We start from the raw sequence: 71,415 nt of genomic DNA on the forward strand, positions 1-71,415 counted from the left end.
TCCTGGAATGTAAAGGGGCTTAATGGTCCTGTTAAAAGAGCTAAAGTTTTTTCTCATTCAAAGCAATTAAAAACAGATATGTTACTTCTACAAGAAACTCACTTAAGATTGGAAGATCATAATAGATTGTGTAAAGCGTGGGTGAGTCAGATTTTTCACTCTAGATTTAATAGCAGGTCCAGGGGTGTGGCAATATTAATCACCAAAATAATACAGTTTACACCATCTGAAGTAGTCAGTGACCCTAATGGCCGGTTTATTATAGTTACTGGGTCTCTTTTTCAAAAACCTGTCGTCTTAGTGAATGTTTATGCCATTAATTGGGATGATGTCTACTTTGCAAATAAGGTTTAGTCATTCAACAGAGCTTTATTTGTCATTCGGTACCAAGGTACCGAACGAAACTACATAGCAGTCACACACGAAAAAGAACACAAGACACATGACCCCAACACATAACGTCCATCACAGTGACTCCAAACACCCCCACACTGTGATGGAGGCAACAAAACTTCCACTCTCTTCCCCACGCCCACGGACAGACAGCTCGTCTCCGACCGACCCGCACAGTCCCCGCAAGGGGATGGAAGTCCCCGCGGCCGAGTCGCACCGGGCGCTGAGACGTCTCGCGGCCGAACCGGGCGGTGGAAGGCCCCGCGACCGAGCCGTGCGCAGCTAAGTCCCGCGGCCGAGCCGCACCGGGCAATGTTAAGTCCAGCGGCCGAGCCGCACCGGGCGATGTTAGGCCCCGTGGCCGAGCCGCACCGGGCGATGGAAGGCCCCGCGGCCAAGCCGCACCGGGCGATGTTAAGTCGGGCGATGTTAATACCTGATCTGAACACGTGTCAGCTAATCTTTTCGGGAGACCTGAACTGTGCTATTGATCCACTGCTTGATAGGTCTAGTTCCAAGGGGATATCTTCTGGTATGACAAAGACTTTCTCACTGTTTATGCAACAAAATGGCTACGTGGACTCCTGGAGATTCTTGAACCCAATTGCTAGGCAATTCTCTTTTTTTTTCCAGTTCACCGCTCTTTCTCTAGAATAGATTACTTCTTTATAGACAGTTCCTTTATTCCTATGGTTAAGAAAATTGAATATACTGCCATAGTAATATCAGATCACTGGCCTGTGATACTGGACCTAGATTTTCCTTTAAACATTAGAGAACGACCTCTTTGGAGACTCAACTGCCTTTTGCTTTCCAATGAGAAATTTTGCAGTTTTGTATCGGCTAACATAGACATATTCCTCGAGACTAATAAAACCGAGTCGGTATCATGCTTTTTACTTTGGGAAACTTTAAAAGCTTATTTGAGAGGTCAAATCATATCTTATACCTCATATGCCAATAAAGAACGTAAGAGGGAAATGCAAACCCTGTCACAATCCATCTTGGTTCTGGACAAGCAATACTCTGAGCAACCCACTGCTGAATTATATAAAAGCCGTGCTGATTTACAAGCAAAATTTAATCTTCTATCTACTAACCAATCAGAACAACTGATTCTCAGGACTCGTGGTCTCCATTATGAATATGGTGACAAGGTGAGCCGGCTTATGGCTCACCAGCTGAAGCGTCAAGCCGCGTCACGACTTATTCCTCAGATAAGAGACACACACCAAAATATAATAAGCAATCCAAAAGAAATTAATAATAATTTCACAGCCTTTTATTCTTCTCTTTATACCTCAGAATTCCCCTCAGACACAACGAATATGGAACGTTTTTTAGATGATTTGGAAATACCCACTCTTGAACCAGAAGAGGCAGAAGATCTAGATCAGGCTCTTGGGCAGGAAGAGATTAATAATGCCATTATGGCGATGCAGAGTGGTAAGACCCCGGGCCCTGACGGCTACCCATTAGAATTTTATAAGAAATTTAAGGATAAGCTCATACCAGTTCTTTTAGAAATGTTTCAAGAATCTTTGGAAAATGGTTCCTTACCCCCCACCCTTTCACAGGCATCTATTTCACTTCTTCTCAAAAAAGACAAGGACCCGACTCAATGTGGATCATATCGCCCTATCTCACTTTCGAATGTAGATGTAAAAATTTTGGCTAAGGCGCTGGCTTGCCGTTTAGAACGCCAACTTCCCAAAATAATTTCAGAAGATCAAACAGATTTCATTACAAATCGTCATTCCTTTTCTAATATCCGTCGACTGGCCAGTGTGGTTTATTCGCCCAGTGCTTCTCCGCATCCAGAGGTTGTTATTTCTTTGGATGCGGAGAAGGCGTTTCATCGAGTGGAGTGGCTATATTTGTTTAGAGTCTAGGAGAGGTTTAGACTTGGCACAAAATTTGCAGCCTGGGTCAAGCTATTATATCACTCACCTTTAGCATGTATACAGACAAATTATTGGCGATCTGAGTATTTTCCATCAACACGGGGCACTCGCCAAGGCTGCCCACGGTCTCTGCTTCTTTTTGCGATTGTAATTGAGCCTCTTTCTATTGCACTTAGATCAACCACAATACTTCAGGACATTAGGAGAGGAAACATGGAACATCGTGTGTCTCTATATGCCGATGACCTTCTTTATGTGAGTGACCCTACAGCTAGCATCCCTGCAATTGTGTCCTTGTTAGATCAGTTTGGAACTTTCTCTGGCTATAAACTAAACCTCCAAAAAAGTGAATGCTTTCCCATCAACCTAGCCCTACAGATCCGACAGGAATCCTTGCCTTTTCCCTTATCTCAAGATGGTTTTGTATATCTAGGAATACGCATTACCCGCTCTTTTACATCTCTGTTTGAAGCTAATTATAATAATAATAATAAACATTTATTTTTTATAGCACTTTTCCAAGTGCTCAAAGATGCTTTACAATACAGTCAAGACATAAAAACAAACAAACGAACTGTCCTGACGGAGAAGCGGCGAACAAATAGCGCCAGCGTCCTCTCACGTCAGGGTCCGGCAGTAGACGATAAAGAACACAAGACACACAATTACAATTTTAACACAAACAGCCATCAGTGATTGCTCCAGGCACACCCTCACTGTGATGGAAAGCAAAGAAAACTCTTATCTCCTCCTCATTCTTCTCCCGTGGTGCCACGAGGCGATTGAGGCTCCGAATATTTGAAGCCCCCACCGGGCGATGGAAAGTCCCAGGGCCGAACCGAGCAGGCCGATGAAGGTCCTGATCCCCCACCGGGCGATGGAAAGTGCCGCAGCCAGGCCACGCAGGGCGATGAGGGGCCTGCGAGCGGGTCAAACAAACCTCGCGCTTCGGGGCGGTCGAAGCTGCTACGGCTGGAGCTCCCGAAAGCCGGTCGCCAGCCAGGGACCTGCGAGCTCCCAATGTTGCGGTCTGCAGGGCCCACGGCCGAAGCCTCCGAGATGTTAAGTCCAGGCCCTGCGACCAGAGTCTTCAATGTCGATCCCAGCTGGAGGCCGCCGACTCCACGGTGTTAGGCCGTAGCGCGAACGGAGATATGACACGGTAAAGGTCGCATCTCCGTTGAGGAGATTGGAAAAAAAGGTTTCACCCCCCCCCACATATACAGAGCTAAAAATAAATCAAAACGTACATTTAAACGATAACAATTGACAAAAAAACAAAAAAAGACAGAGACACCGCCGGTGAGCCGCAGCTGCAGAACGCAGCCACGCCCCAATTATACATCTCAAGTTAGCCAAATGAAGGCTGACTTTGAGAGATGGCGTAGTCTACCCCTTACTATGGCTGGGAGAGTACAGTCGGTGAAGATGACTGTACTTCACAGATTTCTTTATTTGTTCCAGTGCTTCCTATCTAAGTCATTTTTTAACTTAGTTAACCAATCTATAACCTCCTTTATATGGGCCAATAAGGTTCCAAGGGTTAATAAGTGTACTCTCCAAAGAGGTCGTGAAGCAGGTGAACTGGGCCTTCCTAGTTTTATTCATTATTATTGGGCATCTAATATCCAAAAGATATAATTCTGGCTCCACCGACCGGATACAGACTGGTGTCTGCTTGAGTCACAGTCTTGTTACTCCTCGTCTCTTCCAGCTTTAGTATATTCCTCCCTGCCATTGAAACCCTCTTGATTTACATCCAATCCTGTTGTACTATCCACCATCAAATTTTTTAATCAATTTCGCTGTCACTATAAGTCCACATCAGCTTCAGTTCTGGGTCCCGTTCACAGTAACCATTTATTCCCCCCTCTACACTTGACTCAACCTTTCGACAATGGGGTTTGAATGGTCTTAATTGCATTAAGGATTTATACACCGACAACATATTTGATAGTTTTGATAACCTGTGCAGAAAATATGGCCTCCCACATAATCATTTCTTTAAATATCTTCAGATCCGCCACTTTGCCATGAAAACATTTCCTTCTTTTCCTGATCTCCCGCCTGTCAGTGTTGGATAAACTCACTCTTACCTTTGCAAATAAAGGACTGATCTCTGTATTATATTCTCAATTGATGTCTTTAGGGGATCAAAACCTGAACAAAATTAAAATTAGGTGGGAGGATGACCTTGGTATGGATTTGTCTGAGGAATGCTGGACAGAAGCACTGAAAAGAGTCCATTCCTCGTCATAATGTGCTAGATTGGGGCTCATACAATTCAAAGTTTTACACAGGGTTCATTTAAGCAAAGCCAGGCTTGCCGACATCTATCCGGGGACAGATGCTGGCTGTGATAGGTGCTCCTTCTCTACAGCCAATCTAGCTCACGCATTCTGGTCCTGCCCCAAACTTGGTGACTACTGGACAGTGGTTTTTAAAACCATCAATGAAGTCCTTGGGGTGACAGTGAGGCTTTGCCCGCTTGTAGCTGTATTCAGTGTAACAGATGGAACTTTGGGTTTAAATGCAAACCAGTCTGACATCATTGCATTCACATCACTTTTGGCCCATAGGAGAATTTTGCTGGTCTGGAAATCTCCAACACCTCCATCTGCTGCCGCTTGGCTAGAGGACGTAATGTTCTTTCTAAAACTAGAAAAGATCAAATTTACACTGAGGGGGGCTGTGAAATTTTTAAATTCAAAATGGGAACCTTTTCTGTCATACTTTGAGAATCTAAAAGAACAACCCACTGACTGAGGGCACTTGATCGTAGTTGGGGATCTGCCTTTAATTATGTTTTACTTTTATTTATTTACTTATTTTTGTTTACACAATTGCCGATTACCTCACAGGATGGCTGATGCATAATGAATGAGTGTATCCTGAACCATCTGACATGCTGTAGATATGTATGGGCCTGCGTCTTGGAAGAATGTAGAGGATTTGCTGTCAAATTGTGCATTTGTATTTGTGATATGATGTATTGTGAACACATCAGCTGCAAAGGGGTGTCCAGGGAGGGTGGGTGAGGGTTATTTTTGGTGTTATATATAAAAAACAAAATGGAGGGGAATGTAATGCATTACGTCATTCGTATTGTATCTTTCTGCAATAAAAATAAATATTTAAAAAAACAAGAAAACGCACACCTCCAGATTCAGGGAGTTTCTTCCCAGCTGTTATCAGGCAACTGAATCATCCTACCACAACCAGAAACACTGATTACACTGCGAGAGGCAGAGCGAACGGCGGGGTTTGCTTACTAAATTGGCAGCCGTTCGACTCCTTGGCGTACTACACTTCAGTATAGGCGATTTAGACGGAGTGGTCCATCTTGCTCCTCCAGAATCTTTGGGAGTGACTCAGCGGGTCAGGCAGCATCTCCGGAGAAAAGGAATAGGTGATGTTTCGGGTCAAGACCCTTCTTCAGACAGAGAGAGAGATGCTCCCGGACCCACTGAGTTACTCCGACATTTCGCGTCTACCTTCCATGTAGACCAGCATCTGCAGCTCCTCCCCACACGTTCAATTAACATCTCTGCTGTTTCCACGCTAAGTGTGATTTGTTCCTGGTCCATACCCTCAGCGGCTATGGATTTAATGTGTGTGTATGTGTGTTTTTAAAATTCTGATTCAATTTATAATAAAATATATCACGATTTTTTTTTTAAACCACAGGTCGCAAATCAGATTTTCTTGCTTCCACTTTATTAGAAGTCCTGTTATTCCCAACCCCCGCCTGGATATTGTTATTTAATTTAACGGACATGAATGTCATGGTGGTGCAGCGGTAGAGTTGCTGCCTCACAGCGCCAGAGACCCGGGATCGATCCCGACTACGGGTGCTGTCTGCACGGAGTTTGTATGTTCTCCCCGTGACTGCGTGGGTTTCCTCCGGGCGTTCCGGTTTCCTCCCACACTTCAAAGACGTGCAGGTGTGTGTAGGATAGTGATTGTCCCTAGTGTGTGTAGGATAGTGATTGTTTACGGGGTGACCGCTGGTCGGTGTGGACTCGGTGGGACGAAGTTTCTGCGCGGTATTTCTAAACCTGAAGCCAGTAGTCAGAGCTTTGAATCGGTGACGTTTCGGGTCAGGAACCTTGTTCAAACTTACCGATCCACATTGAGTCAGTCTGAAGTTGGGTCCCGACCCGAAACGTCGCCCACTCCTTCTCTCCAGAGACGCTGCCTGTCCCGCTGAGTTAGTTACTCCAGCACTTTGTGTCTACCTTCCGAATCAGTCTGAAGTTGGGTCCCGACCCGAAACGTCACCCGTCCCACGTTGAATCCTTCATGTGAAGCTGGCGGCAGACTATCCTGGCAACAGGCCATCCGCGGAAACAACAGACAATAGGTGCAGGAGGAGGCCATTCGGCCCTTCGAGCCAGCACCGCCATTCAATGTGATCATGGCTGATCATTCTCAATCAGTACCCCGTTCCTGCCTTCTCCCCATACCACCTGACTCCGCTATCCTTAAGAGCTCTATCTAGCTCTCTCTTGAATGCATTCAGAGAATCGGCCTCCACTGCCTTCTGAGGCAGAGAATTCCACAGATTCACAACTGAAAAAGCTTTTCCTCATCTCAGTTCTAAATGGCCTACCCCTTATTCTTAAACTGTGGCCCCTGGTTCTGGACTCCCCCAACATTGGGAACATGTTTCCTGCCTCTAACGTGACCAACCCCTTAATAATCTTATATGTTTCGATAAGATCCCTGGGAGAGGTGAAGCTGCCGAATCCGGAGACTGGGGACCAGAGGGGAGGGCGGTGGGGTTGGTGGGCGATGGACGCTGGACAAGGGGATGGTTGGAAGTGCTGGGGGTCTGACCTTTCGCACCCTGGAGCTCGGCTGCAGGCCTTCCTCTCCCACCACCACCCCCCCCCCCCCCCCCACCACCCTTTTTAAAAATCATACAAATACTTTTATTCAGAAAGCAAAAACAAGCATACAAAAGTAACACGATCAAAACTGCCCATTTTGGGCATTTGTTCTCCATCTCTCTACATCACCGTCTACATCCCTTATTCCCCTTTACTCTGACTCTCAGTCTGAAGAAGGGTCCCAATTCGAAATGTCACCCATTCCTTCTCTCCACCAGAGATGCCGCCCGGCCCGCTGAGTTACTCCAGCATTTTGTGTCTATCATTGCAATTGACCTTCCCCAGATTGCCTTACCTTTATGTCTTTCTCTGTGGTAATAAACGGAGGAGAATTATTCATTGAGGAGTCATTACCCTTTATTAAGAATAAGCGGTAGGCCATTTAGAACGGAGATGAGGAAAAACATTTTCAGTCAGAGAGTTGTGAATCTGTGGAATTCTCTGCCTCAGAAGGCGGTGGAGGCCAATTCTCTGAATGTATTCAAGAGAGAGCTAGATAGAGCTCTTAAGGATAGCGGAGTCAGGGGGTAAGGGGAGAAGGCAGGAACGCGGTAGTGATTGAGAATGATCAGCCATGATCACATTGAATGGCGGTGTTGGCTCGAAGGGCCGAATGGCCTACTCCTGCACCTATTGTCTATTGGTAATACAGTATAATCTCGTAACGAGAAGCCACTGCTCTAGAGGTCACACCATCCCTAGCCGGCCTGGCCTGGGGTACTCTGTTGCCGGCCCTGATTTGTCCTGGGTTTTTTCTTGCTTCCAGTTCCCCCCCCCTCACTCTCTCCCACCATCATCTGAAGAAGGGTCCCGACCTGAAACGTCACCTATCCATTTTCCCCCGAGATGCTGCCTGTCCCGCTGGGTTACTCCGGCACTTTGTGTCTGTAGACTGATGGGACTGAAGGCTGATAAATCCCCAGGGCCTGATGGTCTGCATCCCAGAGTACTTAAGGAGGTGGCTCTAGAAATAGTGGAAGCATTGGAGATCATTTTTCAATGTTCTATAGATTCAGGATCAGTTCCTGTGGATTGGAGGATAGCAAATGTTATCCCACTTTTTAAGAAAGGAGGGAGAGAGAAAACGGGTAATTATAGACCAGTTAGTCTGACATCAGTGGTGGGGAAAATGCTGGAGTCAATTATAAAAGACGAAATTGCTGAGCATTTGGATAGCAGTAACGGGATCGTTCCGAGTCAGCATGGATTTACGAAGGGGAAATCATGCTTGACAAATCTACTGGAATTTTTTGAGGATGTAACTAGGAAAATTGACAAGGGAGAGTCAGTGGATGTGGTGTACCTCGACTTTCAGAAAGCCTTCGACAAGGTCCCACATAGGAGATTAGTGGGCAAAATTAGGGCACATGGTATTGGGGGTAGGGTACTGACATGGATAGAAAATTGGTTAACAGACAGAAAGCAAAGAGTGGGGATAAATGGGTCCCTTTCGGAATGGCAGGCAGTGACCAGTGGGGTACCGCAAGGTTCGGTGCTGGGACCCCAGCTATTTACGATATACATTAATGACTTAGACGGAGGGATTAAAAGTACCATTAGCAAATTTGCAGATGATACTAAGTTGGGGGGTAGTGTGAATTGTGAGGAAGATGCAATAAGGCTGCAGGGTGACCTGGACAGGTTGTGTGAGTGGGCGGATACATGGCAGATGCAGTTTAATGTAGATAAGTGTGAGGTTATTCACTTTGGAAGTAAGAATAGAAAGGCAGATTATTATCTGAATGGTGTCAAGTTAGGAGGAGGGGGAGTTCAACGAGATCTGGGTGTCCTAGTGCATCAGTCAATGAAAGGAAGCATGCAGGTTCAGCAGGCAGTGAAGAAAGCCAATGGAATGTTGGCCTTCGTAACAAGAGGAGTTGAGTATAGGAGCAAAGAGGTCCTTCTACAGTTGTACCGGGCCCTGGTGAGACCGCACCTGGAGTACTGTGTGCAGTTTTGGTCTCCAAATTTGAGGAAGGATATTCTTGCTATGGAGGGCGTGCAGCGTAGGTTCACTAGATTAATTCCCGGAATGGCGGGACTGTCGTATGTTGAAAGGCTGGAGCGATTGGGCTTGTATACACTGGAATTTAGAAGGATGAGGGGGGATCTTATTGAAACATATAAGATAATTAGGGGATTGGACACATTAGAGGCAGATAACATGTTCCCAATGTTGGGGGAGTCCAGAACAAGGGGCCACAGTTTGAGAATAAGGGGTAGGCCATTTAGAACGGAGATGAGGAAGAACTTTTTCAGTCAGAGGGTGGTGAAGGTGTGGAATTCTCTGCCTCAGAAGGCAGTGGAGGCCAGTTCGTTGGATGCTTTCAAGAGAGAGCTGGATAGAGCTCTTAAGGATAGCGGAGTGAGGGGGTATGGGGAGAAGGCAGGAACGGGGTACTGATTGATAGTGATCAGCCATGATCGCATTGAATGGCGGTGCTGGCTCGAAGGGCTGAATGGCCTACTCCTGCACCTATTGTCTATTGTATTTAGTATTTACAATCTTTAGTTGTTTCCAAATATAAACTTCTCTCCCCTCAATGCATTGCTTCAAAGTGACGACGCTGAACAAGGGTTTAGATTTAGATTTAATAATAATAATAATAATACATTTAATTTATATAGCGCTTTTCTGAAAACTCAAAGACGCTTTACAGAGCAAGTAAAACATAAAAACAAATAAACAAACAAAAGATTTATCCAGACGGAGAAGCGGCGAACAAACAGCGCCAGCGTCCTCTCACGTCAGGGTCCGGCGTAAATGGTGACAATAAACAGTAAATGGTTGACAGTAAACAATAAAGAACACAAGACGCACAATTACAGTTTAACACAGACAACAATCACAGTGATTCCTCCAAGCACACACTCACTGTGATGGAAGGCAAAGAAAAGTCTTATCTCCTCCTCATTCTTCCCCCGCGGTCAGTCAGTCAAACTGCTGCCTCGAGGCGATCGAGGCTCCCGACTTTTGAAGCCCCCGCCGGGCGATGGAAGGCCCCAGGGCCGAGCCGAGCAGGCCGATGAAGGTCCTAAGCCCCCACCGGGCGATGGAAGGCCCCAGGGCCGAGCCGAGCAGGCCGATGAAAGTCCTAAGCCCCCACCGGGCGATGGAAAGTGCCGTAGCCGAGCCACTTAGGGCGATGAAGGTCCTGCGAGCGGGTCGATCGAACCTCGCGATTCGGGGCGGTCGAAGCTGTTAAGGCTGGAGCTCCCGAAAGCCGGTCGCCAGCCAGGGACCTGCGAGCTCCCGATGTTGTGGTCCACAGAGCCTGCGGTAAGTCCAGGTAAGATGGTGAGTCCAGGCCCTGCGACCGGAGCCTTCAAGGTCGCTCCCAGCTGGAGGCCCCAACTCCACGGTATTAGGCCGTAGCGCGAACGGAGATGCCACATGGAAAATGGTCGCATCTCGTTGAGGAGATTTGGAAAATTTACATTTAGAGATACAGAACGGAAACAGGCCCTTCGGCCAGCGATCCCCGTACACTAACACTATCCTACACCCACTACACCCATTCCTTCTCTCCCGAGATGCTGCCTGACCTGCTGAGTTACTCCAACATTTTGTGAATAAATACCTTCGATTTGTACCAGCATCTGTAGTTATTTTCTTATATCTTAACCTACAAACCTGCACGTCTTTGGAGTGTGGGAGGAAACCGAAGATCTCGGAGAAAACCCACGCAGGTCACGGGGAGAACGTACAAACTCCGTGCAGACAGTGCCTGTAGTCGGGATGGAACCCGGGTCTCCGGCGCTGCATTCACTGTAAGGCGGCAACTCTACCGCTGCGCCGCCGTTTTTACCTCACAACTCCGCTTTCATTTCACCGTGATCTTAGCCTTGTGAGACGTGCTGAGGATTCACTGAGATGGTGTGAAGTCTTCTCCATCTGGAACCTCTTAGACCAGGGGTGTCAAACTACTGGCCCGCCGGCCGGCCGGACGCGGCCCGCGAAGGATTCCTATCCGGGCCCGCGAGATGATTTGGGGGGAAAAAACAGCTGCGTTGTCAATCGTCGTGTGGAGGGCGGGCGGGCGGCATGTCAGGGGTTGTAGTTCCGGAACACACGTGAGTGGTAGCCGTGAGGAAGTTTGCGGACTACAGTTCCCGGCGGCCAGTGCGACGGGAGGGCTGGAGGGTGCGCGCGCAGTGCTATCCCGGCTCGGCGCCAAAAGCTGCGAGTCGGCGGCCGCGCCAAGCTGCAGTTCCCCACAGGGAGTGTTTGAGTAGATGGAGGATCAACTGACAGGTTAAGTCCAATGGAACACTGCACACTGATAGAAACACAGCTTGGCACCAACAATATTCTTAAAGCTTTTCTTTTGATTTCTGTTTGTCCAAAGCAGATATAAATACTTCCTACATCCCGCAGCTCCGTTCTTGCTCCCCATCCCCCCACTCGCAACAAGGACAGGATCCCCCTCGTTCTCACCTTCCACCCCACCAGCCAGCGGATCCAACATATCATCCACCAACATTTCCGTCACCTACAACAGGACCCCACCACTGGCCATATCTTCCCATCCCCTCCCCTCTCTGCATTCCGCAGAGACCGTTCCCTCTGCAACTCCCTGGTCCACTCGTCCCTTCCTACCCAAACCACCCTAACCCCGGGCACTTTCCCTTGCAACCGCACGAGATGCAACACCTGTCCCTTTACCTCCCCCCTCAACTCCATCAAAGGACCCAAACATTCTTTCCAGGTGAGACAGAGGTTCACCTGCACCTCCTCCAACCTCATCTATTGCATCCGCTGCTCTAGATGTCAACTTATCTATATCGGCGAAACCAAGCGCAGGCTCGGCGATCGCTTCGCTGAACACCTGCGCTCGGTCCGCATTAACGCAACTGATCTCCCGGTGGCCCAGCACTTTAACTCCCCCTCCCATTCCCAGTCTGACCTCTCTGTCATGGGCCTCCTCCAGTGCCATAGTGAGGCCCGCCGGAAATTGGAGGAGCAGCATCTCATATTTCGCCTGGGCAGTTTGCGGCCCGGTGGTATGAACGTCGACTTCTCCAACTTCAGATAGCTCCTCTGTCCCTCCCTAACCCTCCTCCTTCCCAGATCTCCCTCTATCTTCCTGTCTCCACCTATATCCTTCCTTTGTCCCACCCCCGACATCAGTCTGAAGAAGGGTCTCGACCCGAAACGTCACACATTCCTTCTCTCCCGAGATGCTGCCTGACCTGCTGAGTTACTCCAGCATTTTGTGAATAAATCGATTTGTACCAGCATCTGCAGGTATTTTCTTATAAATACTTCCTATATTGGTGTACATTTCATGCTACCTGGTGTAATGATTCTTCCACTAACACTGTTGTCATAACAAAGCAAGATTTAGAACCAGGAGCTGGCCACTCAGACCCCCCCTAGTTACTATTCAAAAACAGCATGGGTCAGCTTTTATCTCAGCACCCCTTTCCTGAACTAACCCCATAACTCTTGATTCCATCTATATACTAAAACTCTCGTTTGTTTGTTCCTGAACTACAGCCAAAACGGTACACTATAGCGCAACAATTTTAGGCCCACCTTACTCACCGTCGTCCCTTTGGTGCTAATGGAAGAAGTTTCATTGAAATCGGTGTTATATCTTTAAAGTTATTCACATTTTAAAGTTTAAATCTATCTCTGAGGGAGGGAGGGGGGATAAGGAGGTTTGAGTGTGGGGGGGGGGGGAGGGGGTGGGGAGGAGAGCAAGGAGGGGGGAGAGGGGAGGGGGAAAGAGAGGGTGCTACACCAATGCAGGAGAGGTTTGGGCTCAATGGGTCCACTTGGTCTAGTTAACATCTAAAACCGACCAGTTGATCTCTGCCTTAAATATAAACTGTGCTGGGGGAGCTCATTCACTGTTTGTTTTGTCAGGTCTACATTTGTGTCTGCTAATGTTCGATTTCAAATGATTTATTAATGGAAAGGGTGTTGCTCCCGAAACAACCTGAGCCAAAATAGCATTGTTTTTTCTCTCACTCTCATCACAACTTTCTTGTAGCCTACAACTGTAAGTTAATACCAATCATAACAGTAATGTTTGCGAGGCACTCTTCTTCATATGAAACGAAATTCGTAAAGTGAAACACTTTGTAGTTATAGCAGAGACTGAGGCACATGAGAGCAGGTTGAAAAAACCAAGGCAACGAAAGCTGTGGGAGCACGCACGCGTGCGTTTGAGTGTGCACAACTGATCAGCCCCGCATGAAGTCGCATTTTGCCCATTCGGGCCCATGACCTGAATGAGTTTGACACCTCTGTCTTAGACAATAGACAATGGGTGCAGGAGTAGGCCAATCGGCCCTTCGAGCCAGCACCGCTATTCACCGTGATGATGGCTGATCATGCACAATCAGTACCCCGTTCCTGGCTTCTCACCATACCCCCTAACTCCGCTATCATTATCTTCGTTGGATCTCTACTGTTGTACTGGGTACAGTCACCTACTATCTGTGGCACAGCGGTAGAGTTGCTATCTTACACCACCAAGGGACCCAGGTTCGATCCTGACTACGGGTGCCTTCTTCAGACTGAAGAAGGGTCTCGACCCGAAACGTCAGCATTCGTTACTCCAGCATTTTGTGTCTATCTTCAGGATTGTAGGTTAATTGGCTTCAGTAAAATTGTAAATTGTCCTTCGTGTGTAGGATAGTGCTCGTGCAGTGTAGTGCAGTATCGCTGGTCGGCACGGACTCGGTGTAACGCGTGCACATAAAATGATGTAATTCCCCACACTTCCTGAATAATTGGTCCACAGGGCAGTGTCCCACTGTATAATTTATTGGATATTTGAGACAAACAGATTTTACAACCAAAGACATGCAGGTTAATTGTCCTCTGTAAAATTGCCCCTAGTGTGCAAGTACACGGACCCTGGTTTACAATGCGTTCACAAATTAGAGATGATTGAAATCTTCAAATTCCTGGGAGTATATATCACCAGCAACTTATCCTAAACAAGCCAGATCCAAGCAGACTATACGTTTCTGGGGCGGCACGGTGGCGCAGCGGTAGAGTTGCTGCCTCACAGCGCCGGAGACCCGGGTTCGATCCTGACTACTGGTGCTGTCTGTACGGAGTTTGCACGTTCTCCCCGTGACCTGCGTGGGGTTTCTCCGGGTTCTCTGATTTCTTCCCACATTCCAAAGACGTGCAGGTTTGCAGGTTCATTGGCTTTGGTATAATTGTAAACAGTCCCCAGTGTGTGTAGGATAGTGCTAGTGTGCGGGGATTGCTGGTCGGTGCGGACTCGGTGGGCCGAAGGGAACAAACCTTGGCGAGTTAACTGAGATGGGCGGTGGTGGTGGTGACGGTGGTGGCGGGGGTGGGCAGAACGAGAGGGTGGAGCACCAGGTCCATGACTGGCCCAGCGACTCACCGCCACCTGGTAACCGTCTCACTTACAGCTCCCTGAAACACACGCACGCTGACACACACACACGCACGTGGCCGCTGGCTGGGCGAGGTCACGTGGGGCGCGGGGCGATGACGTCACCTTTCGTCCCTTATTTGGGAGTGAGGAAGGTGGCGCCCCTAGTGGCAGTTCTCAGACTCCTCCTCATACCCACCCCTTGACCATGACTCCACATAGATGTAGCATCAGCCTATCATCTCACAGACTGTTTCCAATCTCGTCAGCTGTGCCCAACTCCTCAACAGAGCCCCCACCCTTAGCGTTCCCCAGCCCCACTTCTACCTCCTACAGGACCACCCTGGTACAGCCATTGTGTCTTCCTGCTCCTGCCCCACGGAACCCATCTCCACACACCATCTCCACCAGTCCATCCTATACACAATTGTCCAATTCCTTCTGACCTACATGTGAATCTGTGGAAATCTCTGCCACAGAAGGCAGTGGAGGCCAATTCACTGGATGTTTTCAAGAGACAGTTAAATTTCTCTCTTCGGGCTAAAGGAATCAAGGGATATGGGGAAAAGCAGGAACGGGATACTGATTTTGGGATGATCAGCCATGATCATATTGAATTGCGGTGCTGGCTCGAAGGGTCGAATGGCCTACTGCTGCACCTATTTTCAATGTCTCTATATTTCTATATCTGAGGCACCTCAAACACCCTTCATCCTTTCAGTTTCCAGCACCCCCCCCCCCCCACCTCCCGTTCGTTCATCTTTTCCAAAGGCGTCCAGTCCCTTCACGCCTTCACCCTCCACCAGGAAGGTCTCACGGCCCTCTGGTTCTACCGGAGATCCAGGTTCGATCCCTACTACGGGTGCTGTCTGTGCAGAGTTTGCACGTTCACCCCGTGATTGAATGGCGGAGTGGACTTGAGGGGCCGAATGGCCTAATTCACCTCCTATAGATGCAGAATACAAGGCCAACATGCCATTAGCTTTCTTCACTGCCTCCTGTACCTGCAGCCTAGCGGCACTCCACTCGCCACTGCCTGCCATTCTGAAAAGGACCTGTATATTCCTTCTCTTTGCTTCCTGTCTTCCAACCAATTCTCTATCCATGTCAATACCCTCCCCCAATACCATGTGCTCTAATTTTAGTCACCAATCTCCCGTGTGGGACCTTATCAAAGGGTTTCTGAAAGTCTAGATACACTACATCCACTGGCTCTCCTTCATCCATTTTACTTGTCACATCCTCAAAAAATTCCAGAAGATTAGTCAAGCAGGATTTCCCTTTCAAAATTCCATGCTGACTTGGACCAATCCTTTTACTGCTATCCAAATGCACCGTTATTACCTCTTTAATAATTGACTCCAGCATCTTCCCCACCACCGATGTCAGGCTAACTGGTCTGTAATTCCCTGTTTTCTCTCTCGCTCCTTTCTTGAAAAGAGGGATAACATTAGCTACCCTCCAATCCACAGGAACTGATCCTGAATCTATTGAACATTAGAAAATCATCACCAATGCATCCACGATTTCCAGAGCTACCTCTCTGAGTACCCTGGGATGCAGACCATCAGGCCTTGGGGATTTTATCAGCCTTCAGTCCCATCAGTCTACCCAATACTATTTCTCGCCGAATGCAAATTTCTTTCAGTTCCTCTGTCTCCCTAGATCCTCTGTGCTCTAGTACATCTGGGAGATTGTTTGTGACTTCCTTAGTGAAGACAGATCCGAAGTACCTGATCAACTCTTCTGTCATTTCCTTGTTACCCATAATAATTTCATCCAACTGTTGGATGCACAGTATCCCTTTATCGAATCGCCTTTATGGTTTATGTACATCATGTGAAAAATAAGATGAAGAGAAAAATGGAGTGTTGCTTTAAATCAAAGTTGCTTCTGATCCATGAAAGGAACTTTGAAATCTATTTATCTCTATCTTGCCTCTCGCACACAAACACACATTCATATATATATATATATATATCTAATAAGTTAAATTTGTGCAGAGTGTGTGTTTGAGCAATACAAGGGAAACTGCACAAAAGATTAGGCTGGGGGGGAAGGGTGGGGGGAAATGGGCAGAAACAGTAAGAAAGAATAAAATCAGAGAGATTAAGCGGGGAAAAAAATTAAAAAATAAAAATAACAAAAAATATGTCAGTTGATAGATGAGATATTTTCTGCATTTTAATGGTATCATCACACACACTGTTCCCCTACAACACTGATTACACTGCGAACGGCGGGTTTTGTTGACTAAATTGGCGGACTACACAACAGTCTAGGGGCTTTCAACGGAGTGGTCCAACTTGCTCCTCCAGTATTTTGCTCCCCAGCCAGTATCTCAGTGTTGATTGGACCTGCAGACAGATTTCAAGTCAACCTCTTCTGGCTCTATGTTTTACTTTCAGTTTCATTTCTGACTCTGAAGAGTTTTGATTCCCATTGTACTGCATCTGCAGCTCCTTGCGATATATGTAATGTGTCAGTGGGCGTCAGGGACCATTGTGGGGCTGGGCTGGAACAAGCGAGGAGACGCGGGCGGACACCTCCTGCAAACTACAAGCGGCTCAGCACTTGGTTTGTTTTGTTGAAGGGACGCAGCCGGCGGCCAGAAGAATGCTGAGTGATGTGATCTCTCGCCTGCTCCAGCGACAGTGCTCGCTGACCGCCCTGGTGTGCTTCAGCCTCCTGCTGTTGTTCTATGTCCTTGCTCCGGACGGTCAGCGGCACCTCCAGCAGCCCGGGGCCTGGGAGCTGGTCAAGCTTCGGGGGGAGGCGGCCAAGATGCGGGGAGAGGCGGCCATGTTCCGGGGGGTGGTGATCAAGATGCAGGAGGAGGCGGACAAGCTGCGAGAGGAGCCGGTCAAGCTGCAGGGACAGGCGGCCAAGATGCGGGGGGTGGTGATCAAGATGCAGGAGGAGGCGAACAAGCTGCGGGAAGAGGTGGTCAAGCTGCGGGAGGAGCCGGTCAAGCTGCTGGAAGCGGCGAACAAGCTGCAGGAGGAGGTGGTCAAGCTGCGGGAAGAGCCGGCCAAGATGCGGGAGCAGGTAACGGGGCTGCGAGGAAAAGCCGGCGATAGAGGGCTACACCAGTGGACACTATAGTGAGGGGGCTACATAAGTGGACACTATAGTGAGGAGGGGCTACACTAGTGGACACTGTAGTGAGGGGCTACACTAGTGGACACTGGTGAGGGGGCTACACTAGTGCACACTATAGTGAGGGGCGCTGCACTAGTGGACACTATATTGAGGAGGGGCTACAATAGTGGACACTATAGTGAGGGGGGCTACACTACTGGACACTATAGTGAGGGGAGGCTACACTAGTGGACACTATAGTGAGGGGGGCTACACTAGTGAGGGGGGGCTACACTAGTGCACACTATAGTGAGGGGGGCTACACTAGTGGACACTGTAGTGAGGAGGGGCTACATTATAGTGAGGAGGGGCTACACTATTGGACACTATAGTTAGGGAGGCCTACAGTAGTGGACACTATAGTGAGGGGGGCTACACTAGTGGACACTAGTGAGGTGGGGCTACACTATTGGACACTATAGTTAGGGAGGCCTACAGTAGTGGACACTATAGTGAGGGGGCTATACTGGTGGACACTATAGTGAGGGGGCTACACTAGTGGACACTATAGTGAGGGGGCTACACTAGTGGAGACTATAGTGAGGGGGCTACACTAAGTGGACACTATAGTGAGGGGGCTACACTAGTGGACACTATAGTGAGGGGGCTACACTAGTGGACACTATAGTGAGCGCCACACTAGTGGACACTATAGTGAGGGGGGCCTACACTAGTGGACACTATAGTGAGCGCCACACTAGTGGACACTATAGTGAGGGGCTACACTAGTGAACACTATAGTGAGGGGGCTACACTAGTGGACACTATAGCGGGGGAGCTACACTAGTGGACACTGTAGTGAGGGGGGGGTACACTAGTGGACACTATAGTGAGGGGAGGCTACACTAGTGGACACTGTAGTGAGGGGGGTACACTAGTGGACACTATAGTGAGGGGGGCTACACTAGCGGACACTATAGTGCGGGGGGGCTACACTAGTGGACACTAGTGAGGGGGGTACACTAGTGGACACTATATTGCGGAGGGGCTACACTAGTGTACACTACATTGAGGGGGGGTACATTAGTGGACACTATAACGGGGGGGCTACACTAGTGGACACTACTGTGAGGGTGGTACACTAGTGGACACTACTGTGAGGGGGGTACACTAGTGGACACTATAGTGAGGGAACTACACCGAGTCCGCACCGACCGGCGATCCCCACACACTAGCACTATCACACACTCGGGACAATTTACAATTATACCAAGCCAATTAACCCAAAAAAACCTGTACGTCTTTGGAGTTTAGTTTATTATCGCGTGTGCCGAGGTACAGTGAAAAACTTTTGTTGCGCACTAACCAATCAACGGAAAGACAACACACGATTACAATCGAGCCGTTTACAGTGTACAAAAATACATGATAAGGGTATAACGTTTAGTGCAAGATAAAGCCAGTAAAGTCTTATTATAAGATAGTTTGAGGGTCTCCAATGAGGTAGATGGTAGTTCAGGACCACGCTCTGATGGTTGGTAGGATGGTTCCGTTGCCTGATAACAGCTGGGAAGAAACTGAACTACTTTAGAGAAAGTCACATTTTTTTACATTTCAGTTTTTTTTGTTGTCTCTTTTTAAATAGATAATTGCTCAGAATGAAATGATCAAAAAACAGCAAGATCAGAACTGGGACTTGCAACTACAAATGGACAATTTGCAAGGTCAGCTCAACAACAATTTCATTTGCATAGCACCTTGGAGAATGAATGTTCCTACGTACCAGAGAGAAATATACATGTTGAATAAAATTTGCTGCTGAGCTAGTGAGTCAGAGAAGAGGGTCATAAGTTCATAAGTGATAGGAGCAGAATTAGGCCATCTGTGGTCAGAGGGTGGTGAATCTGTGGAATTCTTTGCCACAGACGGCTGTGGAAGCCAAGTCAGTGGATATTTTTAAGGCAGAGATAGATAACATAACATAACATAACAACACTTTATTGTCACTCGGCACAACACCGAGCGAAATTTCAGTAGTCACACAAAACACAGCAAAAAAGAAAAGAACACAGGACACCCGACCCCAACACAAACATCCATCACAGTGACTCCAAACACCCCCTCACTGTGATGGAGGCAACAAAACTTCCCCTCTCTTCCCCCCGCACCCACGGACAGGCAGCTCGACCCCATCCGAGGCAAACGACACGCACAGCCCCCGCAGGGGGATGGAAGGCCCCCCGGCCGAGCCGCCCCGGGCACCGAAACCTCCTGCGGCCACACCAGGCGATGTTAAGTCCAGCGGCCGAGCCTCACCGGGCACTGAAACGTCCCGCGGCCGAGCCGCGCTGGCGATGTTAAGTCCAGCGGCCAAGCCGCACCGGGCACTGAAACGTCCCGCGGCCGAGCCGCACCGGGCACTGAAACGTCCCGCGGCCGAGCCGCACCGGGCACTGAAACATCCCGCGGCCGCACCGGGCACTGAAACGTCCCGCGGCCGCACCGGGCGATGTTAAGTCCAGCGGCCGAGCCGCACCGGGCACTGAAACGTCCCGCGGCCGAGCCGCACCGGGCACTGAAACGTCCCGCGGCCGCACCGGGCACTGAAACGTCCCGCGGCCAAGCCGCAACGGGCACTGAAACGTCCCGCAGCCGAGCCGCGCCGGGCGATGGAAGATCTCCTCTCTTCCTTCTAAATTCCAGTGTATACAAGCCTAGCCGCTCCAGTCTTTCAACATATGACAGTCCCGCCATTCCGGGAATTAACCTAGTAAACCTACGCTGCACGCCCTCAATAGCAAGAATATCCTTCCTCAAATTTGGAGATCAAAACTGCACACAGTACTCCAGGTGCGGTCTGACTAGGGCCCTGTACAACTGCAGAAGGACCTCTTTGCTCCTATACTCAACTCCTCTTGTTATGAAGGCCAACATTCCATTGGGTTTCTTCACTGCTGTACCTGCATGCTTCCTTTCAGTGACTGATGCACTAGGACACCCAGATCTCGTTGTACGTCCCCTATTCCTATTCGGATAATACTCTGCCTTCCTATTCTTACCACCAAAGTGGATAACCTCACACTTATCCACATTAAACTGCATCTGCCATGCATCCGCCCACTCACACAACCTGTCCAAGTCACCCTGCAACCTCATAGCATCTTCCTCACAATTTACACTACCACCCAGCTTTGTATCATCTGCAAATTTGCTAATGGTACTTTTAATCCATTCATCCAAGTCATTAATGTATATTGTAAATAGCTGCGGTCCCAGCACCGAGCCTTGCGGTACCCCACTAGTTACTGCCTGCCATTCTGAAAGGGACCCATTTATCCCCTCTTTGCATTCTGTCTGTCAACCAATTTTCTATCCATGTCAGTACCCTACCTCCAATACCATGTGCTCTAATTTTGCCCACTAATCTCCTATGTGGGACCTTGTCAAAGGCTTTCTGAAAGTCAAGGTACACCACATCCACCGGCTCTCCCCTGTCAATTTTCCTAGTTACATCCTCAAAGAATTCCAGAAGATTAGTCAAGCATGATTTCTCTTTCGTAAACCCATGCTGATTCGGAACAATCCTGTTATTACTATCCAAATGCTCCGCAATTTCGGCTTTTATAATTGACTCCAGCATCTTCCCCACCACTGATGTCAGACTAACTGGTCTATAATTTCCAGTTTTCTCTCTCCCTCCTTTCTTAAAAAGTGGGACAACATTAGCTACCCTCCAATCCACAGGAACTGATCCTGAATCTATAGAACATTGGAAAATGATCACCAATGCGTCCACAATTTATAGCGCCACCTCCTTAAGTACTCTGGTATGCAGACCATCAGGCCCTGGGTCTGATGGTCTGACCATTATGACCTTAAGTCTACTCCGCCATTCAATCGCGGCTGATCTATCTCTCCCTCTCAATCCCGTTCTCCTGCCTTCTCCCCGTAACCACCTTCTCTCCAAATCCACAATCTTCAAACTCTCCTTTTGACAGGTAACTTTCAGCACTGCCAGGCAGAGAGCGGGAAGCATGGACAACTGGTACAAGAATTAAAGGACAGTTTGGGACACTGTGAACGACAAAACTCAGACCTTCGGCATTCTCCGTGAGTCCCTGTGTCATTTTAAATAGAATTTGACTCTGGGTACCATTGGATACCTTTGGAAAAGAAGAGTAGTCTGCATGAAGCAGGAACAGGGGACTGACTGGCAAAGGGTAGTGTTTAGTTTAGTTTAGTTTAGCGATACAGCAGAGAAGCAGGCCCACCGAGGCCGTGCTGACTGGTGATCGCACTTACACCAGTCCCATCCAACACACAGTCGGGACAATTTACGGAAACCAATTAACTTACAACCCTGCATGTTTTTGGAATGTTGGAGGAGACCAGAGCGCTAGGGCGGCGCGGTAGAGTTGCTGCCTGAGACCCAGGTTCGATCCTGACCATGGGTTCCGTCTGCACGTTGTTTGAAAGTTCTTCCCGGGTGGGGTTTTCTCCGGGCGCTCCGGTTTCCTCACACATCCCAAGGACGTGTAGGTTTGCAGGTTAATGTAAGGTTGTGAATAGTCCCTGATATGTGAGAAAGTGCTGGTGCACGAGGTGAACGCTGGCCGGCATGGACTCGGTGGGCCGAAGGACCTGTTTCCACGTTGTGTCTCTAAACTAAAACCCAAGCAGTCGCAGAGAGAACGTACAAACTCCGTGCAGACAGCACCCGTAGTCAGGATCAAGCCCGGTAAGTGCCGTAAGGCAGCATCCCTACCGCTACGCCACCGTGCCGCCCGTAATGGGTTATGGAGGGAATTGCCCTGTGAGTTTGGATGACTAAAGGCCAGACCAGGTCAGACCGGCACGGTGGCACAGCGGTAGAGTTGTTGCCTTACAGCGAATGCAGCGCCAGAGACCCGGGTTCCATCCCGACTACGGGCGCTGTCTGTACGGAGTTTATACGTCCCCCCCCCGTGGTTTTTCTCCGAGATTTTCGGTTTCCTCCCACACTCCAAAGACGTGCGGGTTTGTAGATTAAATGGCTTGGTAAATGAAAAAATTGTCCCTAGTACAGATATGGGGGTATGGGGAGAAGGCAGGAACGGGGTACTGATTGAGAATGATCAGCCATGATCACATTGAATGGCGGTGCTGGCTCGAAGGGCCGAATGGCCTCCTCCTGCACCTATTGTCTATAGTGTGTGTAGGATAGTGTTTGTGTGCGGGGATCGCTGGTCGGCGTGGACCCGGTGGGCCGAAAGGGCCCGTTTCCACGCTGTATCTCTAAACTAAATTAAAACGAGACTAATATATATATATAGAGTTCTGTTGTTTGCAAATGCCTAATCTGCTTCCATGACTTCTAAAAATAAAACAAAAGGAGATACAGCTCGTGGAGGTGGAATTAAAATTAACAGAGAAAGACCTTTCTCAGTAAGACCTTTCATCAACCTCCATTTTATAATAATTGGAAGTTAATTCAGAATTACCTGCATTTATTTATTCCAGACACGGCTACCAGGATCAATCATCGAAATCGCAGGATAATAACATGCTGTGGTACATTTTGGCTTTTGGTTTGTGCTTGTTCCTGTGTTGTGGCCTAGCCAATTGCTCCAAATGACACGAAGGGTAAGTTGAAGCAGGCATGGGTCAACCTATGCACAGTGGGTGGGAAATAAAGGCAGGGGGTGTGTGAGAGGGTGCAGGGTTCATAAGTCCTCAGACAAGAATTAGGCCATTCGCCCCATCAAGCCTGCTCCGCCATTCAATCATGGAAGCAGTGAGGTGTGGGTGGTGGGAGGTACGGGGAGAGGGGGGGTGAGATGTAGAGATTGTGGGGGGTGGGTGATAGGGTGTGGTAAAGTTAGTGATAGTATGTGTTTGATTGGGGAAGGGCTGTGGGCTAAGGGTTCGGGTGGGAGTGAGAAATGGGGTGGGTGGGGGGAAAGAGCAGTGGGAGAGGGAATCATTGGGACGGCAAATTGTGGACTCAGCCCAGACCATCACACAAACCAACCTCCCTTCCATTGACTCCATCTACACCTTACGCTGCCTCGGCAAGGCCAGCAGCATAATCAAGGACGAGTCTCACCCCGGCCACTCCCTCTTCTCCCCTCTCCCGTGGGGCAAGAGGTACAGAAGTGTGAAAACGCACACCTCGGACTTCCGGTGACGAGGCGAGCATATGGCTGCTTAATCTCGAGCTCCCGATAGCAAGTTAAAACTAACCTCCCTTAATTCACTAATTGCCACATAAATCACAGTGTTCTGTATTGGAATGAGTGGGGGAGCGACAACTAGAAGTCAAAAGAAACTTGACGGATTAGAAAGAAATAAAGAGAATTCTGGGTTGGACATGAAATGAACAGGTATGTGTGAGCGTGGCTCCCGATTTCTGCTCAAAGTCTACCTGTTCATCTTTGTTATATGCTTGAGGTAACCCACTATTTAACATTATGTACGACTCGAGGCATTCTTAGACACCGAAACGGCAAATAAAATGCAACGTCGAGCTAAAACTGGGGGAAAAGATGGCGAAGTCTCAAACAAGAATACTGCAGCCATGGCGGCCCTACCTGGTGGTGGACCTGAACTACCAGAGGATCTCGAAAGGCTTCGTTCAGCACTCCTTGCCGATATGACACAAGCGATTAATTCTGCTCTAAAGAGAGAACCTGAAGATGCTTTGTCGCCGGTGAACACCACTCTGGAGGAAGTTAAGTCCTTCTACGAAACACATGATGAACGTATTCGCGAGGTTGAAGACGGCCTGAATGACCACAGTGACAGACTAGTGAACACCAAAGCCGCCATAGCTACATTAAAGAATGAAAACGCACTTCTGAAAGGGAAGCTAAATGACCTCGAGAATCGGTCGTGATCTAACCTAAGGGTGGTCGGAATTCCTGAAAAATTGGAAGGTTCGGACCCTGTCAAATTAATGACTGATTTATTCACAAAATGCTGGAGTAACTCAGCAGGTCAGGCCGCATCTCGGGAGAGAAGGAATGGGTGACGTTTCGGGTCGAGACCCTTCTTCAGACTGATGAAGGGTCTTGACCCGAAACATCACCCATTCCTTCTCTCCCGAGATGCTGCCTGACCTGCTGAGTTACTCCAGCATTTTGTGAATAAATCGATTTGTACCAGCATCTCCAGTTATTTTCTTATACTAAATTTATGACTGCGTTTTTTGAAGTGCTGGGGTCTGATTTCTTCCCAAGACCTCTCATGCTTTTGCGTGCTCACCGAGTTGGACCTACACCAACGAATGCCTTGAATACCAAGCCATCTAGACCGAGTGTTTCTGGTTCTTTTTCACTACTTTCAGGACAAACATCGCATCATCACCAGACGGAGGCAGGAACTGTCTTTCCGCGGGTATCAGGTGTTTTTTCATGAGGATTTCAGCGTGGAGCTGTGGAGAACGTGCAGCTTTTAGGGAGATAAAATCCCTGCTCTACAAAAAAGGGGTTCGGTTCGGCCTCCTGTATCCTGCCCGGCTCCAGGTCACTCATGAAGGTAAAAAACACTACTTCAATACACCAGAAGCTGCCAAAGAGATTTACTACTCGTGCTGGGGAGATGATGGCCTTGAAGAGCAATGACTTTTTAGGATATTCATGCGGCATTGGCACAGCCTCTTACGGCAGTAAACTGTAAATTTTTGTAATTGTGGAATTCAATTGAGCTGGATTGCCATGCCCCTGAATCTGATCAATGAGTCGAGGACTTTCAACCAGCGAAAACGTAAACGTCTAGAATTGCTCTCTGGGGTACAATTTTTATTCCTTTGTTTTTGTAATACTTTGCTTAATCTGTGTTATCCTTAGCCTCAAAGGCAACGGTAGAACAAACAACCGTACAATTTTGAGGAAGAAGGCCACCTTCAATTGGATTTAAAGTTTTAGCTAGAGAGCGCATCGGAAGTTTTTTTGTTTTGTAATGCCTGCGATCATCCTCAGTTGGGGAGGAAGATCTAGGTTTTGGGGGTTAAATGTGTTTTTTTTGTTATTGTCAGGGGATGAGGGAAATGTTTTGGGTAATGGCAGCTTACTTTTCGAATATCACAAATGCATTAGACCTTTTTTTTAATGTTTTCACATGCAGCCTTTGCATTGTTTTGGATGGCAGGCCCTGTATGTATTATTGAAATATGTATTTTAAATTATGGCTAATGGTAACATTGATGGAGGCCATCCTGTGAGGTTTATATCCTGGAATGTAAAGGGGCTTAATGGTCCTGTTAAAAGAGCTAAAGTTTTTTCTCATTTAAAGCAATTAAAAACAGACAGTTTACACCATCTGAAGTAGTCAGTGACCCTAATGGCCGGTTTATTATAGTTACTGGGTCCTTTTTTCAAAAACCTGTCGTCTTAGTGAATGTTTATGCCTCTAATTGGGATGATGTCTACTTTGCAAATAAGGTTTTGTCATTAATACCTGATCTGAACACGCGTCAGCTAATCTTTTCGGGAGACCTGAACTGTGCTATTGATCCACTGCTTGATAGGTCTAATTCCAAGGGGATATCTTCTGGTATGGCAAAGACCTTCTCACTGTTTACGCAACAAAATGGCTATGTGGACACCTGGAGATTCTTGAACCCAATTGCTAGGCAATTCTCTTTTTTTTTTCATGTTCACCGCTCTTTCTCCAGAATAGATTACTTCTTTATAGACAGTTCCTTTATTCCTATGGTTAAGAAAATTGAATATACTGCCATAGTAATATCAGATCACTCGCCTGTGATACTGGACCTAGATTTTCCTTTAAACATTAGAGAACGACCTCTTTGGAGACTCAACTCCCTTTTGCTTTCCAATGAGAAATTCTGCAGTTTTGTATCGGCTAACATAGACATATTCCTCGAGACTAATAAAACCGAGTCGGTATCATGCTCTTTACTTTGGGAAACTTTAAAAGCTTATTTGAGAGGTCAAATCATATCTTATACCTTATACTCCAATAAAGAACGTAAGAGGGAAATGCAAATCCTGTCACAATCCATCTTGGTTCTGGGCAACCAATACTCTGAGCAACCCACTGCTGAATTATATAAAAGCCGTGCTGATTTACAAGCAAAATTTAATCTTCTATCTAATAACCAATGAGAACAACTGATTCTCAGGACTAGTGGTCTCCATTATGAATATGGTGACAAGGCGAGCCGGCTTATGGCTCACCAGCTGAAGCGTCAAGCCGCGTCACGACTTATTCCTCAGATAAGAGACACACACCAAAATATAATAAGCAATCCAAAAGAAATTAATAATAATTTCACAGCCTTTTATTCTTCTCTTCATACCTCAGAATCCCCCTCAGACGCAACGAATATGGAACGTTTTATAGATGATTTGGAAATACCCACTCTTGAACCAGAAGAGGCAGAAGATCTAGATCAGGCTCTTGGGCAGGAAGAGATTAATAATGCCATTATGGCGATGCAGAGTGGTAAGACCCCGGGCCCTGACGGCTACCCATTAGAATTTTATAAGAAATTTAAGGATAAGCTCACACCAGTTCTTTTAGAAATGTTTCAAGAATCTTTGAAAAATGGTTCCTTACCCCCCACCCATCAACCTAGCCCTACAGATCCGACAGGAATCCCTGCCTTTTCCCTTATCTCAAGATGGTTTTGTATATCTAGGAATACGCATTACCCGCTCTTTGACATCTCTGTTTGAAGCTAATTATACGCCTCAAGTTAGCCAAATGAAGGCTGACTTTGAGAGATGGCGTAGTCGACGCCTTACTATGGCTGGGAGAGTACAGTCGGTGAAGATGACTGTACTTCCCAGATTTCTTTATTTGTTCCAGTGCTTCCTATCTAAGTCATTTTTTAACAGTTAACCAATCTATAACCTTCTTTATATGGGGCAATAAGGTTCCAAGGGTTAATAAGTGTACTCTCCAAAGAGGTCGTGAAGTAGGTGGACTGGGCCTTCCTAGTTTTATTTATTATTATTGGGCATCTAATATCCAAAAGATATTATTCTGGCTCCACCGACCGGATACAGACTGGTGTCTGCTTGAGTCACAGTCTTGTTACTCCTCGTCTCTTCCAGCTTTCGTATATTCCTCCCTGCCATTGAAACCCTCTCGATTCACATCCAAACCTGTCGTACTATCCACCCTCAATTTTTTTAATCAATTTTGCCGTCACTATAAGTTCACATCAGCTTCAGTTCTGGGTCCCGTTCACAGTAACCATTTATTCCCCCACTCTACACTTGATTCAACCTTTCGACAATGGGGTTTGAATGGTCTTAAGTGCATTAAGGATTTATACACTGACAACATATTTGATAGTTTTGATAACCTGTGCAGAAAATATGACCTCCCACGTAATCATTTCTTTAAATATCTTCAGATCCACCACTTTGCCATGAAAAAAACCCTTTTTTTCCTGATCTCCCGTCTGTCACAGTGTTGGATAAACTCACTCTTACCTTTGCAAATAAAGGACTGATCTCTGTATTATATTCTCAATTGATGTCTTTAGGGGATCAAAACCTGAACAAAATTAAAAATTAGGTGGGAGGATGACCTTGGTATGGATTTGTCTGAGGAATGCTGGACAGAAGCACTGAAAAGAGTCCATTCCTCGTCATCATGTGCAAGATTGGGGCTCATACAATTCTAAGTTTTACACAGGGCTCATTTAAGCAAAGCCAGGCTTGCTGACATATATCCGGGGACAGATGCTGGCTGTGATAGGTGCTCATTCTCTCCAGCCAATCTAGCTCACGCATTCTGGTCATGCCCCAAACTTGGTGACTACTGGACAGTGGTTTTTAAAACCATCAGTGAAGTCCTTGGGGTGACAGTGAGGCTTTGCCCACTTGTAGCTGTATTCAGCGTAACAGATGGAACTTTGGGTTTAAATGCAAACCAGTCTGACATCATTGCATTCACATCACTTTTGGCCCGTAGGAGAATTTTGCTGGTCTGGAAATCTACAACTCCTCCATCTGCTGCCGCTTGGCTAGAGGATGTAATGTTCTTTCTAAAACTAGAAAAGATCAAATTTACACTGAGGGGGGCTGTGAAATTTTTAAATTCAAAATGGGAACCTTTTCTGTCATACTTTGAGAATCTAAAAGAACTACCCACTGACTGAGGGCACTTGATTGTAGTTGGGGATCTGCCTTTAATTATGTTTTACTTTTATTTATTTACTTATTTTTGTTTACACAATTGCCGATTACCTCACAGGATGGCTGATGCATAATGAATGAGTGTATCCTGAACCATCTGACATGCTGTAGATATGTATGGGCCTGCGCCTTGGAAGAATGTAGAGGTTTTGCTGTCAAATTGTGCATTTGTATTTGTGATATGATGTATTGTGAACACATCAGCTGCAAAGGGGTGTCCAGGGAGGGTGGGTGAGGGTTATTTTTGGTGTTATATATAAAAAACAAAATGGAGGGGAATGTAATGCATTACGTCATTCGTATTGTATCTTTCTGCAATAAAAATAAATATTTAAAAATAAATAAAACGCACACCTCCAGATTCAGGGACAGTTTCTTCCCAGCTGTTATCAGGCAACTGAATCATCCTACCACAACCAGAAACACTGATTACACTGCGAGAGGCAGAGCGAACGGCGGGGTTTGCTTACTAAATTGGCGGCCGTTCGACTCCTTGGCGTACTATACTTCAGTATAGGTGATTTAGACGGAGTGGTCCATCTTGTTCCTCCAGAATCTTTGGGAGTGACTCAGCGGGTCAGGCAGCATCTCCGGAGAAAAGGAATAGGTGATGTTTCGGGTCAAGACCCTTCTTCAGACAGAGAGAGATGCTCCCTGACCCACTGAGTTACTCCGACATTTGGCGTCTACCTTCCATGTAGACCAGCATCTGCAGCTCCTTCTCACACGTTCAATTAACATTTCTGCTGTTTCCACGCTAAGTTCCTGGTCCATGCCCTCAGCGGCTATGGATTTAATGTGTGTGTATGTGTGTTTTTAAAATTCTGATTCAATTTATAATAAAATATATCACGATTTTTTTTAAAAACCACAGGTCTCAAATCAGATTTTCTTGCTTCCACTTTATTAGAAGTCCTGTTATTCCCAACCCCCGCCTGGATATTGTTATTTAATTTAACGGATATGAATGTCACGGTGGTGCAGCGGTAGAGTTGCTGCCTCACAGCGCCAGAGACCCAGGTTCGAACCCGACTACAGGTGCTGTCTGCATGGAGTTTGTACGTTCTCCCCGTGACTGCGTGGGTTTTCTCCGGGCGCTCAGTTTTCCTCCCACACTTCAAAGACGTGCAGGTGTGTGTAGGTTAATTGGCTTTGGTAAAATTGTAAATTGTCCCTAGTGTGTGTAGGATAGTGATTGTTTACGGGGTGACCGCTGGTCGGTGTGGACTCGGTGGGACGGTGTTTCTGCGCGGTATTTCTAAACCTGAAGCCAGCAGGCAGAGCTTTGTATCGATGACGTTTCGGGTCAGGACCCTTGTTCAAACTTACCGATCCACATTGAGTCAGTCTGAAGTTGGGTCCCGACCCGAAACGTCGCCCACTCCTTCTCTCCGGAGACGCTGCCTGACCCGCTGAGTTAGTTACTCCAGCACTTTGTATCTACCTTCCGAATCAGTCCGAAGTTGGGTCCCGACCCGAAACGTCACCCGTCCCACGTTGAATCCTTCATGTGAAGCTGGCGGCAGACTATCCTGACAACAGGCCACTCGCGGAAACAACAGACAATAGGTGCAGGAGGAAGCCATTCGGCCCTTCGAGCCAGCACCGCCATTCAATGTGATCATGGCTGATCATTCTCAATCAGTACCCTGTTCCTGCCTTCTCCCCATACCCCCTGACTCCGCTATCCTTAAGAGCTCTATCTAGCTCTCTATTGAATGCATTCAGAGAATCGGCCTCCACTGCCTTCTGAGGCAGAGAATTCCACAGATTCACAACTCTCTGACTGAAAAAGCTTTTCCTCATCTCAGTTCTAAATGGCCTACCCCTTATTCTTAAACTGTGGCCCCTGGTTCTGGACTCCCCCAACATTGGGAACATGTTTCTTGCCTCTAACGTGTCCAACCCCTTAATAATATTATATGTTTGGGCGGCACGGTAGCGCAGCGGTAGAGTTGCTGCTTTACAGCGAATGCAGCGCCGGAGACTCAGGTTCGATCCTGACTACGGGTGCTGCACTGTAAGGAGTTTGTACGTTCTCCCCGTGACCTGCGTGGGTTTTCTCCGAGATCTTCGGTTTCCTCCCACACTCCAAAGACGTACAGGTATGTAGGTTAATTGGCTGGGTAAATGTAAAAATTGTCCCTAGTGGGTGTAGGATAGTGTTAATGTACGGGGATCGCTGGGCGGCACGGACTTGGAGGGCCGAAAAGGCCTGTTTCCGGCTGTATATATATGATATGATATGATAAGATCCCGGGGAGAGGTGAAGCCGCCGAATCTGGAGTCTGGGGACCAGAGGGGAAGGCGGTGGGGTTGGTGGGCGATGGACGCTGGACAAGGGGATGGTTGGAAGGACTGGAGGTCTGACCTTTCGCACCCTGAAGCTCGGCTGCAGCCTTCCTCCCCCCCCCCCCCCCCCCACCACCCTTTTTTTAAATCATACAAATACCTTTATTCAGAAAGCAAAAACAAGCATACAAAGTAACACGATCAAAACTGCCCATTTTGGGCATTTGTTCTCCATCTCTCTACATCACCGTCTATATCCCTTATTCCCCTTTACTCTGACTCTCAGTCTGAAGAAGGGTCCCGGTTCAAAATGTCACCCATTCCTTGTCTCCCCCAGAGATGCCGCCCAGCCCACTGACTTACTCCAGCATTTTGTGTCTATCATTGCAATTGACCTTCCCCAGATTGCCTTACCTTTATGTCTTTCTCTGTGGTAATAAACGGAGGAGAATTATTCATTGAGGAGTAATTACCCTTTATTAAGAATAAGCGGTAGGCCATTTAGAACGGAGATGAGGAAAAACATTTTCAGTCAGAGAGTTGTGAATCTGTGGAATTCTCTGCCTCAGAAGGCGGTGGAGGCCAATTCTCTGAATGTATTCAAGAGAGAGCTAGATAGAGCTCAAAGGGCCGAATGGCCTACTCCTGCACCTATTGTCTATTGGTAATACAGTATAATCTCGTAACGAGAAGCCACAGCTCTAGAGGTTACACCATCCCTAGCCGGCCTGGCCTGGGGTACTCTGTTGCCGGCCCTGATTTGTCCTGGGTTTTTTCTTGCTTCCAGTTCCCCCCCTCTCACTCTCTCCCACCATCATCTGAAGAAGGGTCCCGACCTGAAACGTCACCTATCCATTTTCCCCCGAGATGCTGCCTGTCCCGCTGGGTTACTCCGGCACTTTGTGTCTGTATTTAGTATTTACAATCTTTAGTTGTTTCCAAATATAAACTTCTCTCCCCTCAATGCATTGCTTCAAAGTGACGACGCTGAACAAGGGTTTAGATTTAGATTTAATAATAATAATAATAATACATTTAATTTATATAGCGCTTTTCTGGAAACTCAAAGACGCTTTACAGAGCAAATAAAACATAAAAACAAATAAACAAACAAAAGATTTATCCAGACGGAGAAGCGGCGAACAAACAGCGCCAGCGTCCTCTCACGTCAGGGTCCGGCGTAAATGGTGACAATAAACAGTAAATGGTTGACAGTAAACAATAAAGAACACAAGGCACACAATTACAGTTTAACACAGACAACAATCACAGTGATTCCTCCAAGCACACCCTCACTGTGATGGAAGGCAAAGAAAAGTCTTATCTCCTCCTCATTCTTCTCCCGCGGTCAGGCAGTCAAACTGCTGCCTCGAGGCGATCGAGGCTCCCGACTTTTGAAGCCCCCGCCGGGCGATGGAAGGTCCCAGGGCCGAGCCGAGCAGGCCGATGAGGGTCCTAAGCCCCCACCGGGCGATGGAAGGTCCCAGGGCCGAGCCGAGCAGGCCGATGAGGGTCCTAAGCCCCCACCGGGCGATGGAAGGCCCCAGGGCCAAGCCGAGCAGGCCGATGAAGGTCATAAGTCCCCACCGGGCGATGGAAAGTGCCGTAGCCGAGCCACGCAGGGCGATGAAGGTCCTGCGAGCGGATCGATCGAACCTCGCGATTCGGGGCGGTCGAAGCTGCTACGGCTGGAGCTCCCGAAAGCCGGTCGCCAGCCAGGGACCTGCGAGCTCCCGATGTTGTGGTCCACAGAGCCTGCGGTAAGTCCAGGTACGATGGTGAGTCCAGGCCCTGCGACCGGAGCCTTCAAGGTCGCTCACAGCTGGAGGTCCCAACTCCACGGTATTAGGCCGTAGCGCGAACGGAGATGCCACATGGAAAATGGTCGCATCTCGTTGAGGAGATTTAGAAAATTTAGATTTAGAGATACAGCACGGAAACAGGCCCTTCGGCCAGCGATCCCCGCACACTAACACTATCCTACACCCACTACACCCATTCCTTCTCTCCCGAGATGCTGCCTGACCTGCTGAGTTACTCCAACATTTTGTGAATAAATACCTTCGATTTGTACCAGCATCTGTAGTTATTTTCTTATATCTTAACCTACAAACCTGCACGTCTTTGGAGTGTGGGAGGAAACCGAAGATCTCGGAGAAAACCCACGCAGGTCACGGGGAGAACGTACAAACTCCGTACAGACAACGTCCGTAGTCGGGATCGAACCCGGGTCTCCGGCGCTGCATTCACTGTAAGGCGGCAACTCTACCGCTGCGCCGCCGTTTTTACCTCACAACTCCGCTTTCATTTCACCGTGATCTTAGCCTTGTGAGACGTGCTGAGGGTTCACTGAGATGGTGTGAAGTCTTCTCCATCTGGAACCTCTTAGACCAGGGGTGTCAAACTACTGGCCCGCCGGCCGGCCGGACGCGGCCCGCGAAGGATTCCTATCCGGGCCCGCGAGATGATTTGGGGGGAAAAAACAGCTGCGTTGTTAATCGTCGTGTGGAGGGCGGGCGGGCGGGCGGCATGTCGGGGGTTGTAGTTCCTGAGCACGCGTGAGTGGTAGCCGTGAGGAAGTTTGCGGACTACAGTTCCCGGCGGCCAGTGCGACGGGAGGGCTGGAGGGTGCGCGCGCAGTGCTATCTCGGCTCGGCGCCAAAAGCTGCGAGTCGGCGGCCGCGCCAAGCTGCAGTTCCCCACAGGGAGTGTTTGAGTAGATGGAGGATCAACTGACAGGTTAAGTCCAATGGAACACTGCACACTGATAGAAACACAGCTTGGCACCAACAATATTCTTAAAGCTTTTCTTTTGATTTCTGTTTGTCCAAAGCAGATATAAATACTTCCTATATTGGTGTACATTTCATGCTACCTGGTGTAATGATTCTTCCACTAAAACTGTTGTCATAACAAAGCAAGATTTAGAACCAGGAGCTGGCCACTCAGACCCCCCCTAGCTACTATTCAAAAACAGCATGGGTCAGCTTTTATCTCAGCACCCCTTTCCTGAACTAACCCCATAACTCTTGATTCCATCTATATACTAAAACTCTCGTTTGTTTGTTCCTGAACTACAGCCAAAACGGTACACTATAGCGCAACAATTTTAGGCCCACCTTACTCACCGTCGTCCCTTTGGTGCTAATGGAAGAAGTTTCATTGAAATCGGTGTTATATCTTTAAAGTTATTCACATTTTAAAGTTTAAATCTATCTCTGAGGGAGGGAGGGGGGATAAGGAGGGTTGAGTGTGGGGGGGGTGGGGAGGAGAGCAGGGAGGGGGGAGAGGGGAGGGGGAAAGAGAGGGTGCTACACCAATGCAGGAGAGGTTTGGGCTCAATGGGTCCACTTGGTCTAGTTAACATCTAAAACCGACCAGTTGATCTCTGCCTTAAATATAAACTGTGCTGGGGGAGCTCATTCACTGTTTGTTTTGTCAGGTCTACATTTGTGTCTGCTAATGTTCGATTTCAAATGATTTATTAATGGAAAGGGTGTTGCTCCCGAAACAACCTGAGCCAAAATAGCATTGTTTTTTCTCTCACTCTCATCACAACTTTCTTGTAGCCTACAACTGTAAGTTAATACCCATCATAAAAGTAATGTTTGCGAGGCACTCTTCTTCATATGAAACGAAATTCGTAAAGTGAAACACTTTGTAGTTATAGCAGAGACTGAGGCATATGAGAGCAGGTTGAAAAAACCAAGGCAACGAAAGCTGTGGGAGCACGCACGCGTGCGTTTGAGTGTGCACAACTGATCAGCCCTGCATGAAGTCGCATTTTGCCCATTCCGGCCCATGACCTAAATGAGTTTGACACCTCTGTCTCAGCCAATAGACAATGGGTGCAGGAGTAGGCCAATCGGCCCTTCGAGCCAGCACCGCTATTCACCGTGATGATGGCTGATCATGCACAATCAGTACCCCGTTCCTGGCTTCTCACCATACCCCCTGACTCCGCTATCATTATCTTCGTTGGATCTCTACTGTTGTACTGGGTACAGTCACCTACTATCTGTGGCACAGCGGTAGAGTTGCTATCTTACACCACCAGGGACCCAGGTTCGATCCTGACTACGGGTGCCTTCTTCAGAATGAAGAAGGGTCTCGACCCGAAACGTCAGCATTCGTTACTCCAGCATTTTGTTTCTATCTTCAGGATTGTAGGTTAATTGGCTTCAGTAAAATTGTAAATTGTCCCTCGTGTGTAGGATAGTGTTCGTGCAGTGTAGTGCAGGATCGCTGGTCGGCACGGACTCGGTGTAACGCGTGCACATAAAATGATGTCATTCCCCGCACTTCCTGAATAATTGGTCCACAGGGCAGTGTCCCACTGTATAATTTATTGGATATTTGAGACAAACAGATTTTACAACCAAAGACATGCAGGTTAATTGTCGTCTGTAAAATTGCCCCTAGTGTGCAAGTACACGGACCCTGGTTTACAATGCGTTCACAAATTAGAGATGATTGAAATCTTCAAATTCCTGGGAGTATATATCACCAGCAACCTATCCTAAACAAGCCACATCCAAGCAGACTATACGTCTCTGGGGTGGCACGGTGGTGCAGCGGTAGAGTTGCTGCCTCACAGCGCCAGAGACCCGGGTTCGATCCTGACTACTATTGCTGTCTGTACGGAGTTTGCACGTTCTCCCCGTGACCTGCGTGGGGTTTCTCCGGGTTCTCTGATTTCTTCCCACATTCCAAAGACTTGCAGGTTAATTGGCTTTGGTATAATTGTAAACAGTCCCCAGTGTGTGTAGGATAGTGCTAGTGTGCGGGGATCGCTGGTCGGTGCGGACTCGGTGGGCTGAAGGGAACAAACCTTGGCGAGTTGACTGAGATGGGTGGTGGCGGTGGTGGGCAGAGCGAGAGAGTGGAGCACGAGGTCCATGACTGGCCCAGCGACTCACCGCCACCTGGTAACCGTTTCACTTACAGCTCCCTGTAACACACGCACGCTGACACACACGCACGTGGCCGCTAGCGGGGCGCGGGGCGATGACGTCACCTTTCGTTCCTTATTTGGGAGTGAGGAAGGTGGCGCCCCTAGTGGCAGTTCTCAGACACCTCCTCATACCCACCCCTTGACCATGACTCCACAGAGATGTAGCATCAGCCTATCATCTCACAGACTGTTTCCAATCTCGTCAGCTGTGCCCAACTCCCCACCAGAGCCCCCACCCTTAGCGTTCCCCAGCCCCACTTCTACCTCCTACAGGACCACCCTGGTCCAGCCCCACAGAACCCATCTCCACACACCATCTCCATCATTCCATCCTATACACAATTGTTCAATTCCTTCTGACCTACATGTGAATCTGTGGAAATCTCTGCCACAGAAGGCAGTGGAGGCCAATTCACTGGATGTTTTCAAGAGACAGTTAAATTTCTCTCTTCGGGCTAAAGGAATCAAGGGATATGGGGAAAAGCAGGAACGGGATACTGATTTTGGGATGATCAGCCATGATCATATTGAATTGCGGTGCTGGCTCGAAGGGTCGAATGGCCTACTCCTGCACATATTTTCAATGTCTCTATATTTCTATATCTGAGGCACCTCAAACACCCTTCATCCTTTCAGTTTCCAGCCATCGCCCGCCCCTCCCGTTCGTTCATCTTTTCCAAAGGCGTCCAGTCCCTTCACGCCTTCACCCTCCACCAGGAAGGTCTCACGGCCCTCTGGTTCTACCGGAGGCCCAGATTCGCTGTCTGTGCAGAGTTTGCACGTTTTCCCCGTGATTGAATGGCGGAGTAGACTTGAGGGGCCGAATGGCCTAATTCTACTCCTATAGATGCAGAAAACAAGGCCAACATGCCATTAGCTTTCTTCACTGCCTGCTGTACCTGCAGCCTTGCGGCACTCCACTTGCCACTGCCTGCCATTCTGAAAAGGACCTGTATATTCCTACTCTTTGCTTCCTGTCTGCCAACCAATTCTCTATCCATGTCAATACCCTACCCCCAATACCATGTGCTCTAATTTTAGTCACCAATCTCCCGTGCGGGACCTTATCAAAGGGTTTCTGAAAGTCTAGATACAGTACATCCACTGGCTCTCCTTCATCCATTTTACTTGTCACATCCTCAAAAAATTCCAGAAGATTAGTCAAGCAGGATTTCCCTTTCAAAATTCCATGCTGACTTGGACCAATCCTTTTACTGTTATCCAAATGCACCGTTATTATCTCTTTAATAATTGACTCCAGCATCTTCCCCACCACCGATGTCAGGCTAACTGGTCTGTAATTCCCTGTTTTCTCTCTTGCTCCTTTCTTGAAAAGAGGGATAACATTCGGTAGCGCAGCGGTAGAGTTGCTGCTTTACAGCGAATGCAGCGCCGGAGACTCAGGTTCGATCCTGACTACGGGTGCTGCACTGTAAGGAGTTTGTACGTTCTCCCCGTGACCTGCGTGGGTTTACTCCGAGATCTTCGGTTTCCTCCCACACTCCAAAGACGTACAGGTATGTAGGTTAATTGGCTGGGTAAATGTAAAAATTGTCCCTAGTGGGTGTAGGATAGTGTTAATGTATGGGGATTGCTGGGCGGCACCGACTTGGAGGGCCGAAAAGGCCTGTTTCCGGCTGTATGTATATGATATGATGATAAGATTAGCTACCCTCCAATCCACAGGAACTGATCCTGAATCTATTGAACATTAGAAAATGATCACCAATGCATCCACGATTTCCAGAGCCACCTCCTTGAGCACCCTGGGATGCAGACCATCAGGCCTTGGGGATTTATCAGCCGTCAGTCCCATCAGTCTACCCAATACTATTTCTCGCCGAATGCAAATTTCTTTCAGTTCCTCTGTCTCCCTAGATCCTTTGTGCTCTAGTACATCTGGGAGATTGTTTGTGACTTCCTTAGTGAAGACAGATCCGAAGTACCTGTTCAACTCTTCTGTCATTTCCTTGTTACCCATAATAATTTCATCCAACTGTTGGATGCACAGTATCCCTTTATCGAATCGCCTTTATGGTTTATGGACATCATGTGAAAAATAAGATGAAGAGAGAAATGGAGCGTTGCTTTAAATCAAAGTTGCTTCTGATCCATGAAAGGAACTTTGAAATCTATTATCTTAAATTTAAGTTAAATTTGTGCAGAGTGTGTGTTTGAGCAATACAAGGGAAACTGCACAAAAGATTAGGCTGGGGGGGAAGGGTGGGGGGAAATGGGCAGAAACAGTAAGAAAAAATAAAATCAGAGAGATTAAGCGGTGAAAAAAAAATAAAAAAATAAAAATATGTCAGTTGATAGATGAGATATTTTCTGCATTTTAATGGTATCATCACACACACTGTTCCCCTACAACACTGATTACACTGCGAACGGCGGGTTTTGTTGACTAAATTGGCGGACTACACAACAGTCTAGGCGATTTCAAACGGAGTGGTCCAACTTGCTCCTCCAGTATTTTGCTCCCCAGCCAGTATCTCAGTGTTGATTGGACCTGCAGACAGATTTCAAGTCAACCTCTTCTGGCTCTATGTTTTACTTTCAGTTTCATTTCCGACTCTGAAGAGTTTTGATTCCCGTTGTACTGCATCTGCAGCTCCTTGCGATATATGTAATGTGTCAGTGGGCGTCAGGGACCATTGTGGGGCTGGGCTGGAACAAGCGAGGAGACGCGGGCGGACACCTCCTGTAAACTACAAGCGGCTCAGCACTTGGTTTGTTTTGTTGAAGAGACGCAGCCGGCGGCCAGAAGAATGCTGAGTGATGTGATCTCTCGCCTGCTCCAGCGACAGTGCTCGCTGACCGCCCTGGTGTGCTTCAGCCTCCTGCTGTTGTTCTATGTCCTTGCTCCGGACGGTCAGCGGCACCTCCAGCAGCCCGGGGCCTGGGAGCTGGTCAAGCTTCGGGGGGAGGCGGCCAAGATGCGGGGAGAGGCGGCCATGTTCCGGGGGGTGGTGATCAAGATGCAGGAGGAGGCGGACAAGCTGCGAGAGGAGCCGGTCAAGCTGCAGGGACAGGCGGCCAAGATGCGGGGGGTGGTGATCAAGATGCAGGAGGAGGCGAACAAGCTGCGGGAAGAGGTGGTCAAGCTGCGGGAAGAGCCGGTCAAGCTGCTGGAAGCGGCGAACAAGCTGCAGGAGGAGGTGGTCAAGCTGCGGGAAGAGCCGGCCAAGATGCGGGAGCAGGTAACGGGGCTGCGAGGAAAAGCCGGCGATGGAGGGCTACACTAGTGGACACTATAGTGAGGGGGCTACATAAGTGGACACTATAGTGAGGAGGGGCTACACTAGTGGACACTGTAGTGAGGGGCTACACTAGTGGACACTCTAGTGAGCGCCACACTAGTGGACACTATAGTGAGGGGGGGCTACACTAGTGGACACTATAGTGAGGGGGGCTACACGAGTGGACACTATAGTGAGGGGGGCTACACTAGTGGACACTGGTGAGGGGGCTACACTAGTGCACACTATAGTGAGGGGCGCTGCACTAGTGGACACTATATTGAGGAGGGGCTACAATAGTGGACACTATAGTGAGGGGGGCTACACTACTGGACACTATAGTGAGGGGAGGCTACACTAGTGGACACTATAGTGAGGGGGGGCTACACTAGTGAGGGGGGGCTACACTAGTGCACACTATAGTGAGGGGGGCTACAGTAGTGGACACTGTAGTGAGGAGGGGCTACATTATAGTGAGGAGGGGCTACACTATTGGACACTATAGTTAGGGAGGCCTACAGTAGTGGACACTATAGTGAGGGGGGCTACACTAGTGGACACTAGTGAGGTGGGGCTACACTATTGGACACTATAGTTAGGGAGGCCTACAGTAGTGGACACTATAGTGAGGGGGCTATACTGGTGGACACTATAGTGAGGGGGCTACACTAGTGGACACTATAGTGAGGGGGCTACACTAGTGGAGACTATAGTGAGGGGGCTACACTAGTGGACACTATAGTGAGGGGGCTACACTAGTGGACACTATAGTGAGGGGGCTACACTAGTGGACACTATAGTGAGCGCCACACTAGTGGACACTATAGTGAGGGGGGCCTACACTAGTGGACACTATAGTGAGCGCCACACTAGTGGACACTATAGTGAGGGGCTACACTAGTGAACACTATAGTGAGGGGGCTACACTAGTGGACACTATAGCGGGGGAGCTACACTAATGGACACTGTAGTGAGGGGGGGTACACTAGTGGACACTATAGTGAGGGGAGGCTGCACTAGTGGACACTGTAGTGAGGGGGGTACACTAGTGGACACTATAGTGAGGGGGGCTACACTAGCGGACACTATAGTGCGGGGGGGCTACACTAGTGGACACTAGTGAGGGGGGTACACTAGTGGACACTATATTGCGGAGGGGCTACACTAGTGTACACTACATTGAGGGGGGTACATTAGTGGACACTATAACGGGGGGGCTACACTAGTGGACACTACTGTGAGGGTGGTACACTAGTGGACACTACTGTGAGGGGGGTACACTAGTGGACACTATAGTGAGGGAACTACACCGAGTCCGCACTGACCGGCGATCCCCACACACTAGCACTATCACACACTCGGGACAATTTACAATTATACCAAGCCAATTAACCCAAAAAAACCTGTACGTCTTTGGAGTTTAGTTTATTATCGCGTGTGCCGAGGTACAGTGAAAAACTTTTGTTGCGCACTAACCAATCAACGGAAAGACAACACACGATTACAATCGAGCCGTTTACAGTGTACAAAAATACATGATAAGGGTATAACGTTTAGTGCAAGATAAAGCCAGTAAAGTCTTATTATAAGATAGTTTGAGGGTCTCCAATGAGGTAGATGGTAGTTCAGGACCGCGCTCTGATGGTTGGTAGGATGGTTCCGTTGCCTGATAACAGCTGGGAAGAAACTGAACTACTTTAGAGAAAGTCACATTTTTTTACATTTCAGTTTTTTTTGTTGTCTCTTTTTAAATAGATATCTGCTCAGAATGAAATGATCAAAAAACAGCAAGATCAGAACCGGGACTTGCAACTACAAATGGACAATTTGCAAGGTCAGCTCAACAACAATTTCATTTGCATAGCACCTTGGAGAATGAATGTTCCTACGTACCAGAGAGAAATATACATGTTGAATAAAATTTGCTGCTGAGCTAGTGAGTCAGAGAAGAGGGTCATAAGTTCATAAGTGATAGGAGCAGAATTAGGCCATCTGTGGTCAGAGGGTGGTGAATCTGTGGAATTCTTTGCCACAGACGGCTGTGGAAGCCAAGTCAGTGGATATTTTTAAGGCAGAGATAGATAACATAACATAACATAACAACACTTTATTGTCACTCGGCACAACACCGAGCGAAATTTCAGTAGTCACACAAAACACAGCAAAAAAGAAAAGATCACAGGACACCCGACCCCAACACAAACATCCATCACAGTGACTCCAAACACCCCCTCACTGTGATGGAGGCAACAAAACTTCCCCTCTCTTCCCCCCGCACCCACGGACAGGCAGCTCGACCCCATCCGAGGCAAACGACACGCACAGCCCCCGCAGGGGGATGGAAGGCCCCCCGGCCAAGCCTCCTGCGGCCACACCGGGCGATGTTAAGTCCAGCGGCCGAGCCTCACCGGGCACTGAAATGTCCCGCGGCCGAGCCGCGCTGGCGATGTTAAGTCCAGCGGCCAAGCCGCACCGGGCACTGAAACGTCCCGCGGCCGAGCCGCACCGGGCACTGAAACGTCCCGCGGCCGAGCCGCACCGGGCACTGAAACATCCCACGGCCGCACCGGGCACTGAAACGTCCCGCGGCCGCACCGGGCGATGTTAAGTCCAGCGGCCGAGCCGCACCGGGCACTGAAACGTCCCGCGGCCGAGCCGCACCGGGCACTGAAACGTCCCGCGGCCAAGCCGCAACGGGCACTGAAACGTCCCGTGGCCAAGCCGCAACGGGCACTGAAACGTCCCGCAGCCGAGCCGCGCCAGGCGATGGAAGATCTCCTCTCTTCCTTCTAAATTCCAGTGTATACAAGCCTAGCCGCTCCAGTCTTTCAACATATGACAGTCCCGCCATTCCGGGAATTAACCTAGTAAACCTACGCTGCACGCCCTCAATAGCAAGAATATCCTTCCTCAAATTTGGAGATCAAAACTACACACAGTACTCCAGGTGCGGCCTGACTAGGGCCCTATACAACTGCAGAAGGACCTCTTTGCTCCTATACTCAACTCCTCTTGTTATGAAGGCCAACATTCCATTGGGTTTCTTCACTGCCTGCTATACCTGCATGCTTCCTTTCAGTGACTGATGCACTAGGACACCCAGATCTCGTTGTACGTCCCCTGTTCCTATTTGGATAATACTCTGCCTTCCTATTCTTACCACCAAAGTGGATAACCTCACACTTATCCACATTAAACTGCATCTGCCATGCATCCGCCCACTCACACAACCTGTCCAAGTCACCCTGCAACCTCATAGCATCTTCCTCACAATTTACACTACCACCCAGCTTTGTATCATCTGCAAATTTGCTAATGGTACTTTTAATCCATTCATCCAAGTCATTAATGTATATTGTAAATAGCTGCGGTCCCAGCACCGAGCCTTGCGGTACCCCACTAGTTACTGCCTGCCATTCTGAAAGGGACCCATTTATCCCCACTCTTTGCTTTCTGTCTGTCAACCAATTTTCTATCCATGTCAGTACCCTACCTCCAATACCATGTGCTCTAATTTTGCCCACTAATCTCCTATGTGGAACCTTGTTAGCTTTCTGAAAGTCAAGGTACACCACATCCACCGGCTCTCCCCTGTCAATTTTCCTAGTTACATCCTCAAAGAATTCCAGAAGATTAGTCAAGCATGATTTCTCCTTCGTAAACCCATGCTGATTCGGAACAATCCTGTTATTACTATCCAAATGCTCCGCAATTTCGTCTTTTATAATTGACTCCAGCATCTTCCCCACCACTGATGTCAGACTAACTGGTCTATAATTTCCAGTTTTCTCTCTCCCTCCTTTCTTAAAAAGTGGGACAACATTAGCTACCCTCCAATCCACAGGAACTGATCCTGAATCTATAGAACATTGGAAAATGATCACCAATGCGTCCACAATTTATAGCGCCACCTCCTTAGGTACTCTGGTATGCAGACCATCAGGCCCTGGGTCTGATGGTCTGACCATTATGACCTTAAGTCTACTCCGCCATTCAATCGCGGCTGATCTATCTCTCCCTCTCAATCCCGTTCTCCTGCCTTCTCCCCGTAACCCCTTGACACCCGCACACTTGTCACACCTGACAAGGAGGTCATAGATGGGGTCATACAGCGTGGAACCAGGCCCTTCGGGAGGGGGATGGTGTTTTAAAACTCATCGGGAAGCACTGAAAAATTCAGGGGGGGGTAAAAATTCAGCTCAAAGAAGCTCCATCCTTTCTCTCCAAATCCACAATCTTCAAACTCTCCTTTTGACAGGTAACTTTCAGCACTGCCAGGCAGAGAGCGGGAAGCATGGACAACTGGTACAAGAATTAAAGGACAGTTTGGGACACTGTGAACGACAAAACTCAGACCTTCGGCATTCTCCGTGAGTCCCTGTGTCATTTTAAATAGAATTTGACTCTGGGTACCATTGGATACCTTTGGAAAAGAAGAGTAGTCTGCATGAAGCAGGAACAGGGGACTGACTGGCAAAGGGTAGTGTTTAGTTTAGTTTAGTTTAGCGATACAGCAGAGAAGCAGGCCCACCGAGGCCGTGCTGACTGGTGATCGCACTTACACCAGTCCCATCCAACACACAGTCGGGACAATTTACGGAAACCAATTAACTTACAGCCCTGCATGTTTTTGGAATGTTGGAGGAGACCGGAGCGCTAGGGCGGCGCGGTGGTGCAGCGGTAGAGTTGCTGCCTGAGACCCGGGTTCGATCCTGACCATGGGTTCCGTCTGCACGCTGTTTGAAAGTTCTTCCCGGATGGGGTTTTCTCCGGGCGCTCCGGTTTCCTCACACATCCCAAGGACGTGTAGGTTTGCAGGTTAATGTAAGGTTGTGAATAGTCCCTGATATGTGAGAAAGTGCTGGTGCACGAGGTGAACGCTGGCCGGCATGGACTCGGTGGGCCGAAGGACCTGTTTCCACGTTGTGTCTCTAAACTAAAACCCAAGCAGTCGCAGAGAGAACGTACAAACTCCGTGCAGACAGCACCCGTAGTCAGGATCAAGCCCGGTAAGTGCCGTAAGGCAGCATCCCTACCGCTACGCCACCGTGCCGCCCGTAATGGGTTATGGAGGGAATTGCCCTGTGAGTTTGGATGACTAAAGGCCAGGCCAGGTCAGACCGGCACGGTGGCACAGCGGTAGAGTTGTTGCCTTACAGCGAATGCAGCGCCAGAGACCCGGGTTCCATCCCGACTACGGGCGCTGTCTGTATGGAGTTTATACGTCCCCCCCGTGGTTTTTCTCCGAGATTTTCGGTTTCCTCCCACACTCCAACGACGTGCGGGTTTGTAGATTAAATGGCTTGGTAAATGAAAAAATTGTCCCTAGTACAGGTATGGGGGTATGGGGAGAAGGCAGGAACGGGGTACTGATTGAGAATGATCAGCCATGATCACATTGAATGGCGGTGCTGGCTCGAAGGGCCGAATGGCCTCCTCCTGCACCTATTGTCTATTGTCTATAGTGTGTGTAGGATAGTGTTTGTGTGCGGGGATCGCTGGTCGGCGTGGACCCGGTGGGCCGAAAGGGCCCGTTTCCACGCTGTATCTCTAAACTAAATTAAAACGAGACTAATATATATATATATAGAGTTCTATTGTTTGCAAATGCCTAATCTGCTTCCATGACTTCTAAAAATAAAACAAAAGGAGATACAGCTCGTGGAGGTGGAATTAAAATTAACAGAGAAAGACCTTTCTCAGTAAGACCTTTCATCAACCTCCATTTTATAATAATTGGAAGTTAATTCAGAATTACCTGCATTTATTTCTTCCAGACACGGCTACCAGGATCAATCATGGAAATCGCAGGATAATAACATGCTGTGGTACATTTTGGCTTTTGGTTTGTGCTTGTTCCTGTGTTGTTGCCTAGCCAATTACTCCAAATGACACGAAGGGTAAGTTGAAGCAGGCATGGGTCAACCTATGCACAGTGGGTGGGAAATAAAGGCAGGGGGTGTGTGAGAGGGTGCAGGGTTCATAAGTCCTCAGACAAGAATTAGGCCATTCGGCCCATCAAGCCTGCTCCGCCATTCAATCATGGAAGCAGTGAGGTGTGGGTGGTGGGAGGTACGGGGAGAGGGGGGGGGTGAGATGTAGAGATTGTGGGGTGTGGTAAAGTTAGTGATAGTATGTGTTTGATTGGGGAAGGGCTGTGGGCTAAGGGTTCGGGTGGGAGTGAGAAATGGGGTGGGTGGGGGAAAGAGCAGTGGGAGAGGGAATCATTGGGACGGCAAATTGTGGACTCAGCCCAGACCATCACACAAACCAACCTCCCTTCCATTGACTCCATCTACACCTTACGCTGCCTCGGCAAGGCCAGCAGCATAATCAAGGACGAGTCTCACCCCGGCCACTCCCTCTTCTCCCCTCTCCCGTGGGGCAAGAGGTACAGAAGTGTGAAAACGCACACCTCGGACTTCCGGTGACGAGGCGAGCATATGGCTGCTTAATCTCGAGCTCCCGATAGCAAGTTAAAACTAACCTCCCTTAATTCACTAATTGCCACATAAATCACAGTGTTCTGTATTGGAATGAGTGGGGGAGCGACAACTAGAAGTCAAAAGAAACTTGACGGATTAGAAAGAAATAAAGAGAATTCTGGGTTGGACATGAAATGAACAGGTATGTGTGAGCGTGGCTCCCGATTTCTGCTCAAAGTCTACCTGTTCATCTTTGTTATATGCTTGAGGTAACCCACTATTTAACATTATGTACGACTCGAGGCATTCTTAGACACCGAAACGGCAAATAAAATGCAACGTCGAGCTAAAACTGGGGGAAAAGATGGCGAAGTCTCAAACAAGAATACTGCAGCCATGGCAGCCCTACCTGGTGGTGGACCTGAACTACCAGAGGATCTCGAAAGGCTTCGTTCAGCACTCCTTGCCGATATGACACAAGCGATTAATTCTGCTCTAAAGAGAGAACCTGAAGATGCTTTGTCGCCGGTGAACACCACTCTGGAGGAAGTTAAGTCCTTCTACGAAACACATGATGAACGTATTCGCGAGGTTGAAGACGGCCTGAATGACCACAGTGACAGACTAGTGAACACCAAAGCCGCCATAGCTACATTAAAGAATGAAAACGCACTTCTGAAAGGGAAGCTAAATGACCTCGAGAATCGGTCGTGATCTAACCTAAGGGTGGTCGGAATTCCTGAAAAATTGGAAGGTTCGGACCCTGTCAAATTAATGACTGATTTATTCACAAAATGCTGGAGTAACTCAGCAGGTCAGGCCGCATCTCGGGAGAGAAGGAATGGGTGACGTTTCGGGTCGAGACCCTTCTTCAGACTGATGAAGGGTCTTGACCCGAAACATCACCCATTCCTTCTCTCCCGAGATGCTGCCTGACCTGCTGAGTTACTCCAGCATTTTGTGAATAAATCGATTTGTACCAGCATCTCCAGTTATTTTCTTATACTAAATTTATGACTGCGTTTTTTGAAGTGCTGGGGTCTGATTTCTTCCCAAGACCTCTCATGCTTTTGCGTGCTCACCGAGTTGGACCTACACCAACGAATGCCTTGAATACCAAGCCATCTAGACCGAGTGTTTCTGGTTCTTTTTCACTACTTTCAGGACAAACATCGCATCATCACCAGACGGAGGCAGGAACTGTCTTTCCGCGGGTATCAGGTGTTTTTTCATGAGGATTTCAGCGTGGAGCTGTGGAGAACGTGCAGCTTTTAGGGAGATAAAATCCCTGCTCTACAAAAAAGGGGTTCGGTTCGGCCTCCTGTATCCTGCCCGGCTCCAGGTCACTCATGAAGGTAAAAAACACTACTTCAATACACCAGAAGCTGCCAAAGAGATTTACTACTCGTGCTGGGGAGATGATGGCCTTGAAGAGCAATGACTTTTTAGGATATTCATGCGGCATTGGCACAGCCTCTTACGGCAGTAAACTGTAAATTTTTGTAATTGTGGAATTCAATTGAGCTGGATTGCCATGCCCCTGAATCTGATCAATGAGTCGAGGACTTTCAACCAGCGAAAACGTAAACGTCTAGAATTGCTCTCTGGGGTACAATTTTTATTCCTTTGTTTTTGTAATACTTTGCTTAATCTGTGTTATCCTTAGCCTCAAAGGCAACGGTAGAACAAACAACCGTACAATTTTGAGGAAGAAGGCCACCTTCAATTGGATTTAAAGTTTTAGCTAGAGAGCGCATCGGAAGTTTTTTTGTTTTGTAATGCCTGCGATCATCCTCAGTTGGGGAGGAAGATCTAGGTTTTGGGGGTTAAATGTTTTTTTTTTGTTATTGTCAGGGGATGAGGGAAATGTTTTGGGTAATGGCAGCTTACTTTTCGAATATCACAAATGCATTAGACCTTTTTTTTAATGTTTTCACATGCAGCCTTTGCATTGTTTTGGATGGCAGGCCCTGTATGTATTATTGAAATATGTATTTTAAATTATGGCTAATGGTAACATTGATGGAGGCCATCCTGTGAGGTTTATATCCTGGAATGTAAAGGGGCTTAATGGTCCTGTTAAAAGAGCTAAAGTTTTTTCTCATTTAAAGCAATTAAAAACAGACAGTTTACACCATCTGAAGTAGTCAGTGACCCTAATGGCCGGTTTATTATAGTTACTGGGTCCCTTTTTCAAAAACCTGTCGTCTTAGTGAATGTTTATGCCTCTAATTGGGATGATGTCTACTTTGCAAATAAGGTTTTGTCATTAATACCTGATCTGAACACGCGTCAGCTAATCTTTTCGGGAGACCTGAACTGTGCTATTGATCCACTGCTTGATAGGTCCAATTCCAAGGGGATATCTTCTGGTATGGCAAAGACCTTCTCACTGTTTACGCAACAAAATGGCTATGTGGACACCTGGAGATTCTTGAACCCAATTGCTAGGCAATTCTCTTTTTTTTTTCATGTTCACCGCTCTTTCTCCAGAATAGATTACTTCTTTATAGACAGTTCCTTTATTCCTATGGTTAAGAAAATTGAATATACTGCCATAGTAATATCAGATCACTCGCCTGTGATACTGGACCTAGATTTTCCTTTAAACATTAGAGAACGACCTCTTTGGAGACTCAACTCCCTTTTGCTTTCCAATGAGAAATTCTGCAGTTTTGTATCGGCTAACATAGACATATTCCTCGAGACTAATAAAACCGAGTCGGTATCATGCTCTTTACTTTGGGAAACTTTAAAAGCTTATTTGAGAGGTCAAATCATATCTTATACCTCATACTCCAATAAAGAACGTAAGAGGGAAATGCAAATCCTGTCACAATCCATCTTGGTTCTGGACAACCAATACTCTGAGCAACCCACTGCTGAATTATATAAAAGCCGTGCTGATTTACAAGCAAAATTTAATCTTCTATCTAATAACCAATGAGAACAACTGATTCTCAGGACTAGTGGTCTCCATTATGAATATGGTGACAAGGCGAGCCAGCTTATGGCTCACCAGCTGAAGCGTCAAGCCGCGTCACGACTTATTCCTCAGATAAGAGACACACACCAAAATATAATAAGCAATCCAAAAGAAATTAATAATAATTTCACAGCCTTTTATTCTTCTCTTCATACCTCAGAATCCCCCTCAGACGCAACGAATATGGAACGTTTTATAGATGATTTGGAAATACCCACTCTTGAACCAGAAGAGGCAGAAGATCTAGATCAGGCTCTTGGGCAGGAAGAGATTAATAATGCCATTATGGCGATGCAGAGTGGTAAGACCCCGGGCCCTGACGGCTACCCATTAGAATTTTATAAGAAATTTAAGGATAAGCTCACACCAGTTCTTTTAGAAATGTTTCAAGAATCTTTGAAAAATGGTTCCTTACCCCCCACCCATCAACCTAGCCCTACAGATCCGACAGGAATCCCTGCCTTTTCCCTTATCTCAAGATGGTTTTGTATATCTAGGAATACGCATTACCCGCTCTTTGACATCTCTGTTTGAAGCTAATTATACGCCTCAAGTTAGCCAAATGAAGGCTGACTTTGAGAGATGGCGTAGTCGACGCCTTACTATGGCTGGGAGAGTACAGTCGGTGAAGATGACTGTACTTCCCAGATTTCTTTATTTGTTCCAGTGCTTCCTATCCAAGTCATTTTTTAACAGTTAACCAATCTATAACCTTCTTTATATGGGGCAATAAGGTTCCAAGGGTTAATAAGTGTACTCTCCAAAGAGGTCGTGAAGTAGGTGGACTGGGCCTTCCTAGTTTTATTTATTATTATTGGGCATCTAATATCCAAAAGATATTATTCTGGCTCCACCGACCGGATACAGACTGGTGTCTGCTTGAGTCACAGTCTTGTTACTCCTCGTCTCTTCCAGCTTTCGTATATTCCTCCCTGCCATTGAAACCCTCTCGATTCACATCCAAACCTGTCGTACTATCCACCCTCAATTTTTTTAATCAATTTTGCCGTCACTATAAGTTCACATCAGCTTCAGTTCTGGGTCCCGTTCACAGTAACCATTTATTCCCCCACTCTACACTTGATTCAACCTTTCGACAATGGGGTTTGAATGGTCTTAAGTGCATTAAGGATTTATACACTGACAACATATTTGATAGTTTTGATAACCTGTGCAGAAAATATGACCTCCCACGTAATCATTTCTTTAAATATCTTCAGATCCACCACTTTGCCATGAAAAAAACCCTTTTTTTCCTGATCTCCCGTCTGTCACAGTGTTGGATAAACTCACTCTTACCTTTGCAAATAAAGGACTGATCTCTGTATTATATTCTCAATTGATGTCTTTAGGGGATCAAAACCTGAACAAAATTAAAAATTAGGTGGGAGGATGACCTTGGTATGGATTTGTCTGAGGAATGCTGGACAGAAGCACTGAAAAGAGTCCATTCCTCGTCATCATGTGCAAGATTGGGGCTCATACAATTCTAAGTTTTACACAGGGCTCATTTAAGCAAAGCCAGGCTTGCTGACATATATCCGGGGACAGATGCTGGCTGTGATAGGTGCTCGTTCTCTCCAGCCAATCTAGCTCACGCATTCTGGTCATGCCCCAAACTTGGTGACTACTGGACAGTGGTTTTTAAAACCATCAGTGAAGTCCTTGGGGTGACAGTGAGGCTTTTCCCACTTGTAGCTGTATTCAGCGTAACAGATGGAACTTTGGGTTTAAATGCAAACCAGTCTGACATCATTGCATTCACATCACTTTTGGGCCGTAGGAGAATTTTGCTGGTCTGGAAATCTACAACTCCTCCATCTGCTGCCGCTTGGCTAGAGGATGTAATGTTCTTTCTAAAACTAGAAAAGATCAAATTTACACTGAGGGGGGCTGTGAAATTTTAAAATTCAAAATGGGAACCTTTTCTGTCATACTTTGAGAATCTAAAAGAACTACCCACTGACTGAGGGCACTTGATTGTAGTTGGGGATCTGCCTTTAATTATGTTTTACTTTTATTTATTTACTTATTTTTGTTTACACAATTGCCGATTACCTCACAGGATGGCTGATGCATAATGAATGAGTGTATCCTGAACCATCTGACATGCTGTAGATATGTATGGGCCTGCGCCTTGGAAGAATGTAGAGGTTTTGCTGTCAAATTGTGCATTTGTATTTGTGATATGATGTATTGTGAACACATCAGCTGCAAAGGGGTGTCCAGGGAGGGTGGGTGAGGGTTATTTTTGGTGTTATATATAAAAAACAAAATGGAGGGGAATGTAATGCATTACGTCATTCGTATTGTATCTTTCTGCAATAAAAATAAATATTAAAAAATAAATAAAACGCACACCTCCAGATTCAGGGACAGTTTCTTCCCAGCTGTTATCAGGCAACTGAATCATCCTACCACAACCAGAAACACTGATTACACTGCGAGAGGCAGAGCGAACGGCGGGGTTTGCTTACTAAATTGGCGGCCGTTCGACTCCTTGGCGTACTACACTTCAGTATAGGCGATTTCGACGGAGTGGTCCATCTTGCTCCTCCAGAATCTTTGGGAGTGACTCAGCGGGTCAGGCAGCATCTCCGGAGAAAAGGAATAGGTGATGTTTCGGGTCAAGACCCTTCTTCAGACAGAGAGAGATGCTCCCTGACCCACTGAGTTACTCCGACATTTGGCGTCTACCTTCCATGTAGACCAGCATCTGCAGCTCCTCCCCACACATTCAATTAACATTTCTGCTGTTTCCACGCTAAGTTCCTGGTCCATGCCCTCAGCGGCTATGGATTTAATGTGTGTGTATGTGTGTTTTTAAAATTCTGATTCAATTTATAATAAAATATATCACGATTTTTAAAAAAAACCACAGGTCTCAAATCAGATTTTCTTGCTTCCACTTTATTAGAAGTCCTGTTATTCCCAACCCCCGCCTGGATATTGTTATTTAATTTAATGGATATGAATGTCACGGTGGTGCAGCGGTAGAGTTGCTGCCTCACAGCGCCAGAGACCCAGGTTCGAACCCGACTACAGGTGCTGTCTGCATGGAGTTTGTACGTTCTCCCCGTGACTGCGTGGGTTTTCTCCGGGCGCTCAGTTTTCCTCCCACACTTCAAAGACGTGCAGGTGTGTGTAGGTTAATTGGCTTTGGTAAAATTGTAAATTGTCCCTAGTGTGTGTAGGATAGTGATTGTTTACGGGGTGACCGCTGGTCGGTGTGGACTCGGTGGGACGGTGTTTCTGCGCGGTATTTCTAAACCTGAAGCCAGTGGGCAGAGCTTTGTATCGATGACGTTTCGGGTCAGGACCCTTGTTCAAACTTACCGATCCACATTGAGTCAGTCTGAAGTTGGGTCCCGACCCGAAACGTCACCCGTCCCACGTTGAATCCTTCATGTGAAGCTGGCGGCAGACTATCCTGACAACAGGCCACTCGCGGAAACAACAGACAATAGGTGCAGGAGGAAGCCATTCGTCCCTTCGAGCCAGCACCGCCATTCAATGTGATCATGGCTGATCATTCTCAATCAGTACCCTGTTCCTGCCTTCTCCCCATACCCCCTGACTCCGCTATCCTTAAGAGCTCTATCTAGCTCTCTATTGAATGCATTCAGAGAATCGGCCTCCACTGCCTTCTGAGGCAGAGAATTCCACAGATTCACAACTCTCTGACTGAAAAAGCTTTTCCTCATCTCAGTTCTAAATGGCCTACCCCTTATTCTTAAACTGTGGCCCCTGGTTCTGGACTCCCCCAACATTGGGAACATGTTTCTTGCCTCTAACGTGTCCAACCCCTTAATAATATTATATGTTTGGGCGGCACGGTAGCGCAGCGGTAGAGTTGCTGCTTTACAGCGAATGCAGCGCCGGAGACTCAGGTTCGATCCTGACTACGGGTGCTGCACTGTAAGGAGTTTGTACGTTCTCCCCGTGACCTGCGTGGGTTTTCTCCGAGATCTTCGGTTTCCTCCCACACTCCAAAGACGTACAGGTATGTAGGTTAATTGGCTGGGTAAATGTAAAAATTGTCCCTAGTGGGTGTAGGATAGTGTTAATGTACGGGGATCGCTGGGCGGCACGGACTTGGAGGGCCGAAAAGGCCTGTTTCCGGCTGTATATATATGATATGATATGATAAGATCCCGGGGAGAGGTGAAGCCGCCGAATCTGGAGTCTGGGGACCAGAGGGGAAGGCGGTGGGGTTGGTGGGCGATGGACGCTGGACAAGGGAATGGTTGGAAGGACTGGAGGTCTGACCTTTCGCACCCTGAAGCTCGGCTGCAGCCTTCCTCTCTCCCCCCCCCCCCCCCCCCACCACCCTTTTTTAAAATCATACAAATACCTTTATTCAGAAAGCAAAAACAAGCATACAAAGTAACACGATCAAAACTGCCCATTTTGGGCATTTGTTCTCCATCTCTCTACATCACCGTCTATATCCCTTATTCCCCTTCACTCTGACTCTCAGTCTGAAGAAGGGTCCCGGTTCAAAATGTCACCCATTCCTTGTCTCCCCCAGAGATGCCGCCCGGCCCGCTGACTTACTCCAGCATTTTGTGTCTATCATTGCAATTGACCTTCCCCAGATTGCCTTACCTTTATGTCTTTCTCTGTGGTAATAAACGGAGGAGAATTATTCATTGAGGAGTAATTACCCTTTATTAAGAATAAGCGGTAGGCCATTTAGAACGGAGATGAGGAAAAACATTTTCAGTCAGAGAGTTGTGAATCTGTGGAATTCTCTGCCTCAGAAGGCGGTGGAGGCCAATTCTCTGAATGTATTCAAGAGAGAGCTAGATAGAGCTCAAAGGGCCGAATGGCCTACTCCTGCACCTATTGTCTATTGGTAATACAGTATAATCTCGTAACGAGAAGCCACAGCTCTAGAGGTTACACCATCCCTAGCCGGCCTGGCCTGGGGTACTCTGTTGCCGGCCCTGATTTGTCCTGGGTTTTTTCTTGCTTCCAGTTCCCCCCCTCTCACTCTCTCCCACCATCATCTGAAGAAGGGTCCCGCCTGAAACGTCACCTATCCATTTTCCCCCGAGATGCTGCCTGACCCGCTGGGTTACTCCGGCACTTTGTGTCTGTATTTAGTATTTACAATCTTTAGTTGTTTCCAAATATAAACTTCTCTCCCCTCAATGCATTGCTTCAAAGTGACGACGCTGAACAAGGGTTTAGATTTAGATTTTATAATAATAATAATAATAATAATACATTTAATTTATATAGCGCTTTTCTGGAAACTCAAAGACGCTTTACAGAGCAAATAAAACATAAAAACAAATAAACAAACAAAAGATTTATCCAGACGGAGAAGCGTCGAACAAACAGCGCCAGCGTCCTCTCACGTCAGGGTCCGGCGTAAATGGTTGACAATAAACAGTAAATGGTTGACAGTAAAAAATAAAGAACACAAGGCACACAATTACAGTTTAACACAGACAACCATCACAGTGATTCCTCCAGGCACACACTCACTGTGATGGAAGGCAAAGAAAAGTCTTATCTCCTCCTCATTCTTCTCCCGCGGTCAGTCAGTCAACCTGCTGCATCGAGGCGATCGAGGCTCCCGACTTTTGAAGCCCCCGCCGGGCGATGGAAGGCCCCAGGGCCGAGCCGAGCAGGCCGATGAAGGTCCTAAGCCCCCACCGGGCGATGGAAGGCCCCAGGGCTGAGCCGAGCAGGCCGATGAAAGTCCTAAGCCCCCACCGGGCGATGGAAAGTGCCACGGCCGAGCCACTTAGGGCGATGAAGGTCCTGCGAGCGGGTCGATCGAACCTCGCGATTCGGGGCGGTCGAAGCTGCTACGGCTGGAGCTCCCGAAAGCCGGTCGCCAGCCAGGGACCTGCGAGCTCCCGATGTTGTGGTCCACAGAGCCTGCGGTAAGTCCAGGTAAGATGGTGAGTCCAGGCCTTGCGACCGGAGCCTTCAAGGTCTCTCCCAGCTGGAGGTCCCAACTCCACGGTATTAGGCCGTAGCGCGAACGGAGATGCCACATGGAAAATGGTCGCATCTCGTTGAGGAGATTTAGAAAATTTAGATTTAGAGATACAGCACGGAAACAGGCCCTTCGGCCAGCGATCCCCGCACACTAACACTATCCTACACCCACTACACCCATTCCTTCTCTCCCGAGATGCTGCCTGACCTGCTGAGTTACTCCAACATTTTGTGAATAAATACCTTCGATTTGTACCAGCATCTGCAGTTATTTTCTTATATCTTAACCTACAAACCTGCACGTCTTTGGAGTGTGGGAGGAAACCGAAGATCTCGGAGAAAACCCACGCAGGTCACGGGGAGAACGTACAAACTCCGTGCAGACAACGCCCGTAGTCGGGATCGAACCCGGGTCTCCGGCGCTGCATTCACTGTAAGGCGGCAACTCTACCGCTGCGCCGCCGTTTTTACCTCACAACTCCGCTTTGATTTCACCGTGATCTTAGCCTTGTGAGACGTGCTGAGGGTTCACTGAGATGGTGTGAAGTCTTCTCCATCTGGAACCTCTTAGACCAGGGGTGTCAAACTACTGGCCCGCCGGCCGGCCGGACGCGGCCCGCGAAGGGATCCTATCCGGGCCCGCGAGATGATTTGGGGGGAAAAAACAGCTGCGTTGTTAATCGTCGTGTGGAGGGCGGGCGGGCGGGCGGCATGTCGGGGGTTGTAGTTCCTGAGCACGCGTGAGTGGTAGCCGTGAGGAAGTTTGCGGACTACAGTTCCCGGCGGCCAGTGCGACGGGAGGGCTGGAGGGTGCGCGCGCAGTGCTATCTCGGCTCGGCGCCAAAAGCTGCGAGTCGGCGGCCGCGCCAAGCTGCAGTTCCCCACAGGGAGTGTTTGAGTAGATGGAGGATCAACTGACAGGTTAAGTCCAATGGAACACTGCACACTGATAGAAACACAGCTTGACACCAACAATATTCTTAAAGCTTTTCTTTTGATTTCTGTTTGTCCAAAGCAGATATAAATACTTCCTATATTGGTGTACATTTCATGCTACCTGGTGTAATGATTCTTCCACTAAAACTGTTGTCATAACAAAGCAAGATTTAGAACCAGGAGCTGGCCACTCAGACCCCCCCTAGTTACTATTCAAAAACAGCATGGGTCAGCTTTTATCTCAGCACCCCTTTCCTGAACTAACCCCATAACTCTTGATTCCATCTATATACTAAAACTCTCGTTTGTTTGTTCCTGAACTACAGCCAAAACGGTACACTCTAGCGCAACAATTTTAGGCCCACCTTACTCACCGTCGTCTCTTTGGTGCTAATGGAAGAAGTTTCATTGAAATCGGTGTTATATCTTTAAAGTTATTCACATTTTAAAGTTTAAATCTATCTCTGAGGGAGGGAGGGGGGATAAGGAGGGTTGAGTGTGGGGGGAGGGGGGTGGGGAGGAGAGCAGGGAGGGGGGGGAGGGGGAAAGAGAGGGTGCTACACCAATGCAGGAGAGGTTTGGGCTCAATGGGTCCACATGGTCTAGTTAACATCTAAAACCGACCAGTTGATCTCTGCCTTAAATATAAACTGTGCTGGGGGAGCTCATTCACTGTTTGTTTTGTCAGGTCTACATTTGTGTCTGCTAATGTTCGATTTCAAATGATTTATTAATGGAAAGGGTGTTGCTCCCGAAACAACCTGAGCCAAAATAGCATTGTTTTTTCTCTCACTCTCATCACAACTTTCTTGTAGCCTACAACTGTAAGTTAATACCCATCATAAAAGTAATGTTTGCGAGGCACTCTTCTTCATATGAAACGAAATTCGTAAAGTGAAACACTTTGTAGTTATAGCAGAGACTGAGGCACATGAGAGCAGGTTGAAAAAACCAAGGCAACGAAAGCTGTGGGAGCACGCACGAGTGCGTTTGAGCGTGCACAACTGATCAGCCCCGCATGAAGTCGCATTTTGCCCATTCCGGCCCATTACCTAAAATGAGTTTGACACCTCTGTCTTAGACAATAGACAATGGGTGCAGGAGTAGGCCAATCGGCCCTTCGAGCCAGCACCGCTATTCACCGTGATGATGGCTGATCATGCACAATCAGTACCCCGTTCCTGGCTTCTCACCATACCCACCGACTCCGCTATCATTATCTTCGTTGGATCTCTACTGTTGTACTGGGTACAGTCACCTACTATCTGTGCACAGCGGTAGAGTTGCTATCTTACACCACCAGGGACCCAGGTTCGATCCTGACTACGGGTGCCTTCTTCAGACTGAAGAAGGGTCTCGTCCCGAAACGTCAGCATTCGTTACTCCAGCATTTTGTGTCTATCTTCAGGATTGTAGGTTAATTGGCTTCAGTAAAATTGTAAATTGTCCCTCGTGTGTAGGATAGTGTTTGTGCAGTGTAGTGCAGGATCGCTGGTCGGCACGGACTCGGTGTAACGCGTGCACATAAAATAATGTCATTCCCCACACTTCCTGAATAATTGGTCCACAGGGCAGTGTCCCACTGTATAATTTATTGGATATTTGAGACAAACAGATTTTACAACCAAAGACATGCAGGTTAATTGTCCTCTGTAAAATTGCCCCTAGTGTGCAAGTACACGGACCCTGGTTTACAATGCGTTCACAAATTAGAGATGATTGAAATCTTCAAATTCCTAGGAGTATATATCACCAGCAACCTATCCTAAACAAGCCACATTCATATTTTTCCGAGGATACAGTATTTATTCCAAACACTGCCTATACCTTTACCAAATAATTTTTTTTCAAGAATTTTCTTTGGAAAGGTAAAATGCCAAGAGTGTCTATGGAAAAATTATTATGGAAATTTGAATTAGGTGGACTGCAATTACCAAATTTTAAAAATTACTATCTGGCAGCACAAATTAGTTTTATTTCATCCTTTTATCAAGAGGGAGGAAAAACAGCATGGGTTAAAATTGAAATGGATTAAATAAAAGAACAATGCCCAGAAGAATTTATCTATAAATGGGAAGCGAAGCTATTAGTTAAGGATCAAGAGTCACCTTTGCTAAAACATTTAATTAATATATTGTTGAAAACAGTTAAAGCTAATGATAAAAGATTTTTTCTAACAGCTAAAACTCCATTAGTAAAAAATAGATTACTGCCGTTTGCTTGGAATAATCAAATATTACAAGTCTGGGAACAGAAGGGTATTAAACATATAGGAGATTGCTATGAAGGAAATAATTTTTTGACATTTTCTCAATTGAGAAACAAATATCAAATTCCAGGGAATAGTATTTTTTTCTATTATCAACTACAATCTTTTTTAAGGGAAAAGTTAGGTAATTCAATGTTTTTATTTCAAATTAAAGGAATTGAATCCCTGATTCAGGGCAAGGGAACTAAAAATTTTATATCTTCAATGTATAAATTATTACAAAAATCTAGTCCAAAGACAGGAATTCAAAAATCAAGACAAAGATGGGAAACAGATCTGAATATTAGCATTGATGAACCAAGTTGGGAAAGATTTTGTTTGGAAAGTATGAAAAATACTATTAATGTGAGATATAGTTAAATACATCAATTATATTTAACTCCGAAAAAATTAAGCAATTTAAATCCAAATTTACCTGAAATTTGTTTTAGATGCAACCAGGATGTGGGTACTTTTTTACACTCCACATGGGCATGTCCGAAGGTAACTCCTTTTTGGAAAGACCTAAAAAACCTTTTGGAACAATTGATGAATAAGAACATACCATTGGATTCAAGGTTGTTTTTATTGGGAGATACTAAAGGAATATTACCAAGATTAATTTTAGATAAATATCAGGAAAGATTTCTCAAAATAGCAATAGCAATAGCAAAAAAATGTGTAGCGGTCACTTGGAAAGATCACAATGAAATAAGAATTGAAAGATGGTATGCAGAAATGCGTAGTTGTATCCCATTAGAAAAAGCTACTTATAATCTGAGAAATAGATATGATTTCTTTTTGAAACTTTGGAACCCATTCACTTTAAAACTAGGATTAAGAATTGGAAATATTTAATTTCAGGATTGTTTTGATACCCTTAAAAAGAATTTAATAAGAAATTAGCCGGAAGTGTTTCCTTCTTGTTTCCAGGTTTCCTTCTTTCTTTCTTTCTTTCTTTCTTTCTTTTTTTTTTTCTTTCTTACTTCTCCTTTTTCCTCTTTTTTCTAAGTGGGGGGGAGGGGGGTTGTGGGTGGGGAGATAATACAGAACAATAAATGTATAATCGAATTTAGAATGTATAATCGAATTTATAATGTAGGTATCATTGGGTACTCTGAGTGGTAACATGTATGTGTTTTGTTAAAATTTAAATAAAATTAATTAAAATTTTTTTTTTTTTAATTAAAAAAACAAGCCACATTCAAGCAGTCTCTGGGCGGCACGGTGGCGCAGCGGTAGAGCTGCTGCCTCACAGCGCCAGAGACCCGGGTTGCATCCTGAATACGGGTGCTGTTTGTACGGAGTTTGCACGTTCTCCCCGTGACCTGCGTGGGGTTTCTCCGGGTTCTCTGATTTCTTCCCACATTCCAACGACGTGCAGGTTTGCAGGTTAATTGGCTTTGGTATAATTGTAAACAGTCCCCAGTGTGTGTAGGATAGTGCTAGTGTGCGGGGATCGCTGGTCGGTGCGGACTCGGTGGGCCGAAGGGAACAAACCTTGGCGAGTTGATTGAGATGGGCGGTGGTGGTGGTGGTGACGGTGGTGGCGGGGGTGGGCAGAACGAGAGGGTGGAGCACCAGGTCCATGACTGGCCCAGCGACTCACCACCACCTGGTAACCGTCTCACTTACAGCTCCCTGTAACACACGCACGCTCACACACACACATGCACGTGGCCGCTGGCTGGGCGAGGTCACAAGGGGCGCGGGGCGGTGACGTCACCTTTCGTCCCTTATTTGGGAGTGAGGAAGGTGGCGCCCCTAGTGGCAGTTCTCAGACTCCTCCTCATACCCACCCCTTGACCATGACTCCACAGAAATGTAGCATCAGCCTATCACCTCACAGACTGTTTCCAATCTCGTCTGCTTTGCCCAACTCCCCACCAGAGCCCCCACCCTTAGCGTTCCCCAGCCCTCACGGCCCACTTTTACCTCCTACAGGACCACCCTGGTACAGCCATTGTTTCTGCCTGCTCCTGCTCCTGCCCCACGGAACCCATCTCCACACACCATCTCCATCAGTCCATCCTATACACAATTGTCCAATTCCTTCTGACCTACATGTGAATCTGTGGAAATCTCTGCCACAGAAGGCAGTGGAGGCCAATTTACTGGATGTTTTCAAGAGACAGTTAGATTTCCCTCTTCGGTCTAAAGGAATCAAGGGATATGGGGAAAAGCAGGAACGGGATACTGATTTTGGGATGATCAGCCATGATTATATTGAATGGCAGTGCTGGCTTGATGGGTCGAATGGCCTACTCCTGCACCTATTTTCAATGTCTCTATATTTCTATATCTGAGGCACCTCAAACACCCTTCATCCTTTCAGTTTCCAGCCCCCGCCCCTCCCGTTCGTTCATCTTTTCCAAGGGCCTCCAGTCCCTTCACGTCTTCACCCTCCACCAGGAAGGTCTCACGGCCCTCTGGTTTTACCGGAGACCCAGGTTCGATCCCGACTACGGGTGCTGTCTGTGCAGAGTTTGCATGTTCTCCCCGTGATTGAATAGCGGAGTAGACTTGAGGGGCCGAATGGCAGAATTCTATTCCTATAGATGCAGAAAGCAAGGCCAACATGTCATTAGCTTTCTTCACTGCCTGCTGTACCTGCAGCCTTGCGGCACTCCACTCGCCACTGCTTGCCATTCTGAAAAGGACCTGTATATTCCTTATCATTGCTTACTGTCTGTCAACCAATTCTCTATCCATGTCAATACCCTACCCCCAATACCATGTGCTCTAATTTTAGTCACCAATCTCCCGTGCGGGACCTTATCAAAGGGTTTCTGAAAGTCTAGATACACTACATCCACTGGCTCTCCTTCATCCATTTTACTTATCACATCCTCAAAAAATTCCAGAAGATTAGTCAAGCAGGATTTCCCCTTCAAAATTCCATGCTGACTTGTACTGCTATCGAAATGCACCGTTATTACCTCTTTAATAATTGACTCCAGCATCTTCCCTACCACCGATGTCAGGCTAACTGGTCTGTAATTCCCTGTTTTCTCTCTCGCTCCTTTCTCGAAAAGAGGGATAACATTAGCTGCCCTCCAATCCACAGGAACTGATCCTGAATCTATTGAACATTGGAAAATGATCACCAATGCATCTACGATTTCCAGAGCTACCTCCCTGAGTACCCTGGAATGCAGACCACCAGGCCCTGGGGATTTATCAGCCTTCAGTCCCATCAGTCTACCCAAAACTATTTCTTGCCGAATGCAAATTTCTTTCAGTTTCTCTGTCTCCCTAGATCCTCTGTGCTCTAGTACATCTGGGAGATTGTTTGTGTCTTCCTTAGTGAAGACAGATCCGAAGTACCTGTTCAACTCTTCTGTCATTTCCTTGTTGCCCATAATAATTTCATCCATTGCTGCCTTCAAGGGACCCACTTTTGTCTTTACTAATCTTTTTCTCTTAACATACCTAAATAAGCTTTTACTGTCCTTTATATTTTTGGTCAGCTTCCCCTTGTAACTCATCTTTTCAGCCCCTATAGCCCTTTTTGTTACCTTCTGTTGTCCTTTGAAAGTTTCCCAATCTTCTGGCTTCCCGCTACTCTTTGCTATGTTATACATCTTTTCTTTTAGTTTTATTCCATCCCTAACTTCCCTTGTCAGCCACGGTTGCCTCCTACTCCCCTTACAATCTTTCTTCCACTTTGGAATGAAACGATCCTGCATCTTCTAGATTATGCCCAGAAATTCCTGCCATTGCTGTTCCACCGTCATTCCTGCTAGGATCCTTTTCCAGTCAACCTTGGGCAGCTCCTCTTTCATGCCTTAATAGTCCCCTTTGTTCAACTGCAACACTGACACATCTGATTTAACCTTCTCCCTCTCGAATTGAAGATTAAAATGAATCATATTATGACCACTATCTCCAAGCGGTTCCTTTACCTTGAGTTCCCTTATTAAATCTGGTTCATAGGATAACACTAAATCGACTCTAAAAACCGTAGTAGGTCATGGGTACATTTCAGCTCCATTTTAGTAAGCATCTTCTGTGTGCTAGACTGGGGCTGTGTTCACAACTCGCTGCCATTTCTTCGTATATAAAATGTTTGCAACAATTATTTTTGTTCAACTTCTTGGATAAGTTGACAGTTGACATTTATAACTATTTCTTGAGGAGTTGTTATTTCGTGATCTTTAAACTGTGGATGTACCTGATTGAATATTTGCACTAGAGATCCACTCTCTATCAGGCCAATTGATCAAACTTAATGAACTGTTCTTCTTTGCTTTCTCTGTTAATTTTAATTCCACCTCCACGAGCTGTATCTCTTTTTGTTTTCTTTTTAAAAGTCATGGAAGCAGAGATTAGGCATTTGCAAACAATAGAACTCTACTGTATCCACAGTATGTGTGCGTGTATATATATATATATATATATAGAAGGTATTTATTTCACAAAATGCTGGAGTAACTCAGCAGGTCAGGCAGCATCTCAGGAGAGAAGGAATGGGTGATGTTTCGGGTCGAGACCCTTCTTCAGTCTGAAGGGTCTCAACCCGAAACGTCACCCATTCCTTCTCTCCTGAGATGCTGCCTGACCCACTGAGTTACTCCAGCATTTTGTGAAATAAATACCTTCGATTTGTACCAGCATCTGCAGTTATTTTCTTACACTATATATATATATGCATACACATAAACCACAAAGGTCGAATCGCCATTATGGTTTATGTACATCATGTGAAAAATAAGATGCAGAGAGAAATGGAGCGTTGCTTTAAATCAAAGTTGCTTCTGATCCATGAAAGGAACTTTGAGATCTATTTATCTCTATCTTGCCTCTCACACACAAACACACACACATTCATATATATACACATTCATATATATATATATATATATCTAATAAGTTAAATTTGTGCAGAGTGTGTGTTTGAGCAATACAAGGGAAACTGCACAAAAGAGGAGGCTGGGGAGGAAGGGTGGTGGGAAATGGGCAGAAACAGCAAGAAAGAATAAAATCAGAGATTAAGCGGGAAAAAAAACATTTAAAAATAAAAATAACAATAAAAAAGAGTTGATAGACGAGATACTTTCTGCATTTTAATGGTATCATCACACACACTGCTCCCCTACAACACTGATTACACTGCGAACGGCGGGTTTTGTTGACTAAATTGGCGGACTACACATCAGTCTAGGCGCTTTCAACGGAGTGGTCCAACTTGCTCCTCCAGTATTTTGTTCCCCAGCCAGTCTCTCAGTGTTGTTTGGACCTGCAGACAGATTTCAAGTCAACCTCTCCTGGCTCTATGTTTTACTTTCAATTTCATTTCCGACTCTGAAGAGATTTGTTTCCCAATGTACTGCATCTGCAGCTCCTTGCGACATATGTAATGTGTCAGTGGGCGTCAGGGACCATTGTGGGGCTGGGCTGGAACAAGCGAGGAGACGCGGGCGGACACCTCCTGCAAACTTCAAGCGGCTCAGCACTTGGTTTGTTTTGCTGAAGGGATGCTGCCGGCGGCCAGAAGAATGCAGAGTGTTGTGATCTCTCGCCTGCTCCAGCGACCGTGCTCGCTGACCGCCCTGGTGTTCTTCGGCCTCCTGCTGTTGTTCAATGTCCTTGCCGGGGAGCTGGTCAAGATGCGGGGGCAGGTAACGGGGCTGCGAGAAAAAGCCGGCGATGGAGGGCCACACTAGTGGACACTGTAGTGAGTGGGGCCTACACTAGTGGACACTGTAGTGAGCGCTACACTAGTGGACACTATAGTGAGGGGGGGCCTACACTAGTGGACACTATAATGAGGGGCCTACACTAGTGTACACTATAATGAGGGGGCCTACACTAGTGGACACTATAGTGAGTGCTACACTAGTGGACACTATAGTGAGGGGGGCCTACACTAGTGGACACTATAATGAGGGGCCTACTCTAGTGTACACTATAGTGAGGGGGCCTACACTGGTGGACACTATAGTGAGCTCTACACTAGTGGACACTATAGTGAGCTCTACACTAGTGGACACTATAGTGAGGGGGGGCTACACTAGTGGACACTATAGTGAGCGCTACACTGGTGGACACTATAGTGAGGGGGCCTACACTAGTGGACACTCTTGTGAGGGGCTACACTAGTGGGCACTATAGTGAGGGGGGAGCTACACTAGTGGGCACTGTAGTGAGGGGGGGCTACACTAGTGGGCACTATAGTGAGGGGGGCTACACTAGTGGGCACTATAGTGAGGGAACTACACCGAGTCCGCACCGACCGGTGATCCCCACACACTAGCACTATCACACACTCGTGACAATTTACAATGATACTAAGCCACCAATTAACCTAAAAAAACCCTGTACGTCTTTGGAGTTTAGTTTATTATCGCGTGTACCGAGGTACAATGAACAGCTTTTGTTGCGCTAACCAGTCAGCGGAAAGACAACACACGATTACAATCGAGCCGTTTACAGTGTACAAAAATACATGATAAGGGAATAACGTTTAGTGCAAGATAAAGCCAGTAAAGTCTTATTATAAGATAGTTCGAGGGTCTCCAATGAGGTAGATGGTAGTTCAGGACCGCGCTCTGATGGTTGGTAGGATGGTTCAGTTGTCTGATAACAGCTGGGAAAAAACTGAACTACTTTAGAGAAAGGCACATTATTTTTTTACTTTTCAGTTTTTTTCTTATCTCCTTTTAAACAGATATCTGCTCAGAATGAAATGATCAAAAAACTGCAAGATCAGAACCGGGACTTGCAACCACAAATGGACAAATTGCAAGGTCAGCTCAACAACAATTTCATTTGCATAGCACCTTGGAGAATGAATGTTCCTACGTACCAGAGAGAAATATATATGTTGAATAAACTTTGCTGCTGAGCTAGTGAGTCAGAGAAGAGGGTCATAAGTTCATAAGTGATAGGAGCAGAATTAGGCCATCTTTAGTCAGAGGGTGGTGAATCTGTGGAATTCTTTGCCACAGACGGCTGTGGAGGCCAAGTCAGTGGATATTTTTAAGGCAGAGATAGATAGATTCTCGATTAGTGCATGTGTCAGAGGTTGTGGGGAGAAGGCAGGAGAATGTGGTTGGGAGGGAGAGATAGATCAGCCATGATTGAATGGCAGAGTGGACTTGATGGGCCTAATGGCCTAATTCTACTCCTATCACTTATGACCTTAAGTCTAATCCGCCATTCAATCGCGGCTGATCTATCTCTCCCTCTCAGTCCCATTCTCCTGCCTTCTCCCCGTAACCCCATGACACCCGCACACTTGTCACACCTGACACAAGGAGGTCACAGATGGGGTCATACAGCGTGGAACCCAGCCCTTCGGGAGGGGGATGGTGTTTTAAAACTCATCGGGAAGCACTGAAAAATCCAGGGGGGGGCAAAGATTCAGCTCAAAGAAGCTCCATCCTTTCTCTCCAAATCCACAATCTTCAAACTCTCATTTTGACAGGTAACCTTCAGCACTGCCAGGCAGAGAGCGGGATGCATGGACAACTGGTACGAGGATTAGAGGACAGTTTGGAAGACTGTCAACAGCGAAACTCAGACCTTCACTATTCTCCGTGAGTCCCTGTGTCATTTAAAATAGAATTTGACTCTGGGTACCATTGGATACCTTTGGAAAAGAAGAGAAGTCGGCATGAAGCAGGAACAGGGGACTGACTGGCAAAGGGTAGTGTTTAGTTTAGTTTAGCGATACAGCAGAGAAGCAGGCCCACCGAGGCCGTGCTGACTGGTGATCGCACTTACACCAGTCCCATCCAACACACAGTCGGGACAGTTTACGGAAACCAATTAACCGACAACCCTGCATGTTTTTGGAATGTTGGAGGAGACCGGAGCGCTAGGGCGACGCGGTGGTGCAGCGGTAGAGTTGCTGCCTGAGACCCGGGTTCGATCCTGACCATGGGTTCCGTCTGCACGTTGTTTGAAAGTTCTTCCCGCGTGGGGTTTTCTCCGGGCGCTCCGGTTTCCTCACACATCCCAAGGACGTGTAGGTTTGCAGGTTAATGTAAGGTTGTGAATTGTCCCTGATATGTGAGAAAGTGCTGGTGCACGAGGTGAACACTGGCTGGCATGGACTCGGTGGGCCGAAGGACCTGTTTCCACGTTGTGTCTCTAAACTAAAACCCAAGCAGTCACAGAGAGAACATACAAACTCCGTGCAGACAGCACCCGTAGTCAGGATCAAGCCCAGTAAGTGCCGTAAGGCAGCAACCCTACCGCTACGCCACCGTGCCGCCCGTAATGGGTTATGGAGGGAATTGCCCTGTGAGTTTGGATGACTAAAGGCCAGACCAGATCAGAGCGGCACGGTGGCGCAGCAGTAGAGTTGTTGCCTTACAGCTAATGCAGCGCCAGAGACCCGGGTTCCATCCCGACTACGGGCGCTGTCTGTACGCAGTTTATACGTTCCCCCCGTGGTTTTTCTCCGATATTTTCGGTTTCCTCCCACACTCCAAAGACGTGCGGGTTTGTAGGTTAAATGGCTTGGTAAATGAAAAAATTGTCCCTAGTACAGGTATGGGGGTATGGGGAGAAGGCAGAAACGGGGGACTGATTGAGAATGATCAGCCATGATCATATTGAATGGCGGTGCTGGCTCAAAGGGCCGAATGGCCTCCTCCTGCACCTATTGTCTATTGTCTATAGTGTGTGTAGGATAGTGTTCGTGTGCGGGGATCGCTGGTCAGCGCGGACCCGGTGGACCAAAAGGGCCCGTTTCCGCGCTGTATCTCTAAACTAAATTAAACGCAACAAATATATATATATATATATACACGCACACATACTGTGGATACAGTAGAGTTCTATTGTTTGCAAATGCCTAATCTGCTTCCATGACTTTTAAAATAAAACAAAAGGAGATACAGCTCGTGGAGGTGGAATTAAAATTAACAGAGAAAGACCTTTCTCAGTAAGATCTTTCATCAACCTCCATTTTATAATAATTGGAAGTTAATTCAGAATTACCTGCATTTATTTCTTCCAGACACGACTGCCAGGGTCAATCATGCAAATCACAGGATAATAACATGCTGTGGTACATTTTGGCTTTTGTTTTGGGCTTGTTCCTGGGTTGTGGCCTAGCCTGTTGCTCCAAATGGCACAAAGGGTAAGTTGAAGCAGGCATGGGTCAACCTATGCACAGTGGGTGGGAAATAAAGGCAGGGGGTGTGTGAGGCAGGGGCTGTATCTCTAAACTAAACTAAGATGCTGGTTTACACCGACGATAGACACAAAGTGCTGGAGCAGTAACTCAGCGGGTTAGGCAGCATCTCTGGAGGGAAAGGATGGGTGACGTTTCGGGTCGGGACCCTTCCTCAGACTGGGGGGAGGGAGGTTATGCGATGGAGCGGTGATAGGAAAATAAAAATGTCTGAATAACTTGTTGTGTCCTTTAAATCCCAAGGTAGATGATGAAAGTTGGACAACTCCAGTCTGAAGGGCAGGGAGCGGTTGGTGGTTATAAACAGAACGATGATCCTCGAGAACTTTATAGTGACGATCTTTCCCCACTTCTGGTTCTGCTCCACATTAATGGTTATGTTGTGGGGAGAGTGGCCAGGGATACCACAGCAATGGCCAGCATCCTTGGCACGCCCTTCTTCAATGAGTTTGCAATGAAACATAGAAAATAGGTGCAGGAGGTGGTCATTTGGCCCTTCGAGCCAGCGCCGCCATTCATTGTGATCATGGCTGATCATCCACAATCAGTAACCCGTGCCTGCCTTCTCCCCATATCCCTTGATTCCGCTAGCCCCTAGAGCTGTATCTAACTCTCTTTTCAATTCCTCCATTGAATCGGCCCCCACTGCCTTCTGTGGCAGAGAATTCCACAAATTCACAACTCCCTGGGTGAGTAAGTTTCTTCTCACCTCAGTTTTAAATGGCCTCCCCATTATTCTTAGACTGTGTGGCCCCTAGTTCTGGACTCACCCAACATTGGGAACATTCTTCCTGCATCCAGCTTGTCTTGGCTCTTGGTCCTCCAAAATATTCCAAATGGAATTTAAAGGGTTGTCCAGTCCTTTTATAATTTTATACGCCTCTGTAAGATCCCCTCTCATCCTTCTAAACTCCAGTGAATACAAGCCCAGTCTTTGAGACTGCAAACCAGGCTTGGTTGGGTGATGTGGAGATGCGTAGAGGCATGGGACATAGAATGGGACGACCAACTGTGGATATCGGTCCCGTTCCCCAGCCTGCCCCATTATAGACCTTACACCTCATCTCCACCCTTCCCTGTACCCACATCACACTGCCCCCTGCATTGTTACACTAACGCTGCAATCACTGCAAACTACAACTAATCCTCCCGTTCACCAACGCTACTGACCGATTATCACAAAAGATAGACATCAAATGCTGGAGTAATTGCTGCCTCCTCCAATCTCTGGCCTCTCGGTGATGGCACGCCCAGATACTCTTTCCCAGGGTACTCGCGATGCCGAGACCTTGGATAGACACCCAGTGCTGGAGCGACCGAAGATAACAGAGCAGAGCAAGATAGACCACTCCACCTTAAAAACCGTAGTAGGTCACGGCGCCATTTTAGTCGGCAGAAACATTTTAAAAGAAAAATAACAAAAATCTGTCAGTTGATAGATTAGATATATTCTGCATTTTTATGGTATCATCACACATACTGTTCCCCCAAAACACTGCTTACACTGCGAGAGGCAGAGCGAACGGCGGGGTTTGCTTACTAAAATGGTGGCTGTTCGACTCCTTGGCGTACTACACTTCAGTATAGGCGATTTAGACGGAGTGGTCCATCTTGCTCCTCTAGAATCTTTGGGAGTGACTCAGCGGGTCAGGCAGCATCTCCGGAGAAAAGGATTAGGTGATGTTTCGGGTCGAGACCCTTCTTCAGACCGAGAGAGAGATGCTCCCTGACCCACTGAGTTACTCCGACATTTGGCGTCTACCTTCCATGTAGACCAGCATCTGCAGCTCCTTCTCACACGTTCAATTAACATTTCTGCTGTTTCCATGCTAAGTGTGATTTGTTCCTGGTCCATACCTTCAGCGGCTATGGATTTAATGTGTGTGTATGTGTGTTTTTAAAATTCTGATTCAATTCATAATAAAATATATCATGATTTTTTAAAAAAACACAGGGTCACAAATCAGATTTTCTTGCTTCCATTTTATTAGAAGTCCTGTTATTGTTATTTAATTTAATGGGCATGAATGTCACGGTGGTGCAGCGGTAGAGTTGCTGCCTCACAGCGCCAGAGACCCGGGATCGATCCCGACTACGGGCGCTGTCTGCACGGAGTTTATACTTTCTCCCCGTGACCGCGTGGGTTTTCTCCGGGCGCTCCGGTTTCCTCCCACACTCCAAAGACGTGCAGGTGTGTATAAGTTAATTGGCCATGGTAAAATTGTAAATTGTCCCTAGTGTGTGTAGGATAGTGCTTGTTTACGGGGTGACCGCTGGTCGGTGTGGACTCGGTGGGACGGAGTTTCTGCGCGGTATTTCTAAACCTGAAGCCAGCAGGCAGAGCTTTGTATTGGTGACGTTTCGGGTCAGGACCCTTGTTCAAACTTACCGATCCACATTGAGTCAGTCTGAAGTTGGGTCCTGACCCGAAACGTCACACGTCCCACGTTGAATCCTTCATGTGAACCTGGCGGCAGACTATCCTGGCAACAGGCCACCCGCAGAAACAATAGACAACAGACAACAGGTGCAGGAGGAGGCCATTCGGCCCTTTGAGCCAGCACCACCATTCAATGTGATCATGGCTGATCATTCTCAATCAGTACCCCGTTCCTGCCTTCTCCCCATACCCCCTGACTCCGCTATCCTTAAGAGCTCTATCTAGCTCTCTCTTGAATGCATTCAGAGAATTGGCCACCACTGCCTTCTGAGGCAGAGGATTCCATAGATTCACAACTCTCTGACTAAAAATGTTTTTCCTCATCTCTGTTCTAAATGGCCTACCCCTTAATCTTAAACTGTGGCCCCTGGTTCTGGACTCCCCCAACATTGGGAACATGTTTCCTGCCTCTAACGTGTCCAACCCCTTAATAATCTTATATGTTTCGATAAGATCCCCAGGAGAGGTGAAGCCGCCGAACCCGGAGACTGGGGACCAGAGGGGAGGGCGGTGGGGTTGGTGGGCGATGGACGCTGGACAAGGGGATGGTTGGAAGGACTGGAGGTCTGACCTTCCGCACCCTGGAGCTCGGCTCGGTCTGGAGAGAGAGCTAGATAGAGCTCTTAAGGATAGCGGAGTCAGGGGGTATGGGGAGAAGGCAGGAACGGGGTACCGATTGAGAATGATCAGCCATGATCATATTGAATGGCGGTGCTGACTCGAAGGGCCGAATGGCCTCCTCCTGCACCTATTGTCTATTGGTAATCCAGTATAATCGAGTAACTAGAACCCACAGCTCTAGAGGTCACACCATCCCTAGCCGTCCTGGCCTGAGGTACTCTGTTGCCGGCCCTGATTTGTCCTGGGTTTTTTCTTGCTTCCAGTCCCCACCCCCTGTGAGTAAAAATATGTTGCATGGCTCACAGAAAAAACACCGATGAGACACCACTTCTTGTATGCCAGAGATACGGAGATAGTACGGTTGATTTAGCTAAAGCTGCAAGCCACAGTAAAGACTACAACTGCCTTCTAGAGGGGACGGCTAACGGTTTCTGAAGAAATGAAACTCAGCTTAGGAAAACACATTAAAAGGTTGTTCGTCACAAGATAGGCGGAGTATGTGTCACGCGGAAAGGTTGTCTGTCTCTGCCTATAGAGACTGACTGAATGTAACCAAGTCAGGCGAGACTCATACAGATGCTGGTTCTCTGTGAGACACTCCCTCATAAGAGAATAAAATCAGGCAACCGTTGAGTAACTAACAACTAAGTGTGGACACTGAATTTATTTATCCACACCCCCCCCCCCCCTCACTCTCTCCCACCATCATCTGAAGAAGGGTCCCGACCTGAAACGTCACCTATCCATTTCCCCCCGAGATGCTGCCTGTCCCGCTGAGTTACTCCGGCACTTTGTGTCTGTATTTAGTATTTACAATCTTTAGTTGTTTCCAAATATAAACTTCTCTCCCCTCAATGCATTTCTTCAAAGTGACGACGCTGAACAAGGGTTGTTTGTACCTCACAACTCCGCTTTGATTTCACCGTGGTCTGAGCCTTGTGAGACGCGCTGAGGGATCACTGAGATGGTGTGAAGTCTTCTCCATCTGGAACCTCTTAGACAATAGACAAAGGGTGCAGGAGTAGGCCATTCGGCCCTTTGAGCCAGCACCGCTATTCACCGTGATCATGGCTGTTCATGCACAATCAGTACCCCGTTCCTGGCTTCTCACCTTACCCCCCGACTCCGCTATCATTATCTTCGTTGGATCTCTACTGTTGTACTGGGTACAGTCACCTACTATCTGTGGGCCAGCGGTAGAGTTGCTATCTTACACCACCAGGAACCCAGGTTCGATAGTTGGTACGTCCCTGTGATCGCGTGGGTCCAAATGGATAAATGACGTTTCTCCCTGTGACCGCGTGGGTTTTCTCCGGTTTTGTCCCACACTGCAAGGACGTGCAGGTTAGTGGGTTGGAAAGGGATGAGTGACGTT

General features: G+C 47.3%; 4 protein-coding genes across 5 annotated transcripts in view; all 4 read left to right on the forward strand.

Moving 5' to 3' along the window:
• Window positions 1-2,764, forward strand: part of LOC144606995 (uncharacterized) — a 9,316-nt gene extending 6,552 nt beyond the window's left edge. The window contains exon 6 of the transcript XR_013549041.1: window positions 2,474-2,764. The gene's annotated coding sequence lies outside the window, so the exon portion shown is untranslated. The remainder of the gene's footprint in view (window positions 1-2,473) is intronic.
• Window positions 2,765-17,025: 14,261 nt separating this feature from the next.
• Window positions 17,026-29,009, forward strand: LOC144607285 (uncharacterized). Of its 2 annotated transcripts, XM_078424013.1 has the most exons (5): window positions 17,026-17,604; window positions 19,283-19,361; window positions 21,636-21,747; window positions 23,137-23,259; window positions 25,464-29,009. In XM_078424013.1, exons 1-4 carry the CDS (start codon window positions 17,173-17,175, stop codon window positions 23,249-23,251), a joined length of 738 nt encoding a protein of 245 aa, XP_078280139.1. In that variant the 5' UTR covers window positions 17,026-17,172; the 3' UTR covers window positions 23,252-23,259; window positions 25,464-29,009. The 2 variants fall into 2 exon arrangements, with proteins under 2 accessions (XP_078280139.1, XP_078280138.1); XM_078424012.1 differs by lacking the exon at window positions 25,464-29,009 and having other exon boundaries at window positions 23,137-23,371.
• LOC144607218 (uncharacterized) lies at window positions 26,967-50,915 on the forward strand. Its single transcript, XM_078423898.1, has 7 exons — window positions 26,967-27,084; window positions 33,472-33,640; window positions 38,678-39,239; window positions 41,034-41,112; window positions 43,537-43,648; window positions 45,056-45,178; window positions 46,868-50,915. The coding sequence occupies exons 1-6, from the start codon at window positions 26,967-26,969 to the stop codon at window positions 45,168-45,170; spliced, it is 1,155 nt and encodes a 384-aa protein (XP_078280024.1). The 3' UTR covers window positions 45,171-45,178; window positions 46,868-50,915.
• Window positions 50,916-63,167: 12,252 nt separating this feature from the next.
• LOC144607108 (uncharacterized) lies at window positions 63,168-68,882 on the forward strand. Its single transcript, XM_078423718.1, has 4 exons — window positions 63,168-63,452; window positions 64,502-64,580; window positions 65,261-65,372; window positions 67,223-68,882. Exons 1-4 carry the CDS (start codon window positions 63,309-63,311, stop codon window positions 67,224-67,226), a joined length of 339 nt encoding a protein of 112 aa, XP_078279844.1. The 5' UTR covers window positions 63,168-63,308; the 3' UTR covers window positions 67,227-68,882.
• The last annotated feature ends 2,533 nt before the right edge of the window (window positions 68,883-71,415 follow it).

Source organism: Rhinoraja longicauda, chromosome 28 (genome assembly GCF_053455715.1).
Source record: "Rhinoraja longicauda isolate Sanriku21f chromosome 28, sRhiLon1.1, whole genome shotgun sequence".
Classification (NCBI taxonomy): Eukaryota; Metazoa; Chordata; class Chondrichthyes; order Rajiformes; family Arhynchobatidae; genus Rhinoraja; species Rhinoraja longicauda.

Bases quoted from the DNA above. Each gene is read 5' to 3' on its own strand.
- LOC144607108 (XM_078423718.1), top strand. From the start codon at position 63,309: ATGCTGCCGGCGGCCAGAAGAATGCAGAGTGTTGTGATCTCTCGCCTG. The intron at 63,453-64,501 runs GTAACGGGGCTG...CCTTTTAAACAG, and splicing joins TGGTCAAGATGCGGGGGCAG to ATATCTGCTCAGAATGAAAT. The intron at 64,581-65,260 runs GTCAGCTCAACA...TCATTTTGACAG, and splicing joins ACAAATGGACAAATTGCAAG to GTAACCTTCAGCACTGCCAG.
- LOC144607218 (XM_078423898.1), top strand. From the start codon at position 26,967: ATGGAACGTTTTATAGATGATTTGGAAATACCCACTCTTGAACCAGAA. The intron at 39,240-41,033 runs GTAACGGGGCTG...CTTTTTAAATAG, and splicing joins CGGCCAAGATGCGGGAGCAG to ATATCTGCTCAGAATGAAAT. The intron at 41,113-43,536 runs GTCAGCTCAACA...TCCTTTTGACAG, and splicing joins ACAAATGGACAATTTGCAAG to GTAACTTTCAGCACTGCCAG.
- LOC144607285 (XM_078424013.1), top strand. From the start codon at position 17,173: ATGCTGAGTGATGTGATCTCTCGCCTGCTCCAGCGACAGTGCTCGCTG. The intron at 17,605-19,282 runs GTAACGGGGCTG...CTTTTTAAATAG, and splicing joins CGGCCAAGATGCGGGAGCAG to ATAATTGCTCAGAATGAAAT. The intron at 19,362-21,635 runs GTCAGCTCAACA...TCCTTTTGACAG, and splicing joins ACAAATGGACAATTTGCAAG to GTAACTTTCAGCACTGCCAG.